The 72,089-nt window shown below is 40.3% G+C and overlaps 1 long non-coding RNA gene and 1 pseudogene across 1 annotated transcript; both read left to right on the forward strand.

Moving 5' to 3' along the window:
- Positions 1-17,513: 17,513 nt before the first annotated feature.
- LOC131507038 (uncharacterized) lies at positions 17,514-26,717 on the forward strand. Its single transcript, XR_009259282.1, has 2 exons — positions 17,514-17,813; positions 26,178-26,717. It is a non-coding gene; the product is annotated as an uncharacterized LOC131507038 (long non-coding RNA).
- Positions 26,718-47,528: 20,811 nt separating this feature from the next.
- On the forward strand, positions 47,529-49,977 carry LOC131508012 (forkhead box protein K2-like; annotated as a pseudogene).
- The last annotated feature ends 22,112 nt before the right edge of the window (positions 49,978-72,089 follow it).

Consider the following 72,089-nt stretch of genomic DNA (forward strand, 5'->3'; position numbering starts at 1 on the left):
TTATTATAGCACTGAGATTCTAATTTGGGGGAAGTAGCTCCAGGGTCTCTTCAGACTTTTCCTCTTTAGCTGAGTTGCTCTCAGTCTATTGAACATATATGCGTGGACGAGAGAAAAGTCAGATATGCAGATAGAATTTTTGGATCCCTTCTCTGGCTCTTTACTTTCTGGGATTCCCCTACTCTCTCCAGAAGCCATACTTTTCTGGCTTCAGTCTTCTGGTTCTCTTGGCCAGAAAACCGGTGTTTTCCCACTGTTGTTCCTGCCTCCCCTGCAAGATCTCTGCAGACTGTACTAGTCTCAGACCAAAAAAATTTTTAAAAAATGAGGAACTTACTATAAACTTCATAGTTCCCTCCTCTGAGTGTGTACACAAGAATGCTTCTGTTCATTCTCCAAGTAATTGCTTTGTATTATATCCAAGTTTCATAGTTGTTTTCTGCAATGGAGTCAACCACTAGCACCTTGGTCCATCAATGTCAGAACCAAAAGCCTCCCAGATCATTTGATGCTAAGGAAAAAAAATTCCTACCACTGCACTGATTTTCAAAAGTCAAAAGGTTCTTTAAAAATGTACAAAGAAATCATTTTTCCTGAAACAAATTAAATACCTATAAATCTTCATTCTTATATCTTAAAAAATGGATAGTGGAAATCAAAGAAAGAAGTTTCTAGTATTCTTTTAAGTATTTATTACCTGTCTATTAACACAGCGCAATACCTTTGTTACCTCATTTATTTTTCCTAACAGTCAGATAGATGTATTATACCACCATTTAATGTTTAAGAAAATTGTTCTGGAAAGTTTGAGGAAATAGCAAGCCTAAGCTTTGATTTCATGTCTTTTTTTTTTTTAAGTTTATTTATTTTTGAGAGAGAGAGAGAGAGAGAGAGAGAGAGAGAGAGAACAGGGGAGGGACCAAAAGAGAGGGAGAGAGAGAATCCCAAGTAGGCTCCACACTATCAAAGCGGAGCCTGATACGGGCTCGATCTCACAAACCATGAGATCATGACCTGAGCCAAAATCAAGAGTCAGATGCTTAACTGACTGGGTCACCCAGGAATCCCAAGAAAACTATTTCAGAAAGTTTAAGGAAATAACAAGACTAAGCTTTGATTTCATGTCTTCTGAATCCAAGCCCACAGTTCCTTCTACTAAGCCATGGTTTCCTGAGAAAGGAATGATGCATAACCTTAAATAATTTTACCAGAATTGAAAAGGACAAGACCGTTTAACAAGAATACTATCTTAATTCCAAATTTGAACCTTAAGTTTTTTTCACTGAAGTCTTCAATTATTTGAGTATTTAATGAGGACCAAATTGATTTCAGGCACACTATTAGTAATAAAAATGAATAAGAGTAGCCCATGAAAGGAGTAGCCCTGAAAGGAACACACGATGTAGTGAAAGATGCATATATAATCATTTCATGAGATATTTACTGTCATTAAATCCACACTCTCATAAGAAAGTCTGCTTCAGTATAGAAAAGAGAACAATTTATAATAAACTGTTTATTTGGCTAGTGATAAAAATCCAGAACCCAAAAGTTGTCAAGTGAAAGGAATAAATACTTGTTCCATAAAACATATTACAAATGTCAGTCTCTACATTATTAGCACTGACTCATGATTTATCTGGTCTCCATCTTTCACTAGATGGAAAGATTAAAAAATGTTTCTGAGGAATTTCAACCACCAAGTACAAAACAGCAGCTAGAATATCTTTCTAAATACGTGGGAAAGAACCAGTGACAAACCAAAGACTTACTACTAACATCCCCTAGAAAATGTAATGTGAAAGTCAGTCATGCATAGAATCTGTCATTTTGGTACTATGAGGCAATGGTAATGACTACTAATGAATTCCTAAGAGACTAGATAGAAAAATAAAGACTCTAAATGACAAAGATAGCAAACAATATTGGGCAAGGGAGGTAGGCATAAGGGATTAAAAATGAGTTTTGTTAAAATTCAGACTGCGTTTATTTGAAATGCCAGAACTGAGATTCTGTGTAATGTGTGTAATGTTTTACATGACGGTGTACTAAATAAATGTTAAAATTACTATTTTTTTTCCATTTCTCTATACAGTTATAAGCAACAGTAAGAAAGCTCTTAATGCCCTGACAAAAATGGTGAAAGATCATGAAACAATCACAATTTCTCCCACTGATTATTAAGATTACTTGGCACAGTCTCAACTTGCACAATCATTTCTATGATCCCACACCACTGTACAAAGACTACTTATATATACAAATCTAGTGTTCGTGTCACACTTACAAGTTGCACTCGTTTCTCAGAAAAAAAATGATAAATACTCTCTGTGTTTTCCCAGACTAAAGAAAAAGGTATAGGAATCTTCAACAAACTGTCTTGACATGAAGCTTCAACAAACCATATAAGCTCATTAATTGGCCTCAAACTTCTCTTTTCCACTGTTTATAACATCACACTTAGTGCCCAGAAAAAAATATGCAAAAATGTTGAGTGCATCCATGCATGTCTAGGAATATGCACCTATTATATTTTAATTGATAATGTAAATCTTTCTGACATCTACCAATCAGGGAAGGGCAGTTTGATGGGAAGTACTTTAAGATGTATAATTTTACTACTTTCTTGTATAGAAAATAATTCAAAAGTAGATAACAAAGTGTGGCCAAGTAGAGTTCCTTCAAGAAAGTGTTTTTTTTCAGTAGTTTGTAATGTTTAACTATTAGCACATAACTGGAATATCTGAATCTATATCTCTCTTAAGAGAGTTAAAACTTCTATTCCAATCAGATTTTAAAATGTTAATTAGCTTAATCATACTCTAGATTTTCAGTAATGTGACAAAATTGGATTTCTACAAAAACAAGTCTTTTTAAAATCTTCCAAAACATTTGAGTCTGAAATATTTTCATCATTTTTATTTAACCCTTTAGCAATTGTACTTGATTTATATCTATTTTACATAGACAAAATTCTAATTTTCCAAACAAAATAACACAATGCCTTCATCACGTTTGGCATTGTTATGGATAAAGTCTATTCCAGCAGACTTCACAAATCTCTGCAAAATCCTATACACCATGATGGCTGCATGCATCCTTTGAGCAAAGGCAAAGAAACCCTCATTAGTTACTAAAACAGAGTCCTTGACGCATCCAAAATAAACAAATTTAGACATCTGTCTCTGAGCCATGTACTGGCCACACACAATCATGTCAATACAGAAAAAAGAATGGTACCCTGGGTTGGTTTTTTGGGTTTGTTTTTTGTTTGTTTGTTTTTTATGAACGGCTCATGAAAATTCAAGCCTTCCCTAAACTCCCTTATTTTAATTGTAGATAGGAATTTCCAGAGCTGTGGTGTAATGGGAAAAAAACGCAGAAGACAGGAGATGGTAGTTCAGATTCTGATGTTTTCACTTCCTCCCATGGGATTTTTCTCAGACATCAACTTGACTTCCTGCTCAACTTTCCTCATCACTTATCTTAAACCCCATCTTTTCTATCAATGAGAATATGGATTTAGACTATTACCCCTTTTCTCCTCCTCCTGCACCCCACCCACATACACACAAAACTATCTCACTAATGCTATGCTCTGGTGTAGCTTCCCTATATGCAAATGGCAGAAGAAAGGAATGGGGAATATCTTAATATCTTTTAATGTTGAAATAGTCTGTTTATCCAAATATTACATTATATTTTATAGTTATATGTTATAATATATACATTATATTAGATATACATTATATAACACAGATATTTTATAGATATAACATATATTATAGATATTATAAATTATACCATATTGAATATTACCTTATAATCCAATATTGTTTGCCAGATCTCTGTGGGGCAGTAGTATTCACTGATATGACCCAATAAAGACATAATAAAGATTATAACATGTATTTTAAGTAGGCCTTTTTAGATGAAACCTAATCCAGCAAGAAACAGTATGTTTGCTGGGGCTACTATAACAAAGCATCACAGTTTCTGATGGTTTATGAGAAATCTTTGTCCTTCTCTGACCTGTTGAAACATCACCTCAATCCCCGCCTTCTTTTTCACATGTGTACTCTGTGTGTGTGTGTGTGTGTGTGTGTGTGTGTGTGTGTGTGTGTCCAAATCTCCCCTTTTATAAGGACTCCATTCATTCTGGATTAGGGCCTACCCTAATGACCTCATCTTAACTAATTAATCTGCAATAACCCTATCTCCAAATAAGGTCACAATCTGAGGTACTGGGGTTTAAAACTTAACATTGAGTTAGGTATGAACTTCCCATATGAACTCGACATATGAATTGGGGGGAAGGAAGAGACAGAATTCAATTTAGAGCAGGGTGGGAAAATCAATTATCCTGTAGCCATTGCTAGAGCTTTTCAAGGCAGCTACTCACCTCAACTATTTCGAGGAGAAGAAAGTGAGGCATTTAATACTTATCTTCTGTGACTGTGGTTATACATGTATAGTTTACCAACCACCTGGGATCAGCTTGGAGGAGTGAGCTGATACCCTCATCCTAATGCAGAGTTTTCAATCCAGAGCACCACCTCTCCCCAAGCTGTGACAACTAAAAACATCTCTAGACATCTCCAATATTTCCTGGGAGACAAAACAGCAAGCTGTTGAGAACCACTCTCCAAAGGGAAAATGACAAAATTCTCAAAAAGAAAATCAGTTAACTGGAGTTTAAGGAGTGCTGGTTTGGGACCAAGTTAAAGGTGAGGCTGAAGCCAAATACAAGAATTTCATATCTAGCTAAGATCTCTAAAAATAAAAGGTAGAATTAGGATAAGTTATGACAGAAAAAACTGAGAAACTTAATGAAGCTAGATGTTATGCTTGGATAGATAACTTTCATATAAGTTGTGTTTGTTGTAAAAGTTTTTCTATATTATGTTTGTGCATCAATTGATATATTTTAGTCAATGTAGAAGACAGATTTCTTTTTTTTTTTAATTTTATTTTTGAAAAAGAGAGAGAGAGAGAGCACAGGGGAGGAGCAGAGATTCCGAAGTGGGCTCCACACTGACAGTCCCTGATGTGGGCCTCGGACTCACAAACTGCAAGATCATGACCTGAGCTGAAATTGAATGCTCAACCGACCGAGCCACCCAGGCACCCAAGAAGACAGATTTCTTATGACTGACATCTCCTTTGACTGGTGAATACCCATGCTGAAACTATTATTAAATATTTTAATACTTGCCTTGCACACATATGTATATATGTGAGTGTGTATCTTTTTTACATTATGTCTTAATCTAGAATTCAGTGAAGAAATCCCCTTACTGAAACTGAGTGTCCTCTTATAAATGAAAATTAGGGGACATATTTTTAAGAAGAGTGATCCAAATGAAGAAGCCTAGTAAAGAATAACTGAACTAACCCACATATACTCGCGGGGAGTAACAAATTTTATAATTTTGTACATATTCTATGAAACGATGATGGACAATTCAAATTGCAAAAGAATATATAATAGAATCCTTTTTAAAGTTTTTCTGTAGGAAAAAAATATCTGTAACGTACACAAAACTTCTTCTCAGGGGATGAGATATGGATGTCTTTCCACAGTGACTAGAGTTTAACACTGGGAAGTGATGTAAGACACCTGCCTCAAAATTACCCCACCCTTGAGACGTGGGAACTAGGATGTTTATACTGAAACTCCCATGAGTCATTGCTTGCAGTTTACTCCTGGACTTGGGAGGTATTCATTCTCCAGCAGTGGTAACGCTGGTCTGTCATGCACATGATGGAGTTCGTTTCTGTGGTTCTGAAGAAAACCCTCAGGCACATAAAAGCTGATACTGGCATATGGAAGTGAGCTGCGCACACTGAAATAGCTATACCATAGGATGTGGTAGGCATAGACAGTGTCTGTTACAGTTGCACACAAATATTAAAAGTAAATAAAACCAATTTTTACTGTTATTTAGCTTTGACTTTCTTATTGCAGATGTATTATCATCAGAGGCACAGAAAAATTATCTTTATCAAGCTTAACAATAAAAATGTATAAAATTACTGATTGACTCAGGAACCTGTCAGGAACACTTGAGAGGCTTATTAAAAATTAGCCTCAATTAAATAAAATTATTTTAAATGATCAAGGCACTGGTGGGATTTTGAAATGGATGCAAACTTAAAAATAAAATGAAATATTGATTTCTTTTGTGGTGATTAATGACACTAGAGATATGTCATTAGATGTTTACTGAAGAGGGACAATTTTCCTTGAGCATTTTTTCCTTTAGTTCAGTTTTAGTTGACCAGATTTCATTTTGTTTTTAAAAAATCATTTCAAGTAATATTCAATTCATCTCTGTCAAACTTCTGGAAATTGGGCATGGAGGAGGCAGGCAATCTTCTTAAAGGATTCTACACAAAATAATGACTATGGGAGTAAAAAATATACTTAAACAGACATTTCTCTCTTGCTCACCTTCCTCAAGCCACTAAATCAGAATTCTGCAAGGCTAAAGTTTTAGGGCCCTTCTGTTCTCACTGCCTTATTGGAGAGGAAGTATTTGACATTAACTTCCCCCTGCAATGCAAGTTGCAATGCTCTCTAGCTAGTGGATATTGGGACAGAGACTTGACTATAGGAGAGCCCGAGAAGAAATGGCCTTGGGGATGGGACAAGCAGGCAGCCCCTTCCTTTCTCTGCCTCTCTGCTTAGGTTTCTCCCGAGCCTCCATCCTTCCACCTCCTTTGTCTAATTGGGTATGCCAAGCTTCCTCACCTCTTCCATTCGTATAAATGCTACTAGAGTCAGTACTTTAGTAGGCCTGAGGAAAGGAGTTTTTATTTCTATCATCTCACTGGAGAGCACTTACTGCCCCTAAAGTAATAAATACCCCTTATCCCTTCTACATGTATGCCTCTCTACTTCATCTATTTATGTCTGATATAGTGGAAAGAGGACTGGCCCCCAGATTACTGTACTTAGTTCTTACCCTAACTTTTTCAGTGAAATTGAGAAAATAATGACCCTGGGTCTCAGTTTTCTAACTTGAATAGTAAAGAAGGGTTAAACAAGATGATACGTTTAAGTCTAAAAATGTCTCCAGTCTTCAAAAAAGATATACTTGTGTTAGCCCAAAGAAGGTGTTTTGAGAGTTTTAATTTGAGAGATATGAAGGGAGTGAAAAGGAGCCTCTTGGTGAAGCCCTCCCTATCCTTCATCACATCCCCCTACCTCTATAATATGCCTAAGGAGTAATCAGAAGTAATCCCATCATGTACCTTTTCCAAGTTTATGGCAGTTTCTACAAGTCACTCAAGATTTCCAGGTCATTGTTGATCACGTAGCCTCATCTCTACAAAGTTCTGTATTTTGCTGAAGATAATCCTATGTCCTGCCCCTCCCCATCTTCCAAAGTCCCCTTGTCTTCAGAGTGCATCATCAGTAATATCCCCCTAGTCCCCACTTCATCTCTAAACAGTTCACTCATTGTCTACTGTTCACTCAATAAATATATATTGAATGAATGAGTGAATGAATGAATTTAACTGAATGAGGTCTCAAACTCAGAGGACCCTTGCCCTACTAAGGTCATACAGAATCTCAGAACTGAACAAAATGCAGCCAGCACACCAATGCCACATTGTTTGAATTGTGGCCCTATTACACACTCTAAACTTTAAGATTTAGTTAGGAGTTAGTGTCATAAACAGTGCTGCAAACATGCCATAGGATGATGAAATGCAGACAGAATCTTCCAGGTACCCTATGTTACCCTATGAAGTTCACCAAACTTCTTGACTAGATCCAACCTGGCCAGATTCCTTTGTTGATGTGGTAATCATGAAGTTTGTGCATGTGATAGAGCTTAATTTCCCAAAGCATAACTTTCCACTAAGTTATTAGTGAGTTTCATTAACAAATCAAATGAATAATCAGCCTACCTCTATTTGAGCCAATCTTAACTAAGAGAAGGCAGAGCAACATTGATATCTTTGAAGCAGTCAGCAGACAGGCCAAATCTGAGCCCAAGTCCTTGACAAGTTGAAAGCTGTCACATCAACCAAATAAAAGAGGTAAACTGTTGCCTGCCAGATTGGCTTCAGAAGCTTTTGATCAAGGCTATCGTGGGTTCATCTGAAAGACCTTAGTCCTCTACACAGGGTCTCACAAGGTTACAATCAAGGTATAGGCAAGGCTGTGTTCTAAAATGGAGGCTTGACTAGCAGAAAAAATGCTTTCAGATTAATTCACGTTGTTAGAAGAATTTAGTTCCTTGCGGTTGTATAACTGAAATCCCTGCTCTCTTGCTGGCTATTGGTCAAGGGTCTCTCTCAGCTCTTGGAGGCTGCCTACAGTTTCTTGCCACATGGCCCACTCTGTAGACCCTCTCAAGACATGAAAACTTACTTCTTCAAAGCCAAAAACAAAAACAAAAGAAGACTCTTCCTTCAATCTGCCAAAGATGAACCTTATTTAATGCAACCTAATCTTATCTGTTGGCTAGATTACCATATTCTGTTGGCTAGAAGCAGGTCACAGGTCTATTCACATACAAGAGAAGGGGATTAAATAGAGACATGGATAGCAGGAGAAAAAAATATTGGTATCGGAGATCACCTAAGGTCTGCCAGCCATAGTTACCACTAAACTTTTTGTCAGCAGACTAATACCCTTGAATAAATGGAAGAACATATTTAAGATACTAAAGAAAAAAAGACATAATCTAAGAATTTTTAACTAGCAAAATTTAACTTTCAAAACAAAAGATAAAAACATTATCAATATGTAAGAACTAAGAGGATATTGATCTCATGTGCTCATTCTGAGATATCTCAGAAAAAAATATTTAGACAACCCAAATTGGTAGAGTAGAACTATGATGATGATTAAATATACACTTACTTATAGAGTTAAGACTAAGTGAGGATTGGGGTGCCTGGGTGGCTCAGTGAGTTGAGCATCTGATTCTCGATTTCGGCTCAAATCATGATCCCAGGGTCATGGGTCGAGCCCAACATCAGGCTCTGCACTGAGTGTGAAGCCTGCTTAAGATTTTCTCTCCCTCTCTCTCTCTCTCTCTCCCCCTCTGCTCCTCTCTCCCACTCCTACTCTCTCTCAAATTAAAAAAAATAATAATAATAATTACTAAGTGAGCATTAAAATAGAAGGACTAGACTTCTGGTTTCCAGTCCAGCACGTAAGGAGCTTGAAAGTCATCATTCTGTTCTAGCCACAGGTAAAATACTGAACAAAGTGAAAAGTAAAAACAACTTTTCTCATATCCATCAAAGAAGTGATGTCACAGGGAAAACTGATGTCCCCAAAATTGAAGTACAAAACGGGAGATACAGAGCCACACTTACCAGAGCAGAAACCCTCAAGCAGGAACTTCTGTGGGAACCAGCACCAGGGAGGAAACTGGAATTTTAAAAATACTCTAGAGCATTCTGTTCTTCTTAATATGGTTTGTCCTCAGGAGAAACTATTTTATCAGAGCCTAAACTATTAGGGCTTTATCAAACACTAACCTAACTAAGAAAAGGAAAATACCCGTACTAGCTCACTCTAGCTAATCCCGTCCCACGCAAAAAGGAGAAAAAAACTGAGAAACAGGAACAGGCTCAAAAAAGACAGAGACCTGGGGCGCCTGGGTGGCCCAGTCAGTTGAGTGTCTGACTCCGGATCAGGTCATGATCTCATGGTTAATGGGCTCAAGCCCACATTGGGCTCCGTGCTAACAGCTCAGAGCTTGGAGCCTGCTTCAGAATCTGTCCCCCTCTCTTTCTGCCCCTCCCCTGTTCACACTTTGTCTCTCTCTCAAAAATAAATAAATATTTTTTAAAATTTAAAAAAAAAGAGAGACCTAATCACAGGACTATAGAACATCCCCCCCACACACACATGTAACCACCACGTTACTAAAGGCCTATTTACAGAAGTTCCTTTTACCCAGTGTATCATGTATGGCTATCAAGAAAGAATTACAGATATACTAAAAAGAAAATAAACACAATCTGAACAGACAGAGCAAGCATCACAACCAGACTCATCTAGCAGGGATGACTGGAATTATTAGACTGAAAATTTAAAACAATTATAATTAATATGCTCAGAGTTCTAATAAATAAAGTAAAAAGAATGCAATAATTAATGGACAATGTAAGCAGAGAGATGAAGATTCTATGAAAGAATCGGAATGAAATGATGGAGATCAAAATACTATAACAGAAATGAAGAATGTCTTTGACAGACTCGTTAACAGACTGGACGTGGCTGAGGGAAGAATCTTTGAGCTTGAGGGTATCTCAATAGATATTTCCAAACTGTAAAATCAAGGACAAAAAATACTGAAGAAAAAAAAAAAGGGAACACAATAGTCAAGAAGTTTGGGAGAACTACAGAAGGCGTAACATACACATAATGGGAATACCAGAAGGAATAGGAAGACAGCAAGAAACAGTAACAACTAAGAATTTCCCAAAATTAATGTCAGATACCAAACTACAGATCCAGAAAGCTCTGAGAACTCAAATCAGGATAAACACCCCAAAAAATCTACACCCAGGCATGTTATATTCTAATGGTAAAAAAAAATAAATCAAAGGCAAAGAAATAACCTTCCGATGGTGTACACTGAGTAATTTACAGAGTTGTTGAATCATTATGCTGTACACCTGAAACCAGTAGAACACTTCATGTCAATTATGCTTCAGTGGAAGAGGAGGGGAGGGAGTTATTGAGGAGGAAAAGAAAGAAAGAATCCTGCTGGAAGCTAGAGGGAAAAAAAATGCTATAGAAAAGCAAAGATATAAATTACATTGGCTTCTTCTCAGAAACCAGGAAAGCAAGAAGGAAGTGGAGTGAAATATTCAGTGCTGAGAGAAAAAAAAAAAAAACCCTAGAATTCTGTAACCTATGAAATTATCTTTCAAAAGAAGGAAAAATAGAGACTTTCTCGGATGAACAAAAATTGAAGGAACTTGTTGCCAATAGACTTGCTTGCAGTAAATGTTAAAAGAAGTTCTTCAGAGAGAAGGAAGATGATATAGGCCAGAAACTTGGGTCTACATAAAAAATGGAAAAGCATAAGAGAAGCAATAAGTCAACACAGAATAAAAACTTTTATCTTTCTTACTCTCAATTGATCTAACAGGTAACATTTTCTTAAAATAATAATAGCAAAAATGCAGTTGATTGTATATATATTATATACATGTATATAATATATATACATATGTATACGTATATAATATATATACATATGTATACGTATATAATATATATACATATGTATACGTATATAATATATATACATATGTATACGTATATAATATATATACATATATATATATATACACACATACAAACTTGTGTATAAGTTAAATGGACAACAGTAATGGTAAAGAGACGGAAGAAACTGGGATTATTTTGTAATTATAAAGTAGCCGGACTACCCACAAAGCAATACAGCGCTATTTAAAAATGGACATTTACTTGTAAATGTATACTGCAAAAGCTAGTATGCCACTAAAAAGAGTTTTTAAAAAGTATAATTGATATGTTAAACAATAAGAAAAAATGGAATTATATAATATGCTCGATTGAAACCACAAAACTCAGAAAAAAAGTAGAAGAAATAAGCAGGAACAAAGAACAAAAGCAACTAATAGAGAACAGTGACAAATATGGAAGATATTAATCCAACAATATCAATAGTCACCTTATTTTTTTAATGTTTATTTATTTTGAGAAAGAGAGTGGGGAAGATGCAAGAGAGAGAGAGAGAGAGAGAGGTTCCCAAGCAGGCTCCCTGCTGTCGGCGCAGAGCCTGATGTGGGGCTCCAACTCACAAACCCTGAAATCATGACTTGAGCCAAACTCAAGAGTTGGAGACTTATCCAGCTGAGCTACCTAGGCACCCCTCAATAGTCATTTTGAATGTCAGTGGTCTAAATACACCAAATTTTTAATCAACAGAGACTGTCAGCGTAAGAGTGTAGCAAAAAACAAGACCCAACTACATGTTGCCCATAAGGCCCCACTTTAAATATAAAGAGTCATATCAATTAAAGTGAATGGAATGGAGAAAAATAAACCATGCTAATACTGGAGCACCTGGGTAGCTCAGCTGGGTAAGTGTCCAACTCTTGATTTCGGCCCAGGTCATGATGTCACAGTTCATTAGACCAAGCCCCACATCAGGCTCTGTGGTGTCAGCACAGAGCCTACTTCGGACTCTCTCCCTCTCTCTCTGCCCTTCCCCCATTCATGCAAGCACATGCTATCTCTCTCTCAAAATAAATAAACAAACATTAAAAAAATAATAAACCATGCTAACACTAATCCAAGAAAAGATGAAAGTAATTTTAGGTAGTGCAGACTTCAGAGAAAGCAAAGTTATGAGGTTATGATAAAAAGGGGCATTACATAATGATAAAGGTGTAAATTCTCCAAAAACACATAACAATCCTCAATGTGTACACACCAAACAACAGAATGTCAAAATATACAAAGCAAAAACTTATAGTTACAGAGAACAAACTGGTGATTGCCAGAGGGGACTGGATGGGGGAATGGGCAAAATGGGTAAAGGTCAAAAGGTATAAACTCCCAATTATAAAATAAGTAAGTCATGGGGATGTAATGTACAGCATGACAACTATAGTTAATATGCTGTATTGCAAATCTGAAAGTTGCTAAGAGAGTCAGTCTTAAAAGTTCTCATCACAAAAAAATTCTCTAATTGTGGTGACAGATGTTAAGTAGTCTCCTTATGGTGATCATTTGGCAAAACTGTATACAAGCACTGAATCATGTCGTACATCTGAAATTAATATAATGTTGCATATAAATTATACCTCAAAAAAAAGATATATATCCACAAGTGAAAAAAATTCAATAATCCCTGTGTTTTTGAGAACCAGGATTCTTGATGTTTAAGAAAGGACATAAAAATTTAAAAGTGTTTAAGTAAAAATCCTGTAATCCTATATTAGAATGGAAGTAGCAGTATGATTTCTGGAGGTCTTTTGTATTTTAAAAGATGACACACACAAACACACAAACATATAGAATAGCGTTACTGCCATGTTGAAATCATCAATTTATGAATGAATGAGTCCAGGGACCAACACGCTGTTCCACAAGGAGGTTGATAATAAATATTGTTGGCTTTGCAGGGCCCATGGCCACAATTACAACTACCCAATTCTGTTATTAGAGAAAAAGCAGCATGGATAATGTATAAACAAATGTCCACAGGTGCATTCTGATAAAACTTTATTTACAGAAACAGGAGCTGGGGATCACTTGGCTCACAAAGCTTTGCTCACCTCTGAGTTAGGCAATGGACACGAATGACTGCTAACATCAGAAAAGTACAGTCCAGACAGTATTTGCCTTGAGGGAAGAGAGCAACACCTCTATACTCTGATCAGGTTTTGGGCTCCAGCTGCCAAATTACAAGAGATTCACAGGACAGATGTCCATGTTAAACAGAGTAAATTTAAGAAACTCTACAGGTCACTCTACACAAGTTCTTCAACATAAACTGAAGAGAAAAGATAAGGTGGGAGAGAGGAATTTTTAATACATATTAAATTATTTTAAAAGGGTTAAGACTCTAAACAAAATATTGACCAATTTTTTTTTTTTTAAGAAAAGAAAAAAGTTCCCGAGGCCTTGGTAGTACTTTTAAATGTGTATTGGCTCTTTCAGCATAGAGAATGAGGAAGCATTTGTCTCTTAATCAAGGCAGTTTGAGCAATAAACTTTGTTGGCCTTCCACCACCTGCAAGGTTACTGGTCTCCCACTGAACTTTGGCTCTGGCACCAGCGGAAGGTAGAAGGAGTCTGCCTTTGGTAGCCTCGTGATTTCCCTTTCAAGACTCTCCTTCATTATCCCCCTCACACTCATCAAATCCTGCCTCGTTTCCTATTTGCAATGTATGATAAAGTTTTTTTGGAGGTTTGGGATCTCTACATACTACTTCTATTAAGTAAGTGTAAGGAACTTTGAAGAATGGAAACCCTAGGTGACATAAAGAAGTAGTGTCATTCCCACTATATTGATAGCAAGGGTGACTGAATAGTGTATTGTCTAAACAGGGACACTTTTTAAAGTGAAAGTTAAGCATGCCAGGACAACAGGGATAAAACAGAACTCTCCCAGGCAAAATGGGAAGCATCTAAAGGTGGAAATGTTTTTGGGCTGAGAAGAGCTGCTTATGGTCTAAATTATAGATAAATGTAGATTAACACATGCTAGGCCTCCTCCTTCAGCTGGCTCTGCCTCTATGTCATGTGCCACTGTGCACTTGGCTGGGACACAGCATTCCTTCCGACAGACTACAGTACAAGAGATAACCCTCCATCTACCACCTGAGGGTAACTCACAAAGTACACCCCTTCTGATGCCTGCTTCCACAAGCAGAGTGTAGGTCTTTTTCAAAGTAAAGTGCTGTCTTTCTTTGAAAACAAAACAGAACAGAACAAAACACTACAGTACAAGTTTCTGGATGATGATTCCACTAATTCTAAGCCATTCTATGTGTAAAATGGAAGTTTCCATAAACCGTGCAGTTTGAATATACAGAGAGTCAGGATACCTCTCACACAACTGGCAACTGGCTAGATATTGTGCAAGATTTGTTGTTGTTGTTGTTTGATTCTGTCTACTTGCCTGGAAAATAAATAGTTTCAACCAGAGGCTGTCAGAATATATTTTAGCTTTGCTTCTTTTTATTTTTTTTAACACTCATTTATTATTGAGAGACAGAGCGTGAACAGGGGAGGGGCAGAGAGAGAGGGAGACAGAGAATTGGAAGCAGGCTCCAGGCTCTGAGCCCCTGGACACGGGGCTCGAACTCACAAACTGCAAGATTTGCAGCACACAAGATTTGCGGCTCACAAACCTGAGCTGAAGTCAGACACCCAACCGACTGAGCCACCCAGGCACCCCTAGCTTTGCTTCTTATTCTGAGTGTCATGTGTATGTATGTACACAAATTCATGTATACTCTTTGTTAAGAAAGTGGACTTAACATGAGTGTGTCAAAAGCAAAGAACAAAGGAAAACCAGTAACCTCAAAAAATGTTTTCTGAACGTGGTATCGCAGAATTCATCCAGGCCAGCAAACATGAGTTTGCCTACCTTATTCTTAAATATTTCTTTCTTTTATTAAAATTTTTTAAGTTTATTTATTTATTGAGAGAGAGAGAATGCAAGCAGGGTAGAGGCAGACAGAGACAGAGAGAGACAGAGAGAAAGGAGACAGAAAGAATCCCAAGCAGGCTCCGCAATGTCAGCGCAGAGCCCGATGCAGAGCTCGAATTCACAAACTGTGAGATCATGACCTGAGCCAAGACCAAGAGGCTGTTGCCTCACTGACTGAGACACCCAGGCACCCAACCTTATTCTTACGTATTTTCTAGAGAAAATGCTGCTGCAACCCCATTCCAGTAAGATGACACCCTTAGAACCAGAAAGTTCCAATTCTTTTCAGTTTATATCTTCTGAAAACAGGATAGTGTTGGAAGTTCAAAAAAGGACAAGAAGATTGTAACTCAAGAGTTTCAAACACCTCTTTGGGGTTAGCTAGTTCCGTCAACCATGAATTGCTCCCCTCACTTCATTTTCCAGAGCTGTGGGCTACAGTGATGTCCACAGGGACTGCAGTTGAGAACAATTAATTGACTCTTTTCCTGTACCAACACCCAAAGGTAAGCAGCAAATTGACATTTTGAGAGGTTATTGGTATGATGCAGAAAGTTCTGAGTTACAAGATAAGTAAGTGTAAGATTCATTGATTTAAAGCCATAGCTAGCTAGCATTTACTAAGTTTTGTAAAATATAGCAGGCAGCCATCTCTGCCTTGGGAGTTTACAAGAGTCTAAATCAGACAGACAAGTGAGACCCAGAAATCTAATGAGACCAAGTGACAAATGCAGAATGAGAAAATGAAATGAAGCTTAGCATCCAACAGTGACTCCAGAAACCAAAAAGTAACCCAGAAAAGCCTTCCCTGAAGACCCAGGAAAGTACCTGAAGTTTTCAGTAAGAGCTTAGTTTCCAAATAGCACCTTCGTTGCTGGAGAAACAATACAGGATTCACACTACCTCTGCAGGCAGATCTGACTTCCAAATGGCTCAGTACTACGTCTTTGGAGTGGCTGCCCCAGGCAAGTCTTGAACACCACTGAGATTTCCCACAGTGTCTTTGTGTGTATTGTGGCAAAGAGGAGGAAGAGAGCTGAAATCGTTTATTGGCCTCTTTCCTATACCCTTCTTCCTCTTGTTCCTTTAAAAACAATTTAATGAAGGTAGAAGAACATTATAAAAAATATTTTTTCCACTGCACACATGCTCCTTTTTAGTCCTCATCACATTATATTCAAACCAGGCGTTGTGCCTAGCTCCTTGCAGTAGATCAAGTGGATGGCCCAAAAGATCTCTCAGGGCCCATGTCCTTCACAATATGACTCTTCAGCTCTTCCCCTGAAGAGATGGAGTTTATTCCCCATCTGCTCCACCCCTACCTCGAATCTGGGCTGTACTTTAGACTTACTTTTGGCCACCAGAACATGACAGAAGTGATTCTGTGTCAGTTCTGAGGCTATGTCTCAAGAGATCTTGTTAATTGCCCTTGACATCTTGGATCCTCACCATCATGTGAACGAGCTCAGGGTAAGCTGCCAGACGATGAGAGACCACATGAAAGGAATCCAAGTTGTCTCATTTGTCTTAGCCAAAGCCCTCCAGGCTTGCCAGTGCCCTGTTGAATTGCCAGCTGATAACAGGTAAATGAGTAAGCTCAGCTAGAAAAACTATCCATTTGACTCAGAATCATGAACTAGTTGTTGTATCCTACTGTTTGCCATGCAGCATTATTATGGCAACACATAACTGCTGCACCTCCCTACTAAATTTATTCACACAGACCTTAATACAGGACAGATGAATTAATAAATAATGAGTGAATACATGAAATTGATACCATAAACTACATGCTACGGTTTTAAAGGGATTCTGCCTCATTAAACACAGAAGAATTTTGAATTATCATCTTCTGTTTTCCTAACTAGAAACTCTTCCTCTGCCTCAGCTCATCTTAGAATGCCTGACACTGACTGAGCATGTAGATCACTCTACTGACCTCAGGCAACCACTCAGCCAGCTGTGCTCACTCTGTCTCTGAGCCAAAGTTATGCAAGCAGAGGAACAGCACAGAGGAATGATGCAGGACTATAGGGTGTCTGCCCATTCTCGTCCCCAGATGTGGAAAGGGGGGGTGGTAGAGGTTGTTCACTGATGTTTCTGCCAAGAGTGGAGGGAAGAATGAATAAACAAGTATGCTTTGGAATGAAAGAAAAAAAAAAAAAGAAAACTTTTCTTCTCTCTCCCAGTCATGCGCGCACACACACACACACACACACACTCAGCACAGATGTTGCCACACAACACATCAAAATTCCATAAAAACAAACAAAACTCTGTGATGAATACAATGGAATCTGCAGCCAAGGAGACCAGAAAATACTTGAGAAAATGTGTAGTAACTGGGGAGGACAGACACAGCTGTCTCGGAGGGCAGCACAGAGGTTCCAGATTTAGAGAAAGGGGCATCTGTGTGAGCTGGAGAGCTAAGGAAGGCTAGAGAAGTCTGACTTGACCCAAACTTTAGAGGCCCCGCTCAATGTGGCCAGATCTTGAGGTACAACTGTAAGTCTGGATGAAGATGCATTACAAAGCAAATAGAGGCTTGACGGTGAGACTACCATGGAAAATTTTCAGAGGAACCAAGTGGGTGCAAAAAACTTACATAAAAGAGTTATGGTAAGGCTAGATTGTATGGTGCTGCCATATCTTTCTGTGCAGATTTGGAGAAGTACAGGTAAAGGAAGAGTGGGGTGGTGATGTACTACAAGTATGAAGTGTTAAGGTTTCATTCTAAGGGCAAGGCATGTGATGCAATTAAAATGAAGTTACGTGAGTCAAAAATAGGGAGCATTTGGACAGAGGTTAAAATGGTCATACTGTACTGCTCTCTGCAAGTATTCAATAAACATGGACTCATAAAAATATACTTTTCCCTTGAGATCTTAGATTTATAGTGCATTTCCCTGGTTTTTAAACTCTCTAGAGTTGGTGAGACTTTCAAACCAATATTTACAAGGGAGCTCATGCTTCACACTCCATAACTTTTAGGGCTGGCAGAAGTGAGGGGGAGGGGAACACCTCTCTTTTCATCCCATCCCAACACAATAACGGATATAATCCTGCAGGAGTCTCTGAGCAAACAGCTGTGTTTAAACTCACATTTCCTTCTGTCACAGCCTGGTGATTCACGTTTCATTCCTCCTCCTACCTCCCTCCTTGAAACTGTGGTCCACAAGCTCACTGTTCCTGCCCACATCCCTCTTTTTTTTTTTTTTTTAAGTAATCTCTATGCCCAACATAAAGCTTGAACTCACCACCCTCAGGTCAAGAGCTGCATGCTCTACTGACTGAGCCAGTCAGGCGTCCCTGCCCATGTCCCTCTTGTTTTTCCAATGGCAGATGGGTGGCTGGCTCATAAGAAGGTTCTTCTTAATACTGCTTCATTCATGGGGTTGGAAGCAAAGGCTTCCTCTTATCTCTTCTCTCTCCTCAATGAGATGGGCAAATGTTGTTTTAGGAACCCCTAACCCTAAAGAACCCAGTGCTGCTTGAAGAGTTTGCTTTAATGCCTCTCCCTTTATAGCCTTCAAAAGAGCTTCTTCATCAGATTTAAGGTATGGTATGTCACTCAGTGAGCCAAACAAAAGCTGAATACAACTCACACTGACGTTTATGGTATTTTGTGCTTAATGACTCTTATACTACACTTCCTAAATTACTCTCATAAAAAAAACTGAATTTGAAAAGCTATTTTTCTCAACTGCCACTAATACTCATCTCATTTTGTTCTGTTGCACAGTTGAGCATGACAGATTTAGTCCGTGTTGATATGCTCAAATTTTTCCTTTCCTCCTGCTTTGCAGGCTACAATGTTTTCTTTTTTTTTTTTAATTTTTTTTTTAACGTTTATTTATTTTTGAGACAGAGAGAGACAGAACATGAACAGGGGAGGGGCAGAGAGAGAGAGGGAGACACAGAATCTGAAGCAGACTCCAGGCTCTGAGCTGTCAGCACAGAGCCCGACGCGGGGCTAGAACTCACGGACCGCGAGATCATGACCTGAGCCGAAGTCGGACGCTTAACCGACTGAGCCACCCAGGTGCCCCTACAATGTTTTCTTTTTGTTTTTGTTTTTTAAGCTGAGGGCAAACTAAATTTTCAACTACCTGTAACAATCTGATTTTTAAAATGTATCCTTCTAGTGGTTTTCTTTTATACAGAAAAACAGACCATAGGCCTAAGACTGGTTTCAGAGTGTGCAACATAGAGCCAATCTTTGGATACTCCATCTGTCTTATGAACAAGGAAAAAGCAATTTGTTCTTTTTGCCCCAAAAGGAAGATTTGGTACTTCTGTGGTTGAGCAGTGCTAAGCCAGGGTTAAAATAAGAGCAGGGCACTTGTGTGCATATAAGATCAGGGCTTAGAAAATGCTACTATTTTATCTATTTTTACTTAGTGCCACGAACATTCTGCAATAAATATTTTTCAGGAAAGAAGCCCATGTAATAACCTAGCTCTTTAATCTGCAAGCCCCAGGCATTTTCATTAAGTCATTCAATACCAACAGCACTGACTGGACAAAAAAGCTGGGGCTTATAAACCAAAGTATCACTTCTATAGAAGGCTTATTCTAACTACTCTTATAAACACGGTCTTCGTTCAAAATCTGGGTTACCTACAAAGAGAGAGAAAAAACAAGAAAGGACAAGATAAGAAAAAGCAAATGTTATTATCTTAAAAAACAAAGTAAGTATTTCGAAGGTGATGAAGGTAGTAGCAGAAGAGATCTGCTCCCAAATCTTTTTTTTTTTTTTTTGGATTTCAACTATAGTATTGAGTCCCTAAAAAGGACAAGAACTGGTATAACAAAAGCATGAGATACAGACAGTAGGTGCCTATTCTTACACATCTCATAAATTAATGAATTCATTTCTTCATCTTGAAAATGGTGATGAACAACTGCCACATTTTAGGCACCAGGCACAGTGCGACGTGCTAGAGCCAATGGAGTAAGTAAAACAGGATTCATACCCTCTAGTGCTCACAGTGGAAAGGAAGAAACAAATACATACAAACAATTATAATAAGATTCAAAATGTTGGCAAAAGTGAATTATATTTGCGTTCATCTAGTTTTCTGTCATTGCTCATTCAATCACTTATTCACTCATTCAACATTTATTGGGTCCTTTGTTTCAGGCGTTGTTCTTAGACATGGGAGATGAAAATGAACAGGATCCTTAACAGGAGTTCTCTTATAGTAGAAGGATGCCATTGAACACACGATTGACAATGCAGCGTGAGATGTGCTATTAACAGTAAGATAGTCACAGAAAATGGGGCAAATGACTCTGCCTATGTGAGCAGAGAAAAGCAGTGACAATTATCCTTTACTCAACTGATAGAAAACCCTAACCTGCAAAGTAAGGATTTTCTACAGATGAAAAAAGTGGGGAACCTTTAAAGATGTAGCCTTTCTTATTTGTGAATATGCTCATTTTCTTCCTACATTTGCCTTACAATGTATTTCAGGATTAAGGGATAATCTGGCAAGCCATTCTTAACTTCAACCTTCTAGAGTGTCAGCCATGGAAGCAGCACAGGATTGACTATGCTTGGGAAATGATTAGACGTCAGGGAAAACGAGCTACGAGAACTTAACTGGAGGTTTCTGTTATTAGAAATGGCATGGACCGGGAGGATGGGAAGACAGTGGAGTAGAAGGACCCTAAGGTCACATGTCCCATGGATACAACTAGATAACACTCACATCACTGTAAATAACCCAGAAATAGACTCAAAGACTGTCAGAAAAAACTCTACAACTAAGGTAGAGAAGAGAACACATTGACGAGGTAGGAAGGGCAAAGACGGTTTTTGAGCAAAACAGAGAACCACAGGTCAATATCCCTGATTTACACAGATGCAAAAATTCTAGCAAGCCAAATCCAGCAAAACATTAAAAAAAAAAAATTATTCGTTACAATCAAGTGGGATTTATTCCCGGGATGCAAGGGTGGTTCAATATTAAAAAATCAACCAAAAAGCATTTGACAAAATACAATATCTATTCATGATTACAAACCTCAACAAAGTAGGTCTAAAGACAACATACCTCAACATAAAGTCCTTATGCTAAAATCTCACAGCAAACATCTTATTCAATGGGGAAAAACTGTTCCCCTAGAGTCAGGAACAAGACAAGGATATCCACTCTCACCACTTTTATTCAACATAGTGTGGGGAAGTGCTAGCAATAGCAATCAGACAACAAAGAGATTAAAGATATCCAAATTTGTAAGGAAGAAGTAAAATTTTTACTATTTGCATATGACTTTTACTATATGCATATGGCATATTATACACAGAAAACCTGAAAGACTCCACCAAAACACAACTAGAACTGATAAATGAATTCAGTAAAGTTGCAGAACACAAAATCAACATATAGAAATCTGTTGCATTTCTGTATACCAACAATGAAGTAGAGGAGAAATTAAGAAAACAATTTGATATACAATAGCACCAAAAATAATAAAATACCTAGGAATAAACCTAATCAAAGGGTTGAAAGACCTGTACTCTGAAAACTATAAATAAAACACTGATGAAAGAAATTCAAGATGGGGCAAAGAAATGGAAAGACGTCTCATTCTCATGGGTTGAAAGAACAAATGTTAAAATGTCTCTACTACTCAAAGCAATCTACACATCCAATGCAATCCCTATCAAAATGTCAACAGCATTTGTCACAGAACTAGAACAAATAATCCCAATATTTGTATGGAACCATAAAAGACCCCAACTGGCCAAATCAATCTTGAAAAAGAAAAACAAAACTGGAGGTATCACAGTTCCAGAATTCAAGTTATATTACAAAGCAGTAGTAATCAAAATAGTATGGTACTGGCACAAAAACAGACACGCAACCAATAGAACAGAACAGAAAACCCAGAAATGAACCTACAAACATACGGTCAATTAATCTTCAACAAAGCTGGAAAGAATATCCAACGGGAAAAAAGACAGTCCCTTCAACAAATAGTATTGAGGAAACTGGACAGCTATGTGCAAAAGAATGAAACTGGACCACTTTCTTACACCATACACACAAATAAACTCAAAATTGATTAAAGACCTAAATATGAGACCTGAAAACATAGCAATCCTAGAAGAAAGCACAGGGAGCATTTTCTCTGACATCAGCCACAGCAACACTTTTCTAGATATGTTTCCTCAAGCAAGGGAAATAATAGCAAAAATCAACTATTGGGACTACATCAAAATTAAAAGCTTCTGCACAGAGAAGAAAATAATCAACAAAACTATAAGGCAACCTACTGAATGGGAGATGATAGATACAAATGACATATTTGATAAAGGGTTAGTCCCCAAAATATATAAAAAACTGATACAACTCAACACCCAAAAAACAAATAATCCACTTAAAAAATGGGCAGAAGACATGAACAGACATTCCTCTAAAGAAGACATTCAGACATCCAACAGACATATGAAAAGATGCTGCTCATAATCACTGATAATCAGGGAAATGAAAATCAGAACTACAATGAGATATTACATCACACCTGTCAGAATGGCTAAAATCAAAAACACAAGAAACAACAGATGTTGGTGAGGATTTACAGAAAAAGGAACCCTCGTGTACCATTGATGGGAATGCAAACTGGTGCATCTGCTATGGAAAACATTACGGAGGTTCCTCAAAAAGTTAAAAATAGAACTACCCTAGGATTCAGTAATTGCACTACTGGGTATTTACCCAAAAAATACAAAAACAGTAACTCAAAGGGATACATGCACCCCTATGTTTATTGCAGCATTACTTACAGTAGCCACATCATGGAAGCCAAATTATGGAATGGGGCACCTGGATGGCTCAGTCAGTTGAGCAACCGACTTCAGCTCAGGTCATGATCTTGTAGTTTGTGAGTTCGAGTCGCGTGTTGGGCTCTATGCTGATGGCTCAGGGCCTGGAGCCTGCCTTGGATTCTGTGTCTCCCTCTCTCTGTCCCTTCCCCGCTTATGCTCTGTCTCTGTCTGTCTGTCAAAAATGAATAAATTTTAAAAAAAATTATGGAAGTGCCCATCAATAGAGGAATGCATAAAGAAGAGGTGGTGTATATCTATAATGGAATATTATTTAGCCATAAAAAGGAATGAAAGCTTGCCATCTCCAACAACATGGACAAAGCTAGAGAGTATAAAGCTAAATGACATAGATCAGTCAGAGAAAAACAAATACCATATGATTCCACTCATATGTGGAATTTAAGAAACAAAAGAGCAAAGGGGAAAAAAGAAAGAGAAGACAAACCAAAATTCTTTTTTTTTTTTAATTTAAATTCAAGTTAGTTAACATACAGTGAAGTACTGGTTTCCAGAGTAGAACCCAGTGATTCATCACTTCCAAATAACACCCAGTGCTCATCCCAACAAGTGCCCTCCTTAATGCCCATTAACACATTTAGCCCATCTCCCCACCCAGCTCCTCTCCGGCAATCCTCAGGTTGTTCTCTGTATTTAAGACTCTCATGGTTTGCATCCCTCTCTTTTTATCTTATTTTTCTTTCCCTTCCCCTATGTTCATCTGTTGTATTTCTTAAATTCCACACATGAGTGAAATCATGATATTTTTCCTTCTCTGACTTATTTCACTTAGCATAATACTCTAGTTCCACCCACATTGTTGCAAATGGCAAGACTTCATTCTTTTTGATCACCAAGTAATATTCCAGTGTGTGTGTGTGTGTGTGTGTGTGTGTGTGTGTGTGTGTACACACCACCTCTTCTTTATCCATTCATCAGGCGATAGACATTCGGGCTCTTTCTATAATTTGGCTATTGTTGACAGCAGTGCTATACATGTTGGGATGCATTCTTAACTACAGAGAACAAACTGATGGTTACCAGAGGAGACGTGGTTATGGAAATGGGTAAAATAGGTGATGAAAATTAAAGGGTATATTTATCATGATGAGCACTGAGTAATAATTAGAATTGTTGAATCACTATACTGTATACCTGAAACTAATATAACATTGTATGTTAACGATACTGGAATTAAACAAACAGCTTCATAAAAAATAAATAAAAGAAATGGGACAAAGAGCCCATTAACCACACCTAAACTTTCCTTTAAAAAAAAAAAAAGGATGGGGCGCCTGGGTGGCTCAGTCGGTTAAAGCGTCTGACTTCGGCTCAGGTCATGATCTTGTGGTTCATGAGTTCAAGCCCCGCGTCAGGCGCTGTGCGGACAGCTCAGAGCCTGGAGCCTGTTTCAGATTCTGTGTCTCCCTCTCTCTAACCCTCCCCCGTTCATGCTCTGTCTCTCTCTGTCTCAAAAATAAATAAAAGTTAAAAAAAATTTTTTTTTTAAAAAGGATACCAAATTACACAAAGAAATGCATTATTTTAGCTTGTTTTTAATATTTTAGAATGATCACTCTAATGTAGAAAAGGTCACCTTTTAAACCCATCATCTTCATGCTTCTTTACAGTATAGGAAACAGATTTGCAAAAAATATTTAGGACTAAGATAACCCATCCCCATTACTGCATTCCTTGAATGGTAAGGAGTAGCTTGCCATAGTGTGGGTGGGACGTGGAGTGGAAGGAAGGCAGTTAGTTTCCTTTCTTACACAGCTTTTTGTTTTATAGGGAACTAAAACCTGCTTGATTTTCAACATTCCTGTTATATAATTGGTTTCTCTGTGCTTATCACTAATTCTCTCCCATTATCTTCCAACGGAAGTATAAAACTCTTTCTAATACAGTGTAACAGGTTGTTAAATTGAAAATGCCAGCTAAGTCATTGTAATATATTACATATGAAATCTCCTATGCAAAAAACTTCAAACCAAAGTACAGATTTTAAGAGATACCAGAGAACCAGTTAGTTCCAAAACCACAGGAGGATACAGAAAGGTCAAGAGATTGGAAATGAAGATATGATTTCCAAAGAAGGGTGTGTGTTTGTGCATGCACACACACCCATGCACACTACTAGGCTCTGAGTTTCACTTTCTGTGAGGGAAAAAGGTAGCGTGCTACCCTTGGCAAAAAGGGGCTTCAAAAAAGAGCCTAATGTCTTCCCTGGAGTATGAGACATGAGATGATTGAGATCTGACAGGCAGGCAGGAGGGGCAGGTGGTGACTTATTTGGGCAATGAAGCAACATACTTCTGGGAGAGGAGCTGAGGATCTCATGGAGAGAACTAGCCTGGGGACATTTTTTGCCCTGCTCAAGAGGACTCTCTGGCAGGGCTACTGAGCTTCTAAAGGAAGAGGCAATAGGAAATGGTGGCTGCGTGGACAGGTAGAGAAGCAGCCTCACGCTCCTACTGCGGGTGCTGCAGCTGGGTGAGCACAGCGTGGGGGGGGGGGGGGGGCGTTCCTGCAGAACCCCCAGAGCAGCCCTAAGAGGAAAACCAGCTCCAAACATCTTAACAGCAGAATCAGGGCTAATCTGAAATTTTGTCTCCACTTTTCCCTTTCTCCCACCAAACTGCACTCCCCAAAACCCACAGCATCAGTAGTAACAGCTTGCAAGTGGCAAACAAGTGGCCAGCAAGCACAGAAAAAATCACCTGCCCCTTTCCCACTGACAGCGGCTGGTCTGCCTCAGTGCCAGGTGGAGACTGCATGATAAACCAAATGCATGATTGTAGTTATGGTTTAGTTACAGATCATGGATATTCTAATTTACATATTAAGAGCATATGTGAAATGGAAAGTTTCAAATTCAAAGGATCAAATTCCTGGTCTTTCTCTACAGACAATTTCATTTCTGCTTCAAACTGCCAATTCTTTCCTGCGCTCTTTTCTAGTAAAATTGCTGAAAGCACATGGTATTGCCTATCACTCTTTTCCTAAACTTATCCCCAAAGCTATAGGCTGAGGAGAAACATGGTCTGCTTTTCAAGTCTCCAGAGGACAGTTTTGCTAATTGTTTTCCTACGGCATGACAATAGAAGTTTATTTTTTGGCCCCACGAAATGTCTCTTTTTGATTGGCAGGTGGCTATGTTCCAAGCATCAAGCAGCACTTCAGAAATCCAGTCTCTTTCAATTTTATGGCCCCACCATCATCAACCTGTAGCTTCACAGGCCACCAAATCCATTTCTGCATGAGCCTGATAGAAGGGGAAAGAACACAAAGCATCTTCTATCAGAATTTTTTTTGTGAACCAGGCCCCCAAATGTCATCAATCACTTTGTCTTGCGTTCCACTGGTCAGAACCCAGTCACATGGTCACATCTCACTCTAAGGGAGCCTGGGAAATGCAATATATATTTGTGCAAAGGAAGAAGAAACAGGCTTGGTGAACAACTAGACTGCTTCTGCCACTGGAGGGTTTTATTTTCTAAGAGTGAGCCAATTAGCTATGTGAACGTCTGGAGAATTTATCCAGAAGAAAGGAGGGGTGGGAGGAATCAATTACTGAAAAACTGTAAAAGAACAATGGAAGACAAAAATAGTGTTTTGATTACATCTCTAATTTGGGCTTGTTTGAAGCATAATTTTCAGCTGTCAAATGCACAACACCAGGTAATATATCAGTTGTGTTTTTACTTTGAAAACATATCTCTTACAGACCTCTGGGCTGATTTTTCTAATCTGGACTGACTGTTCTCACATCTGTTACACAACTATCAAACTGACACTTTCCTTCACCATCATCCAGACAAGGCCTTTACCTTGCTCCTGTTTTTAAATTTTTTTAACGTTTATTTATTTTTGAGAGAGACAGACAGAATGCAAGTGGGGGAGGGACAGAGAGAGAGGGAGACCAGAATCCAAAGGAGGCTCCAGGATCTGAGCCTGACGCAGGGCTCAAACTCATGAACGACGAGATCATGACCTGAGCCGAAGTCAGATGCTTAGCCAACTGAGCCGCCCAGGCGCCCCTATCTTGTTCGTGTTTTGTAGCGTGTTTCACTCAGATCCATGGACTCCCTCCCTTACTGTTTGATCCCTTTTTTTTTTTTATGGAAAACAACCTCTAGTAGTGTCCTGAGAAATAGTGCACAGAGGACTCATTTTTAGAGATCCTGCATATCTTAAAGTATTACTCTGCATTCCTAGTTGATGGAAAACTTGGCTGACGATGGATTTCTAGGCTCCAATTCATTTTTCCTCAGGATTTTGAAGGGGACTACTTCACCCTACTACTACTACTACTATCTTTTGAATGGGCCCTGCTATTTCCATTCAGCTGCTCTTAGGATCTTCTTTGTATCCTTAGGGTTCTGCAATGTCATATTATGAGTTGATGTTGATTTTTTTTTTATCATTCATTTCTGAGCACTTGGAGGACTCTTTTGATCCAGAAATTCATAGCTTTCAATACTTGGAAGTCTTCTCACATTGTTTTTTACGATTTTTTTCCTCCCTTTCTTTGCTTTTTGTTCTTTCTCAAAAACCTAATAGTTGAGTGTCTTGCCCTTGACCGGTCCACTAGCTTTTAAAAATATTTTCTTTCTTATTTGCTTTCTCTTTCTCTTTTTGTTCTAAATTTTTTGGAAGAGTCCCCAGTTTACCTTTCATACTTCTATTAAATTATTTACTTCTGCTAAAAATATTTTATTTCTTAAGACTTTGGTATTCTCTCAATTTTTTTATACCTTCCTGCTATTGCTTGAAGAATAAAATACATTCCAAGTCCCTAAGAATATTAATGATTGTTTACTTTATCATTTTTTCTTCTGCTTCAATACTTTTTTTTTCTTCTGAGTTCCTTTCATTTTAGTTGTCATCTATGACTTGTATATAAGATGTTTTCTTCATGTATCTAGTAGTCCTTGAATAACCATTCACATTGGTAACTCTGATGGCAGAACAACCCATTTGGTGAGCCTCATTGCAAGGCGGTCAGGACCTAGGAATGTCAGAAAATGTAGATTTTTTTTGTTCCTCTGGAGCCAACCAAGAACTCCAGGAAGTTCTAACTCCTTCTCCCATAGACTTTTCATCCCTGCCCCTTTTGCCCCGAGAATCTCTCTCATTTCTCCTTCTAGGCTCCTCTTTTCATAGCACCATGTCCTCCCTCTCCTTCAAGACCTTGCTTTATATAGGACTCTCTTAGGTTTTGTTCCTCAAAGACCCCTCTTCTACCTCTTCTTCTTCCACTTTCTTTCCTAACCCACCTCTTCCCAGATCCTCACTTTCTTCCCTTTATTATCTCACTGCTTACTCCTCTCAAGCAGATACTGCTTTTCTCAGACTGTTACTTTCCCCTCTCTTTTTTAGGTCCCTCTCCATCTGCCCCCCACCCAACCTATCTAAGCTCTCTGAATCTTAGCAGGGGTCTTAGCTGATTACTAAGGAGCCTCGCAGTCTCAACACTGAGGAGTCATAGTCTCTGGCATGAATCCACCAGGATGTGACAGTGCTGACCTGTAGGAAACACAGTGTTAAAACCTAGTCCTTGAATGATTGCCAACCTGGTAACCACATCCTGCCAACATGGCCTGCCCTCATCCGCCCTGGGACTGCCACTGTGATTCTGCCTTTTCCTACCTTCAAATGCACAGAGTCACTATGAGCTGATAAGGTGCCCCTCTCCTACAAATTCTATCTTGCATGCAACTGACATTTTCTACTTGCCAGAATGCTTTCATATTCATGAGTCCAGCCTTGGAAAGTGAGCTGGGTGAAACCTGGAGAAAGAAGATGTGAAGACTTGCCCCAGGTCACACAGCCGGTTAGGGGATTAGCCTGCTATCCCTCCCACCCCCTCAGTCTTGCTTGCTTTCATTCCCCCAAACTCCATTTGGAGTTTTTTTTTGTTTTTTTTTTTAATTTTATTTTTTTTTAATTTTTTAATATATGAAATTTACTGTCAAATTGGTTTCCATACAACACCCAGTGCTCATCCCAAAAGGTGCCCTCCTCAATACCCATCACCCACCCTCCCCTCCCTCCCACCCCCCATCAGCCCTCAGTTTGTTCTCAGTTTTTTAACAGTCTCTTATGCTTTGGCTCTCTCCCACTCTAACCTCTTTTTTTTTTTTTTTCCTTCCCCTCCCCCATGGGTTTCTGTTACGTTTCTCAGGATCCACATAAGAGTGAAACCATATGGTATCTGTCTTTCTCTGTATGGGTTATTTCACTTAGCATCACACTCTCCAGTTCCATCCACGTTGCTACAAAAGGCCAGGCAGAGAGAAAATTAGAGACATTCCATCCCTATCATTCCACCAAACCAAGAGATTCACATCAAGGTCACGAATGACCACACCTTCCCCCCGACCCCAAGTCACCAAATTTAATGGGCCCTTTTCAGTCCTTAACTTCCTTGACCTCTACGTGACATTCAATGCTCCCAGATAACTTTGCCCTTTCTTCTCTTGGCCTCTGTGATAACAACTCTCTCATGATGTTCCTCCTATCTCTCTGGCTACTTCTTATTGAGTCCTCCTCCTCTGCTAGATCCCGAGATAGAGGTATTTCTCAGGAGCCTGACCTAGTTCTTCCTCCCTTCTCACTCTGCATTCCCACTCTTGGAGGGCCCATTTATCTCTCATGTACTTAGATGACTCCCAAATTGTCATTTTCCTCTGAAATCCAGACCCCTATATACTGACATCTCCATTTAGATAACTGAAAATCATCTCAAACTCAACACCTCCAAAATTATATCCTTGATTCCCTTTGAACTAAAACCAATCCTCCATCAAGTCTTCTCCATTTGGGAAGGCCAGTTGTTTAAGCCAGCAACCTCAGAGTTAGACTTGATTTCACTCCTTTTTTTCTCTGACCCTTCACACCCCATCTCATCCGATCTGTAAATCCTTTTAATTCTATTTCCACTATATGGCTCTTTTATCCATGTACTGGTTTCCCATGTAAAAATGGTACCTCCATTACCATTTCTTATCATCATCTCTCAAAATCTGTGGTTTCAGGATGATTTAAACCCTTAAAATTATGTAAGAAAAAACCCAATGTCCTTCAACTAGTGAGTGGATAAAAAGTGTGGCACAACTGTACAATGGTTTACTACTGAGCAATAAAAAGGAATGTACTATTGATATAGGCAACTGCATGGATGAAGCTCAAATGTATTGTGCTGACTGAAAGAAGCCAGATTCAAAAGGCTGTTTATGGAATAATTCCACTTATATGACTTTTTTAAATTGTTCATTTATTCATTTTGAGAGAGTGAGAAAGAATGGGGCAGGGGCAGAGAGAGAGAGGGAGAAAGAGAATCCCAAGCAGGCTCTGTGCCAACACGAGCCTCTATCCCACAAAATGCAAAACCAGGACCTGAACTGAAATCAAGAGCCAGATGCTTAACTGATTGAGCCACCCAGGCACCCCTATATGACATTCTTGAAATGACAAAACTATATGACATTTTTGAAATGACAAAACCAAATTAGTGGTTGCCAGAGGTTAGGGGTGGGGGAGGGGGTTGACCACAATGCTGTGTTACAGGGAATCCCTTTGAGTGTTGGAAGCATTACAGAATGGTTGTTGTATAACTTTACCTATTAGTCAAAATTCATGGAACCACACACCCCAAAGCACGAATTTTATGTGTCCTTCCTTCCACATTCTGTCACACAGATTATTAAAATGCATGTATATTTAAAAAGAAATAAATAAAATGTATTAGTTTAAAAAAGAAATAAATAAAAGGTATTAGTTTAAAAAAAAAAAAAAAAAAAAAAAAAGAACTCCAGGAAGAAATCTACTAATACATTGCCTGTTGGAGCTAAGTGACCACTGTCCACATTTTGCATAGAGAGATAAGAGCAAGGGGCTTATCAATATATAAAATTTAGATATTAATTTAAGTCCTCTTTTATCAATTTATCATTTCATCTTTCATTCTGCTATTTCTGATGTCCCCAGATCTAAACTTTCTTAGGTTTGATTTTTCTAGGGAGCAAACCTCCTGTGCTCTGCAAGAGCTGAGAGAGGAATTGCATTATTGTGGGCAATACTACAAGGAATGAAGTAGTCCTTATATATAACTTCCATTTAACTTTATCTCCACTCTTACCTTTTTCCTTCAGAGGTATCTGGTGCCTTCTGGAGTTTTGTGACCTGCTTCATGGGGCCCCCCATCTGCAAGCAGTTAGCTTTTAGCTTTTTTCACTCTGCTCTTCCATCTGCAAAAGTTTCGGGGACTTCCAAAAAAATCTTATGTTAGCCTTGCCCTCTGGGTAATGCAACTTTTTAATTCTTTTAGTATCGTTTCAGTGGGGATTTGATAGAGAAAAAAGGTAAGGTGTGTACAATTAATCCGTCACATTTAACTACAAGCCTAATAACATTTTCAGATGTCTTTTTTCCTTCCCACACATATTACTATATCCTAGCATGTTTAAATTTCTAAGAGACAGGTGCACACATGTATAATAAAGCAGTCATTTCAATATTTCATAGCCTTTAAAAAGCAAAGAATAAAGAAATTTGTTGCCTAACCTTTGTCATTTAAGCTTGAATGGATATCCTCGAATGAAAACACAGGTCGTACTACAAACCCAAACAGTATTAAAATTGTATGATGCGACAGAATTGCCTGCAAGCTCAGTAGAAAAGGACATCTCCCCCAGTAGAGTTTTGTGATTTTTTTTGTTGTTGTTTTTTTTGGGTTTTTGTTTCTTTGTTTGTTTTTGGCTTATAAGTACTATGAAGTGTAATGGTGTATCTGCATGTCAATCATCCATATATTTCTTTCATTAACTTTGTCAAATCCTGTTTTCAAAGAGCCCCGTTTGTCCTTAAAGGCTAGCCTGCACTTGCTAGGAAACCAGCTTCGGCATTGTCTTTCCCAGTGGCCTACTGTATGGATTCTGATGAGATGCAAAACAGAGACATCTAAAGGAATTTTTAGGAACTGAAATATTAACATCTATCCTTAGGTCTGATTAATTCCCTTGGAAATACGGCACTGTGTTTATTATGAAGCTAGGAAATGTTGCTTTGTAAAATTAAATCCAAAGCCAAAATAATCTGCCTTTGGAAGCAGAGTTACTGGAACAAAAATATCAAAATTCACTTATTTGCCCTAAAGTTACTGGAAGGAAATAGACTTTCACTAAGCTATTTCTATTCATATTATATTTTGGTTTTTATTGTATTTGTCTGTAGTCCTATGTGTTATACAGGTAACAAAACAGTCAACATAAATAAGTAAATTAATGAACAATTAATTGATTGAATTATATTCTGGAGAAACAGAATTCAGGTATTTTCTTGGATTGATTCTTCTTTAAGAATTCCCAGTTTTCACCCTTTGACTTGATGGGGCTTAGAGAAGGTATGACCGAATTGTTTGTGCAAATTTAAAATGTTAATACACACAATAATGGCATTTCTCCCAGGAGCTTTATTTTCCCAAATGGATAAGAAGTAATAACGAAATTTAAATCTTCTTTTCAAAGACATTTAGATAATGTCTTCTTGTTTGACAAGCTCTGAGTTGTTAAAAGCTTTTCTCTAAGCCATCTAATTGCCATAAAATAGCTCTGTTTGAATTACTTTTCCTGGAAAGCCAAGGCCTAGTTCCAAGGCCATGAGAAAGTCAGCTTCCTTAATGTGAAGGTAAAAAATAAATATAAGAAACAACTGCAAACCATATGACAGATTTTCTTTTAAGGCATATGTGCTTCATCTATTTCTGTGAATGTATTTTTTTCCTTTTTCTTTTTAAGTCAATAAGTACATTCTATTTTGAAAAAGAGAGAGAAATAGGGAAATAACAAGAAATGGAAGATAATACCCAAAGCTGGTTTCCTAGAAAGTTCTATCTGTCCTTTCATTCTTTGAAGACAGAATTTGACAAGCTATCTGTGTTGGCTACTATTCTGGGTTGTAAAGTCTTAATTATTATATGATATGACAAGTGATAAAACATATTAGATGTCAGAGCCTCTTTGAAAACCAGTGAGAATTTTACTATACTTTTGAATTAGTTTAAAAGTTCGAGCCCCACGTCAGGCTCTGTGCTGACAGTTCAGGGCCTGGAGCCTGCTTCAGATTCTGTGTCTCCCTCTCTCTCTGCCCCTCCCCTGCTCATGCGCTCTCTCTCTCTCTCTCTCTCTCCCCCTCTCTCTCTCAAAAATAAATAAAAGTATTTAAAAAAATTTTTAAACAAAATTATGTATTTTTAAGGACCCTCTTTAGTTCAGACCAAATTTATCTAAAACTGTCCTTAATGAACATATTTAGTGTTTGCAAAACTACGATTAAAATTATTATTTAGGGGTGCCTGGGTGGCTCAGTTGGTTAAGCGTCTAACTCTTGATTTCGGCTCAGGTCATGATCTCTTAGTTTGTGAGCTGAGCCCTGCATCAGGCTTTGTGCTGACAATGCAGAGCTTGCTTGGGATTCTCTCTGCTCGCTCTCTTTCTCTCTCTCTCTCAAAATAAATAAATAAACTTCTTAAAATCTTTTAATAAAATTACTATTTAGAAGAACACTATAGGAGCACCTGGGTGGCGCAGCCAGTTAAACGTCCAACTTCGGCTCAAGTCATGATCTCGTGGTTCACAAGTTCGAGCCCTGCGTCCAGCTCTGTGCTGACAGCTCAGAGCCTGGAGCCTGCTTCAGATTCTGTGTCTCCCTCTCTCTCTGTCCGTCATCTGCTCACACTCTGTCTCTCTCTCTCAAAAATAAACATTTAAAAAAATTTAGATCACTATATAAGAAGAATAACAATAATGATAAAAATTTTAACTATTATTAAAAACAAAACCTCTTGTACATGTTAACCTAAATAAACTACTTCTATATAAACTTCAAAGTAATAAAACTGAATTTCTTTGAAAGCATTTTGTAATTCAAAATGTCTACTGTTCTAATCTCTTTTCAATTATTGTTTTTTTAAATCAATGAGATTTTACAGCATTGGTTCTGTGCATATTTTTATGTGATTGCCTCTTTGCATTAAGAACTCTTGAAGGATGTGTTAAGGTCTATTTAACTCACTATATTGACTAATCGAATTGTAGCTTAATATATGTTGTGCATAACAATTAAAGTGAACACAAGAGATTAAAGTGACTAAGTTGTCCAACTAAATAGGTAATTAATCCCCAATCTTACTAAAATTTGTTTTTTTAACATCTCTCACATCATGCCCTAGCATTCTCTTTTTGACACTCATGATCCAGGCTCCCATTAGTTCTTCAAGACTTCGTGCCACATCTCCTCGCATAAACTTTCTTGCACATCCCACTAGGATCAACCCAAATCTATACTGTGTAATTGTCCTTCCACGATAGTATTCCCCTTGTAGTCATCTTTAGTGGCTCTTCATGGCCTACAGGATACATTCAGTCTCCTGAGTCCAACATCTCTGATCCTCAATTACTGATGCCCCAAGCTATGTTCCTAACTTTATCCTCACACCCAATTCTAAGATTTCCCTCACTCCTTTCTTTCTGGCTAAGCCTGTGTATTCCACTGTCCCCCAAATAAGTCACAGATATAATTCAGCTGGTTCTTATGTTATACCACTTTGTGGATCAGCTAGATCAAGAGCGTTGCCTGTGAAACAATAGGACATCACCCCTTCTTCCTACTCTTTATGAATATCCTTGATTTTTTGGTTCAAAGGGGTGGGGAGGAGTATAGAATTGCCTCGACTCTAATTTGTGCTGCTACCTGCAACTCTGGCATCCCAGACCATCAGATGTTGCATTATCTTTCCTTAGTTGTACTCCACAATCCTTCACGCCCACCTTTCCAAACCACCCCCCCCCCCCGCCATGTTGCTGGTCAGACCCACAGCCCACTTCCTGTGCAGGCTCCCTCACACTTGGGACTAACCTGCTCTTGATCATCAATAACACAGTGCTATCAAACCTCTCCACCACAACTCTCTAGAACTCCTTAATGTCCCCTGTGTTTGTGTCCCTGATAAAGGGAAAAATTCCTAGCCTTCCATGCACCCCAGTCTTTCATTGGCAATCAAAGAGAAGAGGATTCTCAGCAGAATCACTGGAGGATACATTTTGTTCAGTTTTACAATACTATCCAGGAAACATAGGGTCAGTGTCAAGGTAGGATCAAGTACAAACTCATGTTATGCTCTGAATGACTGTGCCAGCCTCCTTTCTTATGATGATTTTCTTGCTGCTATTATTTTGAAAGAAAGAGAGAGAGAAAGAACAGGGAAGGGGCAGAAAGAGCACAGAGCGCAACATGGGGCTCAACCCCACAAACCACGAGATCATGACCTGAGCTGAAATCAAGAGCTGGACACTCAACCGACTGAGCCACCCAGGTGCCCCTCTTATGATGAATTTTTTTCTCTCATGAACTACATAGCTCCTCCCTGCTTCCCCTTGAGTCCACCAATCCATACACATAACACTTCTGTCATTAAATCAATAAATTAAATCCTGCATTTCTAATTTAAAATGGTATGACAGGGGCGCCTGGGTGGCTCATTCAGTTAAGCATCTGACTCTTGATTTTGGCTCAGGTCATGATCTCATGGTTTGTGAGACTGAGCTCCGTATCAGATTCTGTGCTGATGTTGTAGAGCTTGCTTGGGATTCTCTCTCCTTCTCTCTCTGACCCTCCCCCACTCATGTTCTCTCTCTCTCTCTCTCTCTCTCTCTCTCTCTCTCTCTCTCTCAATAAACATTATAAATACATAAATAAATACTACGACAACTCAATATATAAACTCATTCTTCAATCCTACTACATAATAAGTTAGAACACCCAACACAATTTTCTAGATGTGTCCTTCATGTTCCCCTTTATTTTCACTTATGTTCTTGGGTTCTGTGGTTGCAAGGAACAGAAGCTCACTCAAATGTCAGAAAGCCCACAAACCAGACCCCAAAAAAGATAGGACAGGATGGTGGGATGGTTTGGGACTCAAGGTGGCTCCAAGGGCTTCAGCAAAAGCTACTCATGGATGTTCATTAAAATTCAGCCATTGGTGTGACTGCACTTTTCCATGTCTCTGGTCCCTTCTTCCTATATTATGACCCACCACTTCTAATCCAGTGCTTCTCGAACCATCTAAGGTCCAGGAATGCTTCCCCCCACCGCTCCCCAATCCATCATGGACCAATGCTTTTATAAAGCACAAACTTATATATTTGGATGTCACTATAATGTTACATCACTCTACAGTACAAAAACTTAGCTTCCTCTTTTTTCCTTTGGCTTAGCACACAGGCCAGTACTGACACCCATACCACACTTCCCGCAGCACTGCGTCCATCTGCTTTCTTTTAGTTTCTGATCCCTCATACCATTGGGCTGCAAGTGGCCCATCATTTGTCTCCCCACCCTTTCTTACTTTCCAACCCTTAAATTCTGCCCCTCCCCCACCTGCTAAGTGCCCTGCCCCTCTTAGGTGACAATCTAAAGGAAGGAAATTATATCAACTCATGTCATCTTTTCTGCTGTGCCCTATGGCTGCTCTGGGTTCACTCCAATAACGTGGAGTGGATAAGTGGCATCGCAGGTCATGACACACCTATGACCAAGGAGCACCCCTTCAGAGATATAGATGTGGCATGGATACCCGGCTTGGCCCATATTTTTAGAGTTTTTTAAATTAGTGCAGTTTCTTATAAGAGGACAATAAAGAGCAATCTAAAATATCTGTTACCAGATTGAGTCTTAGTTAAGTAATAAATGTAATTTTTCTCTCATTTGAAAGAGCTGACTGATCTGTGCCTTCCCTGGGCAAGCTGGAGGTGCTGAGCTGCTGTGGTCAGTGACTGTCAGAGTGGTGATGCACATGTAATTCCTGGTGCTCACCTTAATTGGATGTACCATTAATCTTTGCTCACTAATATGACCTGAAGTCAGGAATGAGTAAACACATTCTTCCCAGAGAGCACAGTATTTTTTTTAAACCTCTTTCTCTGTGGTAGGTTCCAGGGAGACTGCTTTAGAATTAAGTTTCTCATAAGGAAAAAATAAGTAAAATGGGCCTCAAGAATTTTCCTCTTCTCCTGCCCCCTTCTGGTCTGTATAGTCATGGTAAGAAAAGAGAAAGGGTAGCAAAAGAGCTCAGAAAAAGCAGTAGACGGCACCTACTAAGAACAAAACATCCAGAATTCAGAAACTCACCCATAGTCAACTACCAACTCCAGGTACATAACAGAGGCCCTATTAGACACAGTGCAGAAGTCTTCAACAAGACTGCAGTCATTCACAAGCAAGCTGCTCATTAGAATCACCCCATCCTAGACGTATGAAGTCAGATTTCTAGGAACAGGTAGTTAGGAAATACATTCCATATTCCCTGGGGAAAAGTCCTATGTGACACCTTTTATGGAACTATCAGTTCCTGTGAATTATTTTTAGCTTTTTCTTCTAGGCTTTAAGGATGCTCATTTGGATAATAAATTACACGGTCATCCTGGTATGAGCACTGTATTTTTCAGATACTTGCCAGGTGACCTTCATTTGTGCCCAGGATTACAACCACTAATTTAGTCCAAATGTCTCATCTCAAAGGAAAAAGCAACGGTCACCAGAATTTTTTTTTTTTTTTTAATCTGACTGAAGTCACCAGGTAGTTAGCATTTCACACTCTAATATCACATTTGCCTGACAGATCCTATCCTTCCCGCCCAGGAGGACACTGACAATTCCCTCTGAAGCAAAGAAAAGAAAATTTCCTCTACCCTCTCTTTCTTCCTGACCTCTCCTCTCTAGGTATAAAACTAGCTTGCTGGTTCCAGCACCATCGCTAACAGACAGGTGGAAGGGAACTATTACTGACTGACGGTGTCGACATGCCAGATACTAGTCAATTTAAATGCAGAGTGGTGAGGCCAAGCTCAGGATACCTCCCCACCATCACACACTTCCCCCAGCCCCCATTATCCACTCCCTAGTCTTTTATGCTAGGGCCAAAGGGCCAGTTGTCCTCCAGGGAAAAGAACTAGTACTGCATTCCACCATATTTGCCTGTTCAACTGAAACAAGAGTCTAGGGAGATGAGCTTCTACAAGAATTTACACTTGGGGTGGGGGGGGGGGAAGGAAATGAGTAGTACTCAACAAGGGAACCGAGTACAGAGGGAGGAGTAAAATGCTGCATGGTGGGTGCATTGCAAATGCTGCATTTGCTAACCGTGCACCTTTGTCCATTCTTGTGAGGTTAGCACTGTTGACCCAACTCCATGCCATTGCTACAGGAGTCTTTGTATGGGAAATGGTTTTACTCCCTCTGGTGTGGCATTCACAAAAAAAGCAAACACCTTGGCCTCTTAAGATTCCTCCTTACATACTTGGTGTTACTACCACAGCACACCCTTTGCCAGGAAAACTGGTGTTTTTCGCCCCATGGCACATACTGGGCAAAATTTCTGGGGTTGATCCCAGGCCATCGGTTGAACCTCTTTGCCCTTATGAGAGTTCCCTTCTGAGATATGGGGTGTCTGTCTGCAAGGAGGTGTCAGTCAAGATCACCTAACCCATTATTCACTCAGGCATTAGTTATATAGAGAAATGTCTGAAAACAGATATTGAAGAATATTAATTCTTTTCCTCTAGGGAGACTCTTGGGTCAATGAAAACAGGCTTACTTCCTACTCTGCTACCTTCTCTGCTTACCTCTTGAAAGAAGTAGCCTCTGACAAGCCATAAAAAAACTCCTATGAAACTCTGTGCCTAGAGTGCTGGTTCATACTCCCTTTTCCTTTACATTTGATTATCTACATGGGGCCAAACATCACTGTACAAACAACAACAACAACAACAACAACAACAACAACAAAAATCAATAAATGTCCATAGCAAAACTTTAGCAGGCTTTAAGTGGTAGCTTCCTCCACTGAAGTTCTTTATTTTTTTTTTAATTTCTTTTTTTTAACGTTTATTTATTTTTGAGACAGAGAGAGACAGAGCATGAACAGGGGAGGGGCAGAGAGAGAGGGAGACACAGAATCCGAAACAGGCTCCAGGCTCTGAGCTGTCAGCAGAGAGGCCGACGCGGGGCTCAAACTCACGGACCGTGAGATCGTGACCTGAGCTGAAGTCGGACGCTTAACCGACCAAGCCACCCAGGTGCCCCCTGGGCCTTATTTAGTTAGAACTAAATAAGGGTTGCCAGAAAAATTACAGGGTGCTCAGTTAAACTTGAAATGCAGATAAAAAAAAAATTAGTGCAATAGTTGGAACACACTCATACTAAACAAAGTATTTGTTGCTGTTTCCCTGAAATTCAAATTGAACTAAATATTCTGTATTTTTATTTGCTGAATCTCACAAGAACAACTGAAATCTCTACCACCACATACACTCCCCAACCCCATCCATTCATACTTGTCCAAATCACATATCCCACAGTAGGAGCAGAACAAGAATGTGAACAAGCTCAAGTTCAGAGAGGAAAAATATTCTCCTCTGGCTTCTGGACTGCTGTGTAAAGACTTTTCCTAGGAAGAAGGACAATGTGGAGAGGAAAGGGAGTGTTAGTTTTGGAAGTTCTGCCTGGGTGCAGAAATTCATGCTAGTTCCACCCTAACTTCTACCTTGGCTTCCTCACAATAAGTGTCCACTGAAATTCTCCCTCTGTAGGATATCCTCTATTGAGGTACTATTTTATGCTACCAACCTCTGCCTTGGCAAACAAAACAAGGCTACGCGAATCTAGTCTTATACTTCATAAACCATAATTATTCTTTTAAGAATGCTATTTTGAGGGATGTGAAACCTCATAAAAGAACATCTGAGATAAACCATTAATAGTTATGATATTCAAGGGGCGCCTGGGTGGCTCAGTTGCTTCAGCATCCAGCTTTGGCTCAGGTCATGATCTCACGGTTCGTGGGTTCAAGCCCTGCAACGGGCACTGTGCTGACTGACAGTTCAGAGCCTAGAGCCTGGTTTGGATTCTATGTCTCCCTTTCTCTCTGCCCCTCCCCCGCTTCCCCTCTTCTCAAAATAAACATTAAAAAATAGTTATGAAAATAAGTATTTTTCAAATAGTTATTTGAAAATTTAATTTGAACAAGTCAACTTGATGTTATTCTGTTTTTGTATGAAGGCACATGAGTGCACACCCACATAAACATATAATTGCTGTTACTAATCTTTGTAGCCATGAAGCCAAATGTTCAGGTATCACTTGAATGATAAATCACTCCAAGCCTTGCTCAATAGATATCTTTTAAAATGGCTAAATCAGGACTTGGATTCATACAGAACATGTGCACAGATAGCATACAGACAGTGTTGACTTCCTGCCTGCCATTACTCAGGAATATCCTGGATCGCATCCCAGATGCTGGCCTTTGCCTTGACTGATGCTCTGTTTCTAACTGCACAACATAATGTAATCTCTAGTCCACCTCACAAACTCATCACATTCATGTGTTCTTAGGTACCTGTCAAACATTGGATAATATGCTCAGGCTCATATTCCCAGACTTGGTTATAACCCAAATCCTTCTAACTAGAGGTACAGCACTTGTTAATAATCACTTCTATATTAAATTTATCATTATTAAAATTGCAATAAACTATGTTATATTCTAAGTGAGTAGAAGCTCATACACTGAGCAGAAAATTGTTCACCTTTAAGAGGAGACCAACTCTTTCATGCCATGAGCAGCCTTTATACGTGTGTGTATGTGTGTATATGCCCATACACACACATATGTATGATTAAATAACAAGTAAGTAACACTTATCACCTGTGCTAAGCTTTTCAGTTCACTACAGAATATTCTTCTGAAAATCTGGCAAATTATCAGTCTGCAGAAACTCCCAGGATCAGTGGGGTTGGAGAACCGAATGGCTGGTGATGCATACCTAGAGCTACTACCTTCTCATTGCTGCTCAGGTTCACTCTGTTGGAAGGGCCTCCTGTCTTACCGCATATATTCCTCTAATCGGCATTCTCACTTCCAGGCAGAAGGAGCTGGGCACGTACACATCATGATTCTCATCAGCTAAAATTTGACCCCACATCCGCAAAACATCCAAATAATTTTCTGTTCCTATTAATGTTCCTTAACCATAACCCAAATGACAACTGTCCTCCTCTTTTATCCTCTTTGAGCTATGCTCAAAGACCTTACTCAAATTTCCATGAAATCAGTTTACCAGGCAGAGACTCTGAAGTAACAGAGTACACGGTGAGCGGCAATACGGGCAGAATGTGTCTGTTTTGTTGCCGTATTGTTTCAGTAGCATCTACTACAGTTCCTGGCCCTTATGTTCTCTAGATATACTCAAGAGATAGAGAAGAAATATACATTTGGACCCTATACATATACATTCAAGTCAAACAAAATTACCTTATTTATTCCAACAACCAACAATTACTATACACTTCAGTTAATCTTTAGAAATACACGGGTCTACACGGGTCTAGAAACACATTACACGGGTGCCTGGGTGGCTCTGTCAGTTAAGCGTCTGACTCTTGATTTCAGCTCAGGTCATGATCTCTTCCTCATTTATGAGTCCGAGCCCCACATCAGGCTGTGTATGCACTGAGCCTGCGTGGGATTCTCTCCCTCCACCTCACTCTTGCGCGCACGCTCTCTCTCTCTCTCTCTCTCTCTCTCTCAAAATAAATAAGTAAACTTTAAAAAAACATTACAATATCAGTAATTCTGCAGAGTTTATAGTAACAGGTTTTTAAATCTCTCATTCTCTCTTCCCTTTACTTTCTATATCAGTATTCATTTTATATTTATTACTTACTATGTATTAAAAAAAAAAAAACACTGTACTAAGTGTCCAAGTGCCTAGTTAGTAAATTTCCCAACATTCCAGTAAAGGTTCTCCCTTTTCTTTGATCGAACATGTTAAACTACACCTAAGAAGTGAGTTGATAACATTTACACAGTTTTAATCTATTCAGCTGCTAAATGCAAAACATTTCTAAGCTACAAAATTATGTTTCTGTGGTAAAAGATAATGTTTCCCAATTATAAGAAATTTAAGAGATTTTAGGGGAGAAACTATAAAGATATAGTTTACTTCAAGGAAAGTTACATGTTCTCCATTTTGGTTGATGTTGTATCTTTTGGCCACATTCCTGAACTAAAAAACAGGAATATGCTAATAAGTTTCTAGGACATATTCCCAAAACAGCTTTACAGAAGTTCATTTGATCCTAATCACCACTCTAGCAAGTAAGTGGGTGGTATTGATAGAGCACGGGGGGTATGGAAACCATGGTGCAGATATACCAAATGGCTTCTCCACCATCAGCAGAGAAGCAATGACAAAACCTCTTTGGAAGACAGCCCAGTCCGGTGAAATAAGGATGGTTTGAGAGTCATAAAACCTGGCTTTAAAACCGTATGATTTGAGAAAATTACTTAATCTCTCTACACGTCAGCTTTTTCACTCCATAAAAAGAAAGTATTAGGTTGAAACATTTGAAATCACCAACATGCAATCATTTTTTACCTACAAAAATGGCTATTTCATTTGGTTCAACCTCATAATAATGTTAACTTAAAAGAGTTGTTCTAATTATTAAATGCTATGTTCTATTTAAAGCACCTGCACGGAGCTTAGCATAGAGAAGTACTAGACACGTGTTCACGTTCTTCACCCTTCCAGCTTCAAGCTATAGCATCAGCACGATCACTTCACTCACCACCACTCATTTAACCACATCATTCCTCTGTCCTCTTTTTGGACTTTAGACAGAGTAAAATACATGATCTAAATGTATTTTATAATACGATAGCTAAAATGTTAACACCCATTGAAATTTCAGAAGATAACACAAAAAATGAAACAGGATTATAATCACTACTGATTCTCCAGTTTAAGTCAGCAGCATAAAGTCCTTCCTTTCCACTTCTAAATGGATGCCTTACGTTCTCCATTATGAGCATGTATACAATAAACAAGGACATATCTGTCTTGAACCTACCTATTCAGAATCCTGTCAATAATAACATTATAAACCAGAAGACCCGAGGCTTGCCTTTACTTACGATGCCATTATAGATTGATAGCAAAAGGTTTGCTTGAAATTCAATTAAGAACTAGGCAATACTGATATGGTCTCAATCATTCAGTAAACTGACAATTTTAGAAAAGAAGCAAAGGAGGTTGGGATAAAACAATGTAATGAAGAAGCTAATGCAGATCTAGACAAACTTCATGTTCTTACCTTCTTCCTTCCCACAACCTTAGACTCAAAAGACACTAAATGATCCAAAGAGCAAGGGACCCTAGACCTAGAAATATTCTTCTCTGTCTGGTAAGGACAAATTTTTCATCCGTGAGCTCAGCTTCCAGAAAGTATTTAAATCAATGAGGAAAATAAGAGACTATCCAGGGAAACCAACCAAATCAGCACTAATGATCAACAGGGTGACAAGCATTCTACTCATTCATATTTAAAAAGGTAATTAGGAGTGTTGAGCATTTGAGGGGCACCTGGGTGGCTGAGTCAGTTGAGCATCCAACTTCCTCTCAGGTCATGATCTCACGGTCCATGAGTTCGAGCCCTACATCAGGCTCACTACTGTCAGCCTCTCAGCACAGAGCCCACTTCAGATCCTCTGTCCCCTTCCCTCTTCCCCTCCCCCATTTGCACTCTCCCAAAAATAAATAAATATTTTCTAAAAAGGAGAGTTGAGCATTTGAAAACATCTCCGTATTTTTAAAGCATGTAAAAAATTTCCTTATTAATCCATCTAAAGCATAGACCTCAGTTTTATTTGAATTATTTTCATTCTGTTAATCTTTATCTCCTATCTCAACAACCATTCATTCCTAATGACCTTCTACAGTGTACTAGCTGCAAAGCTAATCAATCATTGAATAACTATTTATAGAATGTCTAACAGGTACTCAGCACTATACTAGAGGCCAGATAAACATTAAAGAAAGCTTTTCTAATACTTCCTGAAGGCTTTTTGTTTCCAATTAAAGAAGGATCTTAATGTTTCACAAACTTGCAATGTCCTCTAACAACTCTTGCCTAATCACCTGTTGCCAAATCAAAGCTTGATGAAAATACAATCATGGTATGATCATCTTTCCCTCCACAGAGGCTTCATACTGTTCTGTATTTGAAGAGGTGACAGACTATGATTTTACAGGATACCCATGTTCAATTAGAGCTCTATACCTGATGCTTAGAACGAACATGTGATCCTCAAGGAGCAGTAAGTACCCTTCTTGCTTACTTCTGTTCACACAGCCAATGTATCTTCTTATCATACGAGAATGGCAAACAGAGCTATCTATCTTCGCAGACATGGAAGGCCAATTAGGAAAGGCTCATCTGTAGGGGCCATGGTTTTAAGCATGCCTCTATTACCCTCTCAGAACCTAGAAGAATAAGACTCAAAATTGTGTGGTTTTGAACTGCACTAGTCAGGTTGACTCTGTACCCATACGTTGTCTGTACTCTATAAAAGCTCATTTAAGCAGCGGGGCATGGAGGACACACAGAGAGTAAAACCACCTAAATATGTAAAAGGAGACAGTGACAATACCACACTCTCAAATAAGTAATCAGTTAGTATTGGATTCTTACCACGTTTAAGGTTCCCATCTACGCAAAGGACAACAGGACTCTGTTGTTTGACAAAACACGTATTTGGGATCATTGGTATTGACTTACAGTGAGTCAACAAAACTGCACAGTTCATAGGTTTCTCCTCCGTTCAGCAGAAAATGCTGCGTTTCCTCGGCAACTGAGAGTGTTTGGCTGGGCTTTCACTTTTCTTTCTACTTATAAAGTACAAGCAAGGAAGGGGTCCCACCATCTAGGACTTGGTTCAGAAACTGGTTTCTCTGCCGTGAGTAACTGAAATAACCCATTTGGTGCCTAAGCAAAACCCTGTACTTACTTACATTTATATTACATCTTTATGATCAAGTCTCAGGCAAATAATAAAAGGTAATTAAAACTGAGAAAGTAGTTTTAATGCCTGAATTATTTCTTCACCAAGAAGCTTCTAAAATTCAAGTAACTAAGAAGTTCTTACTCTTAACTAGGCAACATTATACTTTATTTTTCAAATCTAATCAACTAATCTATGCAAATGAAACAATGGAATAAATACCTTTGTCTTACTAGGTAGAGTTTTCTCAGAAGCTGGAGCTTTGAAAAGAACTCTTAGCTGAGGCAAAAAGTACAGGATTCAATCTCCTTTTCTACATTAGCATGGGTGATTAGAGATCACGATGAAAGGACAGTGGCCAAGGTGCCAATTACAAATGTTTGTTTTTCGGGAGATAGAATGCCAGGTGCTGGTGTCCCCACTATCCTCACCAGTAAGATCTCCCGTACTTCATTACCCCACTTCCTCCCAAGTCAGGTCCATGTAAGAGCTAAAGCCTCGGCTTCCTCTGCAGAAAGAAAGACAAACACAGCTCTTGACCTGGGGCTGTGGTTGAGGAGAAGCTGCTTCCACCCGAGGTACTTGAAAAGGCATCACAAAAAACAAAAACCATTTCAATTTCCTTGTATATTTGCTACAGAGCAGCTCCCACTTTACAGATCCTCTTGTGGATCAGGCTGTAAGCTTTCACTTTTATACCTGAAGAAATAAATGGACTCATTATGAAACCGAAGGTCTTTTCTCCTTAACACTCCTCTTGATTTCCCCCCCACCCCCGCCCCACTGACACCTAATTATACTCCATACCTAGAGACACCTCATAATCAAGCTTGGAAGGAACAATGGGTAGTTGAGTGTACAGAGAGGACAAACCATGATTTACAATCCTCTTTTACTGGTTCACTACTCAAATACCAACATTTATGTGCTTCCTAAGTCCTGAGGGGTTCACTCTCTGCACACTAATGGCCACAATCCCTACTTAACTAGATTGAACAGTATACCCTGAAAATTAATGGCCACCCAAAACCTCAGACCGTGACTTTATTTGGAAATACGATCTTTGCAGGTGCAATTAGTTAAGGAAAAAAGAAATCCTGGTGACAGTGGACAAATAAGGACCTTATAAGAGGAGTGGACACACAAACAGAGACATACAGGGGAAAAGACCATGTAATGGTCTGAAGACTCAACTTTGCAGCTGCAAGCCAAAAAGTGCCAAGAATTGCCTGAAGCTGGGAAGACTCAAGGAAAGATTCTTCCCTAGTGTCTTCAGAAAGAGGATGGCCCTGCTGACACGTTAATTTTGTATTTCTAGAATTATGAGAATAAATTTCTGTTATTTCCGGCTACTTGGTTTGTGGCAATTTGTTACAGCAGCCCCAGAAAACAAATCCATATACCTCAGGACACTATATGCTAGACATCCCCAGTCAGTTTCCTTGTTTTATAGCACAGAAAAAAAATTTTTTTTTTAATTGCATGAATTCAAAGAGAGAGAGATTAATCCTCTATAAAATTACATATTTTGGGTCAAAGGTAAGAACAGATTTTTAAAAGAAATGATATAAGCTGCCTGGAGAATTCCCTGAAAGATCTTAATCATGACCACACACCATTTTATTTCCTCAGATGCCTAGGATAGGTGTCACTGGAGTAGGACGGACACAATGAAGACCAAAATTGAGATGGGTCTTTAAATTAGCCACCTAAGCAAGTTTTATGAGAACTTTTCAAGGAGATTAAGCACATGTAAGAAACTCCTAGAGAAAGATGGCAGAGAGACATAGACTCATATAACACTACCCTCCAGAAAGAAAAAGAATAAAGAAAGAACATATCATCAGTTAAACAGTCCTTTAAAATTTCTTCCAGAAGCAGAACAATTAGGGCTCCCAGAACTAACAAGATGATGACTTCTCCTGACTCCCAGGGAAGAGGGCAGAAGTGTGTGTGTGTGTGGGGGGGGGGGGGGAGGATTCAGGAAACCCTCAGTGATACCCCCAACTTGGAACAAACCCAACTCAATGGTTTAGGACCTGCAAGGCCCAGAAACCTAGAATGTTCTTCAAAACACTCTTCTCCACTGCCACAGATTAAGGAGGGGTTCCTGGAAACCAGATGAACACCAAACGCACCCAAAATACACACTCCCCCTGGGGTGAAACATTGTCAAACTGAAAACACCCTTCAGTGCAGAGGAATGTCCCCAGGAATGTCCCTTAAAATAACTATGGAGTGGCCTCCGCTGGTCGCCAGCCGGCCTGGCAGCGCACGTGGCCCTCAGCTCCCTGGCGGTGGGAGGGGTGGCCGGGCACTCTCAGGCCGAGGGCGGTGGCCAGGCCCCCGGGAGACAGGGGGTCCTCACCAGGCGGCTGGGCCGTGGCACGCCTCGAGGTCCACGAGGTCCAGTACCTGACGTGGAAGCGCTGGGTGACCATCAGGCGCAACCGGTTGCAGGGCTCCGTGGACCTGAGCACGGGCCACTTGGGCTTCATCTGGCGGCGCCACCTCCACATCTTCACTCCCGGGGCGACAGCGGCTTCTCCCTGATCTGTCTCTGCAACAGCTGCGGGCAAGAACCGCAAGAACCATGGGATCGCGGAAGCTGCCGCACGTGTGTACGTTCGGGTTCCCGGGCACCGACAGCAAGATCACGTGAGAAGGTGGAGAAGCGGGAGGTTCAGGGGTGAAGCCCACGCAGGTCCGCACCTCGCCCCTGGCCCCCTGACCCCCTGACCGTAGGCGTTCCAGACACCACGACGCACTTCATCATCTCAGCCCATGGGAACCGTCAGTGCTGCAAACTCCTACCCATCCAGCAACCCGACCCCCCCCCCCCCGCCCCCCGGGAGCAGGGTCTTCGGGGTACAAAAATGGGCTGTGTGACACCAGCTGACCTCAATTTAAAGGCCGACAACTCGCAGCCAGAAAAAATGAAGAGGAAGCTTCTGGTGGAGACAGCCCAGAGGATGATTCAAAGCCACCTTATTCCTATGCAGTTAATCGTACAAGCAATTACAATGGCCCCTGATAAACAACTCACTCTAAATGGAATTTATACTCACATCACTAAAAATTATCCACACTACAGGACGGTAGACAAGGGCTGGCAGAATTCAGTCTGCCACAGCCTCTCTCTGAATCGTTATCTCATCAAAATACCACGTTCCCAGGAAGAACTAGGCAAAGGCTCATTCTGGAGGATAGATCCTGCCCCTGAAAGCAAATGAATAGAGCAGGCTTTTAGGAAAAGATGGCACAGGGGCGTGCCTTGCTGCAGATCCCCTGCGGGACCTCTCTCATATAGAAGTGCCCCAGACCCTCCCAGTCACACTGGAGTGCGGTCTGCTCAGGCCAGTGGTGCCCAGACCCCTGAGAGCCTGTTGAGAGAAGGTTCATTGCGCCCCACCCCCTCCCGACCTGGAGCCTGCGTCTGCAACCTCACAGTCCCAACTGCCTGTCATCCAAGAGGCCCTGTCTGTCCAGAGTGCACCAGGCTCACCTCTGTCTAGTTGGGCCTTTAACTGCCATGCAGCAGCAGCAGCTGCCACCAGCAATCAGGCCTGTCACCTACACAGTCACAGCCCCTGTGACCACCTGGACCTCTGAGCAGCTTGTCGTGCAGACGACTCACATCATCCATCAGATCCCAGCAGTGTCTATTACTGGCGTGGCCAGCCTGGCCCCAGCGAACACATACACCGTCACTGACCAGGCAGTGGTCACTCAGGCAGCCATGCTGGCCCCCCACTAGGGCAGAGCCGCAAGAGAATGAAGATCATAATGAAATAAAGGTGAAAATAGAACCTATTCCTGTGATTCGCCATGCCTCACCCTATAGGCACTGCTAGCCGGGTCGTTCAGATTTCATAGACCACCCCTGTCCAGGTCACCGCCAGCTACCAATAAAAACTATAACGCAAAACCCAACTCACATGGTGCCAATCCCTGCCACCGTCCATGGCCTGGTGAACGGTGCAGTGGTGGGTCCTCTGCACAGGCTGGCCAGACGTGCATGGGTGTCAGCCTCCCTGCCCACAAAGCACCAGAATGGCGACCAGTCAGAGCAGCCAGAGCCGAAGCAGGTCAAGACAGAAGACCCAAGGGGTGCCTGGGTGGCTCAGTCGGTTGAGCGACCGACTTCGGCTCAGGTCATGATCTCGCGGTCCGTGAGTTCAAGCCCCGCATCGGGCTCTGTGCTGACAGCTCAGAGCCTGGAGCCTGTTTCAGATTCTGTGTCTCCCTCTCTCTCTCTGACCCTCCCCCGTTCATGCTCTGTCTCTCTCTGTCTCAAAAATAAATAAACGTTAAAAAGAAAGAAAGAAAGAAAGAAAGAAAGAAAGAAAGAAAGAAAGAAAGAAAGAAAGAAAGAAACATTAAAATTTTTTTTTTTTTTTTAAAAGACAGAAGACCCAAGAGAATCATCATCACCCTGAGTGTGGACCGCTGTCAGCTGCCAGCAGTGAGAAAGACGCCCAAAACTAGTGACTGGGACCATTACCACTGGGAGAGCCTGCCTTGTGGGAATGGCTATTTTGGTTCTTGCATTCCCCACAGAAGGTTTACGGGAGCATCCACGCTCAAAGAAAGACAGCCAGAAGGAAGGGAGCAAGCACAAAAGAGTTTATGAGGGACAGTACTACTCTTCCAAGAAGGGAGAGCAGGCAGGCCCAGAGGGGGCAACTGCCCTGAGGGTACAGGGGTCCTCTCTTTTTGTGTGAGTGGGGCCTTGGGTTATGGGGAGTGGTCTCTAATAGAGGCTGCTTCCAGTCATTTTGGGGACTCCTCCCACAGGTTGGGACCAGGAGTTTTTGACCCTACAAGGTTTCTACCCAACAGTCACAGTCACGGCAGCTTCCCCCAAGGCCAGGGTGGGCAGGGGGGCTAAAACAGCAATGCAAATACATTATAATGAGTCTAGGGGTTACCCTGGGGCGGAGGTAAAGGAGGAGAGCGCTTGCTCTGTACCGGTGGCTCCCATTCTGTCTCCCCAGGGTCTTGGAAGCCACAGTCAAGATGCTATGCCTCCAGGCTTCTAATGTGTGATGTTGTGCTCCCAGGGCTTCTAACTCCTAACCTATTTATCACCGTCCTTGCCTCCAGCTCACCTCTAACTTAACTGCCTAAGCTTTCAGGACAGCTTTCCTTACTTTTTTATCAATTCTGTGCTGCCCAGAGGGGACACTGTCCTTTACCTACACTGGGAACACATTGTGTCAGTGGGTAGAGGGTCCTGCGGTTGGGCTTCACGTCAGCACTGAAAGCACAAAAACCCAGGTGGCCTTAAACCTCCTTAAAGAAAGAAGTCGCACCTGAACAAAAAGCACATGCAACAAAACCCGGTTGGGCAAGCGTCTCCCCACTCTGAGCTTGGCTTGTAATTCCAAGCAGAGATTTGGGGTCCTTGGGGAGGACGGCACCCGGTGCAAGCAGAGCTGCAGGGACAGTTCGGGAGCCCTCCTCGCTGCCCTCCCAGGACCCTCGGTGCTGGCACCGGTAGATAAGACAGCAGTCTGTTGTACTGTGTGGAATTAGAATATTTTGACGTGTACTTTCTTTATAAAATAATGGAGTCTTTGATGTTTCAGTTCATTCCATTTGTACTGGTAATTTTGCAATCACACAGGACCTTTCATGTTGATTTCACTTGGGGGAAAGAAACAATGTAGTTTTGTTTTTGTTGTTCCGTTTCAGCCTATGGAATGATTTCCTTTTGTCTGTCCTGTTAAAGTCTGGATGGAGCTACTTGATGGCGTCTGCAGGTTTTCCACGTTAAAGCAGCTACCTGATCCACTCCGTCCACCTCCATTTCAAGTGTGTAGGACAGACAGACAGATGCCCATGCTGGGCTGCATGTAACCATGACCCCAAGAACTGCTGGACTCTGGAGCTGCACTTAACCGGTTCTCTTTCCTGCTTTCTATTGTTTGTTTCTTTGTGTTGACTTTGTCCCAGAATAATTTTCCATTCTAAGTGAAACAAGCCTCCTAAGTATTGTGTGTGTTTAAAGGGACAGAACTGTTCCTACCTCATTTGGAAAAAAGATTCAGTTTTCTACCACACACCCTTTTCAAAAAATAACAACTATGGAGAAAGAAAGAGAAGCAACTTAACGCCCCTTGTAGGTGTAATTGTTCTTTCCAGCAACTATCCCCCAACTCTCAGAAACTGAGGAGAGCATTAAGCCATCAACACCTGGCCTCGAGCGCACATTATAAGATGAGGGTACTGAGAGGACCCAGAGGAAAACAGAAGGGAGCAAAAAAGAATCCACCCAGCCCCGTGGGTCCATGAGGCCTAGACAGCACCAACCCCTTTCAAATGAAAAGTGTGAATACAAAAGGCTCATCAACAACACAAAAATACTATAGCAGGAAGAAAAGTAAAAAATAAACTGGAACAAGTTTAAAAAAAAAAACTATTCTAGAATGAGCACAGTCCAAGAAATTAGACTTTTAGACTTTGCATTATGACAGAAAATAAAGAAAATTATCTACGAAATGAGATGTCAGGTGGGGAAAGAAAATGACAGAATAAAAAATGTTCAAGGGTAAGGTAATGAAAAAAGTCAAAGATCACAGACAGCTAAGAAACGATAAATAAATATGGAGCAGGAAGAAATGAAAATGAGAGAAAAATAACTGAGATGTGGGGGATAGTTTTGAGAAAAGTACATACCAAATATATAGGAAGCAAAGATAGGGAAGTATTTAACAGAAAACTGACAGCAGGAGGGCAAACACAAGCATTTCAACAAACAGATAATGGGTGCCCCTGAAATATTAAACAGCAAATGAAATTCAAAAATTTGTTAATCAGAAGCTATACAGTATGTTACAGGAAATATTAATGAAACCACTACAACTAATATGGATATGCTAAGAAAGTTTTCCTACTTTAAATATAAAAAAAAATTTAAGTTTTCTCAGAGTATCCACGAGGGGAAAACAAACGACAACAAATTGAAAGTCACCCACGAGTAGCCAGAATATTTTTGTTAAAGCATTAAGTCAGACTTTGTCCCTTCTCTCTTCGAACCCATCCAGGTTTTCACCTCTCATCAGGATATAAACCATATTTCTTAAATGATCTGTAAGGCCCAACCTGATCTTAACTTCAGTTAGCATTCTGACCTCATCTTTCTATTCCTCACCTCACTTCCTTTGCTCCAGGTAAACAGGCCTCCATGTTGTTCCTCAAATATGCCAGACATGTTCACCTCAGGGCCTTTGCACTTGCTGTTCATGCTGCCTGGAATGTTCCTGATGCAAATATGTAAGTCTTTTTCACTCATCTCCTTCACATGTCATCTTCTCATGGATTCTTTTCCTGACTGCCCCATTTAAAGATAACCCTCACTGTGGCTCTCCATATCCCTCCTTTTCTTGCTTAAATTATATTTACTTATTTATCTATACGATATAGGTCATTAGTTATTTATTCATTTTGCTTATTATATATGTTCTCCCATAGAATTTAAGCTCCAGGAGAGCAAAGATATTTGTGTGTATGTTGTTTATTTCTATATTCTCGGTATCTAGAATAGTGCCTGTCCAATGGTAGGAGCTCAACAAATATGTATTAAATGAATGAGTGAGAGGGGAAAAAATCACATATTTCAAAGATCTCATAGGAACATTCCATTCTAAAAGATAGTAGATAAGTAAGGAGAAATAGTTTATGTATAAAAGCTTTAACAAAATGGGATTGTTAGATGTAAGTGATCTCAGAAAATATAGCACCCATGCCAACGTTTTGCAAACTTAACTAATAACAAAATTTCATTAAACTAAGCTGCAGTTCAAACTCTACATGCTTAGGAATGTAGAAACTGCTTTATGAAAAGACTAACAGTACATATTAATTCCCTTTTAATTATGGCTAAGGCAAAAATAATGATTAAAGTTGCTTTAATTAAAGTTAAAAATTAAAGGTATAAAAAAGAAAGTAAAATGTTATAAATCTTTAGGAAAACTATACAATGGAAAAAAGCAATAACTATAATAAACTTAGTAGTCTTAGAATATAACAGCAGAAATCAAAAGGAAGGGACAAAGGTCATTAAAGTAAAATTGTACTATGTTCCTAATATTTCGCCCTGGGAGACTGAATTTTGTTTCCAAAACCCTCCTATATACCATTTGTTGTGGTAAAAACAAATTGTGGGGGAGGGCAATTTGGCAGTATCTGGAAACTTTTTTGAATATGTATACAAATCAACTGGAAAAATTATCTTAATTTTTCACACCTTTGCCAATGCCCTCCCACTCATACTCCATACTCAGCCATGTAGCCTGCTTTGGCCAGTGGGATAATAGCAAGCTTGACATAAGAAACTTGAAGAAATGCTTACATGTTTCCACTCTCCTCATTGACCTGTGTCTTGTCATGAGAGAACAGGCCCAGGCTAAGCTTCTAGGAGAAACACTGTGGCTATCAGACCAGACAATAGCTAGCAAACCCCAGACATGTGAGAGAGCCCCCCCAAGATCAATGGGTCTGCCTAGACAACTCCAGGCTGACTGTGCAGGCATGTGACTGAATCTGAGAAGAACCACTAAGCCAATGTGTCATCTTGTGAATAGTAATAAATGATGGTCTTAAACATTTATATGAAAGTAACTGATATATGGAATTACCTTTTGAAAGGGATTCCTTCTTGAGGAAAGAATTTACATTAAAAACACTTTCCTCTCCAAGAAAAATTGTAACAGTTCTTTTCTTATTGCAAAGAATGCCACAGGAATATTTATCGTGACATTTCTGCTCACAAGAACATTTACTGTAGCATTTTTTGGAATTTGGAAACATCATAAATGATCATCAACAGGAGATGGGTTAAAAATCTTTTAGGCTAACAAGAAGGTATGTTGCAATTAAAAAGCGTAACTTAGATTTACAGATTTTACAATACCACAACTTGTATTACTCAGTGATGAAAATGAGTTACAGAATGATATATAGACCTTAATAATTCACATTATATAGATCTTTATATTTTGTATTTCACAAATATACATGTAGGAAAAACTGTTTGCAAGCATGCACAAACTATTAACAGCTATTACCAGCAGAGAGAGTCAGAAACCACGTGATAATGAGAATGACTTTCACATTTTCTTGCATGTGCTTGGGAATATTTTTACAGTTATATGTAGTGTGTTTGTCCTTTCAAAAATAAGAAAGACCTTTTGAAAAATAAGGAAGGTATTTTCTGTGGAGTCACACGTCACTCAACACATATTTAATGTTTACAAGGCACCAGGTATCAGACAGATCCAGTCATGTTTCCACTTGCACACAACTTTCGATTCAGCGCGTGCCTGCCCCAAAGGGAACTCATATCTCTGACTTAGCTAGGGCTGAGAAATCATCACCACAGTCTCTATAAAACTGGGTTTATTAAGAGCATCCATACTGTTTATGAGTCGTAGAAAACATGTTCATTTCCCTATCCGTGTTAAAAGCTGCTTGGAGGATTGATGGAGTATTGCTTAGAAAATGTTCTAGAATTCAGAGGAAGATGTGTTAGGATAAATCATTACTAGTTACTGTATACTTACGCATACTTAGAGGATAAAGCTCAGAAATTGATTAAGTGTGCTGTCTCCTCCTTGATCTCTCTGTAGCAGCCCCAGGACAAAATGCTCCTAAGAGCTTGGCAGGGTGTCTGACGGGAGAATTGCTCCTTCTCTGGCTGATACAAGCTTGCACTACGGTGGGGAGCTAGTCTGGAAGGTAGGTCAGTTAGCAGCAGTGCTTACAGAGGGACTAAGAAGTACAGAGCTCTCTGGTAGGTGCTGTGGGAAGGAAGGAAAGGACGAGGCCATACAGGGGTGCTTGACCTCAGGGAATGGCTGCGGGCAGTGACAGCAAATGATGCTGCCTCTCAGTTTTGTCCCATGCTGTCCCGGGTTTACTTCACAGCCACCCTTGCTTTCTTTGCCATACTTTTCACAAGGCTGACACTTACTACAGGAATGCTCTTCTTTTGGTAAATATACACTCTGATGACAGGAACTAAGACAGAGGAGCAAACTGTCTGCACACTGTGATTAGACATGCATCATTCCAGAGCCTCCTATGGCAGGCTGACTTCCCGAGGAGGGGAGGGGGGGAAAGGCGGAGGGGAGTTCGCCTATCCAATTACAATCTACTCCCCAGTGCAAAGCACTGCAAATTCCACAGGTCTCTCTCTGACTGACAGAGCAACTTATAAAATCTGAGATACCTCGGTTCTTGGCTTGGTATGCAAAACAAATCAGAACTTTTAATGAAATACTGTTTCTCTTCTTGTTCCCAAATTTATAGTGACAACAACAAAGTTATCAGCAGGAAAGTTGTTTCTAAGCCAGCAGTCAGCATTCTAAGGGGCATCAGGTGGTGGTCCCTGTGGACTGTGGGCCTTGTGAGCCATTATTTCAATAGGACTGCAGTGGCCATGCCAGTGAAGGGGGAGCAGTGTGCCGTATGTTGGCACATTTACCCCCACCCTCTATGGGTTTCCCCCTACTTGGTGAATGGGCCTCTTAACAAGAGCTTGAAAGGTCATGGAGTCTGAGTAGGAAACAAAAGTCTTAAAGTGAGGCAGAAGGAATGCAGATTCTGACCCAGGACTGACATGGGAGTCTCATGGATCTGATGATGGGTATACCAACGTTTTCCTCACCAGCCCCACAGTTCTACTTTGGCACTAACTGTTCACATGGTATTTTTTACATCACTTACTTCTCAGGGCCTTAACTTCTTTATTTGAAAAATAAATTCTAGCATCACAGAGTTGGAAACAACCTTAAGGGACCATTAGTTCAATTGTCTCTGTGGAGGATTTCTACATGACCTCGGATGCTTCTCTACCCTATGTCTTTCTGGAATTCCATTTTTTTTTAATTTTTTTTAACGTTTTATTTATTTTTGAGACAGAGAGAGAGCATGAACGGGGGAGGGGCAGAGAGAGAGAGGGAGACACAGAATTGGAAGCAGGCTCCGGGCTCTGAGCCATCAGCCCAGAGCCCGACGCGGGGCTCGAACTCAAGACCGCGAGATTGCGACCTGAGCTGAAGTCGGACGCTTAACCGACTGAGACACCCAGGCGCCCCTGGAATTCCATTATTCTTGTAAGAATGTGGGGAAGTCACTAAACTCACTCCCCACATGAACCACTAGCGCTAACATCACATTCCAGTAAGGACGGCTTCAGACTGTCCTCAGAGGGCAAGAAGGTGCTGATAAGGTCAGAGGCACGTGCCTTTTCCTCCGCACCGGGTTGTGACATGAGAGAGGAGAAAGGTGCCGGGCAGAGGGTGGGTAAAACAGCAGGTGATGCCATAGTGCCCTACACACAGGCTGCCACTACCTTTCTTCCTCTCTCCATCTTGCTTTAAGTGCCTCTCTAGCTTTCCGAGTCCTGCTTTTTATTTCATGTCAATGGTGGAAAAAATATCGGCCATGATAATCCCTCAAACACACTTACAAGCTGTGGATTGAATGTACCAAAGCAGGTGCTGAAGAAACCATGTCAAGTTAAAGACAAAGCCCAATAAAAAGTAGTTACAATGCAAACTAATGTGAAACACCTTCAGTCCCATAGTTAACATACAGGTATATACATTTATCGGTCCACAACAAATTATATTTAGGGCATGTACGTTTTACTATTTGAAAAGTATGATTCAATAATGATCCAGTAGACGTGAAAAAACAATTTTCTTTCCTTTTGTCTTCATCAGAAGTTTCAACACAAAGAGCAGATCATCTAGTAAAAGGAATTGTAATGTTCTTCCTTTTTTTTTTTTTTTTTTTTTTTTTTTAAGTAGGCTCCACACCCAGTGTGGAGCCCAATGCAGGACTCGAACTCACAACCCTGAGATCAAGACCTGAGCTGAAATCAAGAGTCGGACGCTTAACCGACGGAGCCACCCACGCACCCCAGGAATTGTAATGTTCTTAACCAGACACATCTTCAGATAGTGCTGATGTAAATCTCAATTTAAAATTATTTCATGCAGCTTAGATTATGTCCACCACCCTAAGCTGTGAGATGGCAAAACCTTTCAGTCACATACCACCCTAGCAAACATCTGGCTGTATTGTAATCCAGACTTTCTGCATCTGGCTTCCTTTATGAGAGGCAATATAGTGGGATGGTTAGAGCCCTGACTCTGCCGCTGCCACTTACTTTCTCAGTGACATGGGCAGTTTAGAGGGCTGCTCTGTGCATCAACTTCTTCATCTTTAAAATGGGGACCAGAATGGATTGAATTGTGTCTCCCAAATAGATGCTGAGGTCATAACCTCCAGCACCTGTGAATGTGACCTTATTTGTAAGTAGGATCTTTGCAGATGATCAAGAGAAGATGAGGTGGGCCCTAATCCATCCAGTATGAGTGGCGTCCTTATAAAAATGGGAAATTTGAACACAGATACGTACAGAGAGAAGACAGTGTGACATTGGGAGAAGACCATCTACGAGTCAAGGAATGTCAAAGGCTACCAGAACTGGGAGCAAGGCCTAGAACAGATTCTCCTTCAGAGCCCTCAGAAGGAACCAACCCAGCTAACATCTGGATTTGGGACCTCCAGCCACTAGACTAAGACAATAAATTCCTGTTGTTTCAGGCAGCCGGTTGGTGGTACTTTGTTATGACAGCCCTAGGAAACCAATACAGAGACCAATAATATATTCTCCTCACAAAACTGTTTAGAGAACCAAATGTGTTAATAAGTATAATATACTTAGAACACTGCCTAGCAAAAAATGAACTATTGGGACCTCATGAAGATAAAAAGCTTCCACACCGCAAAGGAAACAATCAACAAAACTAAAAAGCAACCAACGTAATGGGAAAAGATATTTGCAAATGACATATAGGACAAAGGGCTAGTATCCAAAATCTATAAAGAGCTCACCAAACTCCACACCCAAAAAACAAATAATCCAGTGAAGAAATGGACAGAAGACATGAATAGACACTTCTCTAAAGAAGACATCCACATGGCCAACAGGCACATGAAAAGATGCTCAACGTCACTCTTCATCAGGGAAATACAAATCAAAACCACACTGAGACATCACTTCATGCCAGTCAGAGTGGCCAAAATGAACAAATCAGGAGATGCTGGAGAAGATGTGGAGAAATGGGAACCCTCTTGCACTGTTGGTGGGAATGCAAACTGGTGCAGCCACTCTGGAAAACAGTGTGGGGGTTCCTTAAAAAATTAAAAATAGATCTACCCTATGACCCAGCAATAGCACTGCTAGGAATTTACCCAAGGGATACAGGAGTGCTGATGCATAGGGGCACTTGACCCCAATGTTTATAGCAGCACTTTCAACAATAGCCAAACTATGGAAAGAGCCTAAATGACCATCAATTGATGAGTGGATAAAGAAGTTGTGGTTTATATATACAATGGAATACTACTTGGCAATGAGAAAGGATGAAATATGGCCTTTTGTAGCAACATGCATGGAACTGGAGAGTGTTATGCCAAGTGAAAGAGGTCATACAGAGAAAGACAGATACCATATGTTTTCACTCTTATGTGGATCCTGAGAAACTTAACAAAAGACCATGGGGGAGGGGAAGGGGGAAAAAAAGTTAGAGAGGGAGGGAGGCAAACCATAAGAGACTCTTAAAAACAGAATAAACTGAGGGTTGTTAGGGGGTGGAAGGGAGGGGAGGGTGGGTGATGGGCATTGAGGAGGGCACCTGTCGGGATGAGCACTGGGTGTTGTATGGAAACCAATTTGACAATAAATTTCATATTAAAAAAAAAAAAAAAAGAACACTGCCTAGCATATGGTAAGTCAATAAATACTGGTATTAATTATTTACATCATCCCATTCAACATGACTGTAACATATATTCACGTGTAATGCTTCAAAGGCTGGGACCAGTAAAACAAGGCAGGCAGTTCACTCAAATTGCTTTTCATCATTTTCCCAATGGACATTCATTATACCCAGTTCTATAATTGAGAAAGAGTTTTCTAAACTTTTTCTTAAATCATACCTCATTTCTAAGTCTGGCAAATTTATGATATATGTTTTCTGACATGAAAGCATCTCCTTTTTATTCTCCCCACTGGCTTCCTCTCCCACTTACACATTAATTGTAGTATCCAAACCCCTTGGATCTCTCTCTGTTCCCAAATTTCTCAGAAAGATCTAAAACACTGTTACTTGAGATCATTTTTAATCACCAGTAGTTTAACATGTTATTACTCTCAAGGAGAATACAGTTTGAATAAGAATCAAAGCTTTAAGCTCAAGAATGGGCACTCCTCTTGGAAGATTTAAATCATAAGCCAGCAGTTAAATAGAATTTTAGAGAGCTGAGGGTAGGAAAGACAAACAGCAGCCTTTCCTGAGACTTCTGAAGGCACCCCTCTTCCACAAGTCTAGGCCAACACGGTCTCAATTTTGTTGCTTTGACAATCCAACTTGGTAACAATTCAGTCAAAACAAAATGACTTACCCTCTCCTGTGAGTTTAGAGAAGAGGGACAAGACAGGTATCTCTCACCAAATGGAAACCCCACTTGACAGCATTCAGAATCAAAGAATGTGATTGAGCCACCATCTATTTAAGTATCAACTTAAGCAAATTGAATGTAAAATTCCAGTGCCGCCATATTGACTCTGCCATGGTCCCAACCTCAACTCCTGCATGTATCATTGACTTAAAAATAGATAAGCTCTAGGGGCACCTGGGTGGCTCAGTCGGTTAAGTGTCTGACTTCGGCTCAGGTCATGGTTTCACAGTTCGTGGGTTCAAGTCCCGCATCAGGCTCTGTGCTGACAGCTCAGAGCCTGGAGCCTGCTTCTGATTCTTTGTCTCCCTCTCTCTCTGTCCCTCCCCTGCTCACTCTGTCTCTCAAAGGTGAATAAATGTTTAAAAAAAAAAAAATTAAAAAAAAAACCTCTGTCAACAATCAGAAATTTGTCAACTTTAAGTAAAAATTGGTTTATAAACATCCCAGAGGACATAACAAATCAAGTAAACTGAAAATCATTCTATAAGTTGTATATCCCTCATGGTCCCAACAGAAAACAGATGGCATGCTAAAACTGGGCAGTTTAAGGAAAATTTAATTAAAGAATTATTTACAAAGATGTGGGGAGGGTATAGGGAAACCACATGGGAAAATGTAGAACCAGGGGTTGATAACTGTAAATTGCCTCTGCCACCTGTAGCCTGAGGAAAACACAAAGGGGAGCAGTTATCGGAATCCAGAGTTGGTGAATTGTGTGGAGAGGGCTCTGTGATATTCCAAGGGTGCAACCAGCTCAAGGCAACCACAAAGGGAAGGAACAAGAGGATAAATACCCTTACATAACTCTTTTTATTCTCTGATCTTTGGGCAGTGTTCTCCATAGGTGTTCTAATCTCAACTAGAAGACAGAAGACTAGAAATCTTACTGATATAATGATATAATATAAAAGTCAGCATCCAGGAGTACAGAACAGAGAAGGTGGAAAGTGGATCAAAAAGGAGGTATCTGGTATAGGATGTGACCTTGGCTATATCACAGGACCTCTTCAGGCCTACATTTTTTCATGTTTGGATCCCAGAAGCCAACCCAGTGCTGAACAAGAGTCAAAAAGTTCTTATTGAGTCTGTAAAATAATCTATTTAAGATAAATAAGCTCCATAACTCTGTCCAACTCTAATATTCTCTGATTAATTTGTTCAATGTTCTCAAATATTATTCAATAGTTGTGGCCTGACCATAGAAGAGGTCACAATTACTAAAGATGAATTCCACATCCCAATCCTTAACTCTGTATTCTGTTATCTCTTCTATATAAAAATGCAAAAGTAAAGTGTTCAAGTGTTATTAAATTCAGTGTCTAAAGAAAAGAAAGACCGAAATATTTAGGTGGAGACATGATTGTGTGATAGTAAAGGAGAAAAAATGCTTTGATTGTAAAATTAGGTACATTGAGGCTATCTTAGTCTTATAAAGGAGTAACATGTGACATGCCATAATAACAGAGATGGGGAATATTTCTGGAAATATTCCTGCAATTTTTAGTATTTATTTCAGTAAATATTTTGAGTACTATTCTAGGTACTTAAGTTAGTACTCATAGTAGAGGCTCACAAGTGCTTATTAAGTTTTAAAAAAGCACTCACCACCAGTATTTTATCAGAAGCATGTGCTTTTGCATTTAGGTATATAATTAGAAAAAGGTTGCTACTTATTTTATTTTTCACCAATATTTCACCTAGAAATTTGCAATATCTCCTTAATTAAGGATTGTATTTTTCCAGCAACAATTTAATTTCTCAGTAATTGCTACACACATAGAAACCAATTGAATTGCTTAGAGTCATTAGCAAAAACTAAGCCAAGAAGGGCCCGGAATTTCTTTTCAGATATTTATTTTGAAACCATGTTCTATTTCTATTCCTAAAGCTCCTTCATGGGTAGATAAAACACCAGAAACATATGTTTTGATTCATCCAACTCATTTTACAATCAGCTCCCCAACCCCATAAATCTTAAGTGGGTATTTGATAATTGCTTCCTAAGGACTTATCCTTAGAACTTTTGTTCCTGAATTTACCCTATTTGGTTGTGTCCTTTTTTCCTCAATGAGCCCAATCCACTGCTTCCTTGGGTTGTTTTATACTTGTTGAGTGTTTGTATGTGCGGGGAAAATATCCTCCCTCAATATCCCTCTAATTGCTTTTTTCTTTCTTCTTTCCCTTCCCTACTCTTCATTCAGTTTGTTTCTTTATTCTTATACAAACTTTTTTTTGCAGGTCTTCAATGAGATACTCGATAGAATTAACTGGTAAGACTGTTGGACGAGCAAAGTTCTTCTAAAATGTTCTTTCACTGAGTGCTCTCCTCCCCCTCACTGTTTAAACTTTCTTTTTTAAGGACTCTCTTTTCCAGTGAAAAAGTGAGGTTCCAAGAAAACGAAAATGACTTTATCTGGTTCTCACTGCTATTTCAGCTGGACAGCTGGGGCTAGATCCCTGGAGCCCTGCTTTGCCAATTAGATGATTTAACCTCAATTCTATCCCTTGTAATAAACAGCAAACAAGTCCCATAGTTCACTTAAATCTTATGATTTGAAAAGAATGACATACCTGATATTCTTTTCCTTGAAACACCTGGTTTATAAAGACATGGAAAGAATGTTCTATTTTGAGTCTGTCAGCAGCTCAGAGATGAGAGCTGGTAAACTGTCCCCTGAAATCATTAAAAATGCTGTTAAAAAAGTATGTTTGACATCTTAAGAGAAAATGACAAAACGAAATGCCAGCAATCCTGCTTCCATACCTAAGGCTCTATTAGACACTGTCTAAATGGTGGTGACTAACACCTGCTGTCAGGCATTGCCTTCACATGATATAAAAATAACTCCTCTAAATATCCTAAACAAAGTTGGAAGTATGTGTTGGCCATCTGTCTGCTCTAACTGGTTTTTCATTAGAACCCTATGATTTCTTGAGATGTATTCCAGTTTTCGTCCCTCTGAATCCCTAAACTGACCTCTGGATGGGTAAGGAGGACTGACCCCCCGAACATGTTTCCTTTAGACATCTTATAACTGAACTTGGATAGTTTTAAGTTTCTGAATGTGCAGGCAGCCAACCTGGACCAATTCAGGTCAGCAGCCTGCAAACTGTCGGTAACATGCGTGGCAGGGCCCTTGCTGGCACAGAGTCAATGCCCCTTCCAAGTACACATGCCGAGGCACACTCTGTGCCTTCCCAGACCTGGTCAGGGGTAAATTTAATTAGCACTCATGAGCGCTAACAAAGACTCAGGCTCTCTGCTTGGTGTTATCTATGCGCTACCATCACCCTCAGCACAAAATGGGAAGGGGAAGCTTGAGCTCCTGCAGCCACGGGAGCCGTGGTAGCAGCTCAAAGGAAGCAGCACACAGCTGTGCAAGTGTGAGCTCCATGTTCCATTTCTACCGCTGGCTTACCAAAAGCACTTCCAAACCTCTCCCATCCTCACAGAACAAAAGATCAGGAGATACTCTAGTTCAAAAAAAATCCCTGGAAAGTGAAAACAGGTGCAAGAGAAGGGATGAAGGGCATAATCAGAAATGTAAAACTCCCATGTTCAGTTAGAAAGTCCCTGAAGTAAAACCATATGATACGTGACAAGAACAGTGTGAAACACTGCACAGGCTCACACCAGCTAGAAAGGAGGCCCTTAGCCAGCCTGTTGAAGGAAGTGTTCCCACCACTTTCTTAGTGATGAAGAATGAGAAACTGGTATCTCAACCCTCCGTGTTTCCCTTGCAGATTGTCATGTATCAGTGCACATAAAGATTCAAAGTTGTCTTGAAAGAGTGCATTCCTAACATTCTCAATAAAATCTTTAGTGGTCCTTGTAAAGTCCACTATGAAACATCCCTCTAATATTGCTACATACAGATATTTGATGTTGGTGGATCTTACCTGAATATTTTATCTAAGGAGCACATTATGTCACTGTGCTCCAGGAGAAAGGGTAGAACCAGGATCCCCTGTCCAGACAGTATCTTCTCTCTAGTTCCTAAAGGAGGAAACAATCAGCACATCAGTAATTACAAGGCCATTTCACTCTATTATATACTCCCCTCCTCCTAGCCAAGACACTGTGGTAATATGAGACAACGAAGAAAGGGGAAAAAGGTATCAGGAAACCTGAAGAGGCCCACAGGTGAGCAGTCTGGTCTTTGAGCAACAGTTGAAGAGGGTGAGAATGATTCATTTATAAAAAGGGAGATGAGAGGCATTATATGCTTTCAAGTGTCTAAACTAAAAGGAAAGGTGTTTAAGGGACACTGGGCGTGGGGGTCTTCCAAGTATATCCCAAACCTAAGAGTATCTGAGGCTCTGGGAGAAATTTCACAATGGCAAGAAAGATAGAACTCATCCTCATAAAAGAATAGACATTGTATTTTAAAGTATTGTCTCCACACCTACAAACTAATTGGTAGTAGAAAAAGAGCCAGGTATGAAGGAGATGGATTTGGATTTGAGTTTTAATGACAGTGAGGGGTCTTGAGAAAGATCTATGCCAATAAATCAAACACACTTTTTGTTGTGCTACACAAAGAATGGGTGCTACTCATCTCCTGAAATGCAATGGAGGCATAAAGAGCCAGGGAGGCCTGGCTTCAGAAATGGGCACCACCACCCTTTATGTGTAAGACACCGGACAGGTTAATTATCTCCTGTAAACAAACATATCTACCTTCTGGGGAAGATGCAAGCAGGTAACAAAGGTGATGGCCCATAGCTCCATACCAGAAGATGGTAGATCGATACACATTTGTCCCTTTCTTTTTGATCTCAGAAATGCCTTTAAAAACACTGCCCGGGGCGCCTGGGTGGCTCAGTCGGTTAAGCGTCCGACTTCGGCTCGGGTCACGATCTCGCGGTCCGTGAGTTCGAGCCCCGCGTCGGGCTCTGGGCTGACAGCTCAGAGCCTGGAGCCTGCTTCCGATTCTGTGTCTCCCTCTCTCTCTGCCCCTCCCCCGTTCATGCTCTGTCTCTCTCTGTCTCAAAAATAAATAAACGTTAAAAAAAATTAAAAATAAATAAAAATAAAAAATAAAAACACTGCCCAAAGCTCTAGGTGGTGGCTTATGTTTCTATAAACTTAAATTTAGTATTTATGGAGATTTCAGGAGGTGCCATGCTATGGGATCCAGGTATGACCCTTTTCACCTGCTTGAGTTACCAATAGAGTTGGCTTGACCCCATATAACCACATTGGTAAGAAGCCCAGTAATTACCTCTGGAGAATTCTCACCAGCCCCATCACAAATTATACAAAGATCCTGGAGGCCTACTGATTTCAAAAGGGATTAGTCCATCTTGCAAATGAGAATGAGACCCCGGGATGCCAGATTAGACCACCAATGCCTGCCGATCGCTGATCCTACATTACCCAGAGGGTGGGCATCTCCTCCTGCCGTCCTGTCAATGCTGCCAAACTGTGCGTGGCCTCTAAGGTTACCCCACACATATACCCAAGGTTATGGTTCTCTCTCTTACACGAACCTTGGACCCAAAGTTATGGCTCTCTCTCTTACGTGAACAATGGACCCAAGGTTATGGTTCTCTCTCTTATGTGAACACTGGCCAGTGGTTTTCAAAGCACAACACTGCTTCCTGTATGCTGAAACAAGTCCCTACTTCAACCAAGGAAACCTCTGAGCTGTCCTCTATCTTGGTAGTCAAGAATTAGGGAGGAGGGCCTGGGTGGCTCAGTCAGTTAAGCATCCAACTCCTGATTTCAGCTCAGGTCATAATATCATGGTTCGTGAGTTGAAGCCTCATGTTGGGCTCTGTGCTGACAGCATGGGACCTGCTTGGGATTCTCCCTCTCCCTCTCTCTCTCATAATAAAAAAAAAAAAAAAGGATAAGGGAGCAAATACCGACAAACTACAGACCTGTGGACCAATTCTGGCCCAGTGTCTACTTCAATATGACTCATAAGCTAAAAGTGGTTTTCACACCTTTTAATGGTTAAATAATATATGTCAAAAGAGGAAGACTATTTAGTGACATGGGAAAATTATGTGAATTTCAAATTTCAGTGTCTAGAAATATAAAGTCTTATTGGAATAAATCCATGCTTATTCACTTAAGTATTGTTTATGGCTGCTTTTGGCATTACAATAGCTAAGTTGCTTCTTGAGTTATTATAATAGAAATCATATGGGCTGCAAGTCTGAAATATTTACTGTGTGGCTTTTTCAGAAAATGTTTGCTGACCTCTAGGTTAGAGATTCAGTCTGTTCCCTTTCAAAGAGCCCCTGGGCCCCTTATCCAAATTAATCCATCATTCCCTCCAGAGCTCTGCAAACTCGGGGAAGACAGAGATTTTGCTATACATAAACAGAACAAAGGGAGGGGTATACCTTTTGCCTAAGGCAACAGTAGCAACTCATTTCACTTTTTCATGACAAAGAGGGCAAGGACAGAATACCAAAGTGTACCAGCAGGGCTCACAGTTTCTGCTTACTTAAAGAACCAGATCAGAATTTCTCAAAAAAAAAAAAAGTGTCCCTTTCTATTAGCTCCCTGATATTTCCCATATCGAAATATGAATAACATGTAGATTAATGATACTAGAAAGGGCTCTGAACTCACCCAAAAAGAAAATTGAGCTATTAAGCGGGGGGAAATCCTTGAAGATCCTTTATTTTAATATGACTCTAAGTAAAAAAAACAAAAAACAAAAAACAAACCTGTAACATTCATTACGACCTTTCTCAGCAAATCTCAGTTGACATCAATAGGACTCCTTATTTCATTTATTCCTTGGTTTATTTCTTCAGCAAATACATTGGAGGAAGTACTAAGTGTCAGATACTCTTCCAGATTTGGATAACTATTATCCAAACAGATTAAGAAGCATGAAAAAAACAAACATTTTGCTCAGAGCTTCCATTCAAGTTGAGGAACACAAGCAATTTAAAAAAAGAAAAGATAAAATAAGCAGAACATCAAGTATGTCAAATGGTGATCAGTGCTGAGAGGAACAATAAAGCAATGAAGGCAAAGAGGAGAGAAGGGAGGGGATAAAGGCTGGAGGTGAGGCCAGGGCCTTACTGGGAAGGAACCAGTTGAGTCAGGGCATAAAGGAACGGAGGGAAATGAGCCAAGTAGATAACCCAGAGAGAAGCATTCCAGACAGAGGAGAGGTCAAGGGCAATGACCAGGGTGGAAGCTTGCCTGGTGGGAGGAAGCTAGTGGGTGTGCATGTTTGTGTTCTGTGAACAGCAAGGGGGGCAGTGTAGTCAGAGCAGAACCAAGGAAGAACAGTCTCTTGTTTGATGATTTTACAGAGGTGGGGTGATAGAGGGGGATGGAGTACGCATTGTATAGCATCTCTTAGGCTACTGTAAGGGCTCTGGCTTTTATTCTGAGTGAACTGCGAAACCACTGGATGATTTTGACAGGCAGAGAGAAAGAAAGAGAGAGAAGGAAAACTAACATGATCTGAGTTGTATTTAACAGGATCACTGTGGCTGCAACTCACTATAATAGGACCAAGAATGAAAAATAGGTGCATATGATGGGGGAGGGGGGGGGAACAGTCTCAACTGGGAGACTCCTGAAATAATCCAGACATGAGACTGGCTTAGATCCAAGTAGCAGCAGTGGAGATGACACAAAGTGGTTGAATTGTGGACATATTTTGATTTTTTTTAATGTTTTATTTATTTTTAAGACAGAGAGAGACAGATAGAAAGACAGGGTGAGTGGGGGAGGGGCAGAGAGAGGGGGAGACACAGAATCCGAAGCAGGCTCTGGGCTCTGAGCTGTCAGCACAGAGTCTGACATGGGGCTTGAACTCACGAGCCATGAGATCATGACCTGAGCCGAAGTCGGACGCTTAACTGACTGAGCCACCCAGGCGCCCGAATTGTGGACATATTTTGAAAGTAAAACGAATAGGTTTGCTGCCATAATGAATGTAGTATGAGTGAAAGACAGAAGTCAAAGATGACTTTTTCCTGTTCGACTGGAAAGATGGAATTTCCAACTAATGAGCAGGAAGAACAGATTGGGGAAGATTAAGAGTTTTACTTTGGACATATTAAGTTTCAAGTGCCTATTAGACATCGATGAGGAAAGTCCAATATGCATCTGTATATATAAATCTGAAGTCTACACTAAGAATATAAATTTGGGAGTCATCCAAATGGAGATGACATGGAATCCAAGAGTCCAAAAGAGATTATCAAGGGAGTGAGCACCGATAGAAAAGAAGGGCCACATGTCTGTATAGCTGGTTCTCTACAGGAACACAGTTCACCTTTAAACCAGAGCCACACCTTACCAGTACAGCTAATGCCACACTTACCTAGCAGTCTCAAGTAGGGGGAAGTTCTCCAAATAAGGAGTAGAGTAACCTCAGAGATGCTAAAAGATATCTCAAAATGCATTCACTACAATCCATAGGACGGACCTTTGGATCATCACTCAGGACTTATTTAAAAAAAACAACAACACTTAATTATCAAATTTGGTGATCTCATTAATCAGAAATTAGTAAGAGCCAGGGTGCCTGGGTGGCTCAGTGAATTAAGTGTCCAACTCTTGATTTCAGGTCAGGTCATGAGCTCATTGTTCATGAGATCAAGCCCCATGTGGCTGACAGCGCAGAGCCTGCTTGGGACTCTCTCTCTCCCTCTCTCTCTCTGCCCCTCCCTGGCTGGCTTGCATGCACTCTCACCTCTCTCTTTCAAAATAAATAAACTTAAAAAAAGAAGAAGAAGAAGAAGAAGAAGAAGAAGAAGAAGAAGAAGAAGAAGAAGAAGAAGAAGAAGAAGAAGAAGAAGAGGAGGAAGTTAGCAAGAGCCTGTTAGAGACATGTATGATTGCAACAGCTAGAAGCGATTGAGAAAAATGAATCAGATATAGCTTAAACAATCATGAAGACTAAAGATGGGACTTCCTGGTGCTCTTCAGGATACATGATTCCTCTACCTTACTGCTGAGGTAGTTAGTATATGCAGTCCCATCTGGACTAGCTTGATCCATGGGTCTATTAGTGCTTCTTCAAAGACTACTATGTTGCTTAATGTGTTTTAGAAAAAGAACTGAGTACTACATGGAAAAATATGCCAGAGGCAATGTTCAGCCTCTCCTTGAGGACCCAAGCAGCTCCATTCCAGCCCCAGGCTTACACCCTCCACACAGGACCACCAAAGCCCTGCAGGAAGCCCTCTGCCCCAAAAGGTGGTTCAGTGACCACTGACTCTTACTAGAACATGACCCTTGAATAGGATGACCACTTGATTTAGCTTGTAGCCTCGGACACTTCTGAGAGTAGAAGGGGGTGCAATTACAATGGATGTCACCTAAGACTGTTGTCTCACCATCTGCACAACACCCCACACTACTGCCGTCCCAGGCCCCTCATGAAAGAACTTCTTCCAACCACATAAAATACTCCTTGCGATGACTTCCAACAATCACATCTTTCTCTAACTCAGAACATTTCCAGAAATATACTGGCACTGCTTACAGATTTAATACCCTATGCAACTTACGGACCGGGCCATTCTTTCACTTCTGGCTGTTATTCAGTAGGTACCTGCTGTATCCCGGGAGCCAGGAATATACATTTATAGAAAGTACTCAGTATTGGTTGAATGCATGCTTAAATGTGTTCATTCACAAAACCAATGAGGAGCTAACCCTACCTCGACTGATGAATTCACTGATGCTCAGAGAGGTGATGGAACTTGGCTAAATTCACGTAACTCATAAGTAGCACCACCAGGATTTGATTTCATAACTGCCTGGCCTCGAAGCCTATTCCTCTTTCCCTGTGCTACATGGAGTTGAAAGATGGTGAAAGACTCGTGAAAGACCGGATGGATTTCGTGTCCCATAAGATGGCCAGGATTCTTCTTCTTTCCTATTTCCCTAAGTAGTCGTTTTAACAAACAACCAGATGAAGAAAACTTCTGTGGAAATTTTCCGTGTGACTCCCACTCCAACCCACTGAAAATATGAGAAACTCTCCCAAAGGCCCTAAAATGACTTAAACTATTTGCTAAAGAATCTTTCAGATGGCACCACAGGTGGCTAGCTCTGTAAAAACACAGCACACAGCTACTCACACTTCTTTTTAACAGCTAGTAGTTTGCTTCCTAATTGAGAAATTCTCTCTTCCCACTGTGGGTTTGATACTTAGTCTAAGGTCTCATTATCAGCTGGCATTTTCCAGTGTTGCCCAAACTTGGCTGGGCATCAGAACCACCCAGGAGCCCTTGTTAAAACATTTCTGTCCACTCTTCACCCACAGAAAGATTGGCTCTGGAGGTCTGGGTTAGGCCGGGGAATGAATACTTTCAACAGGCTTCCAGAGTGACTCTGATGAAGTCAGTCCAAACACTTGGCTTTGGGAAATCAATAAACACCACAAGAGAAGAGATTTGTATGAAAAAAAAAAAAATCACAAGTAAGGCTTTTGCCTTTTCCATCAAGCTGCAATTTTCTTCAAGGTACTTTGTTTTGGTATTGAAGTTAGACAGTCAGACCCGACCAAGACTTTCTGCAATGTTCCCTAAGCCCAGTGCTTTCCAAATCTTTATCAAGCTGGATATATATTGATAAATTAGAGCATATGTCCCATTAAAAATGTTAATCAAAGGGTCACCCGGGTAGCTTAGTCGGTTAAGTGTACAACTTCACCTCAGGTAATGGTCTCATCGTTCATGAGTTCAAGCCCCACGTTGGGCTCTGTGCTAACAGCTTGGAGCCTAGAGCCTGCTTCGGATTCTGTGTCTCCCTCTCTCTCTGCTCCTCTCCTACCCATACTCTGTCTCCCTCTCTCAAAAAGAAAGAAAAACATTTAAAAAATGTTAATCAAGAATGCATCACATTACAGCATATTTATAAAGTCCTCATGCATTTATCAACTTTAACAATTTGAGTTGTACATAGCCTTCTCACAACTAAATGTAGGAAATAGTTTAGATTCTTGTCTATAATAAACTCTTATCCCTCTATTTAAAAAAAAAAAAAAAAAAAAAACAGGGGCGCCTGGGTGGCTCAGTCGGCTAAGCGTCCAACTTCAGCTCAGGTCATGATCTCGCAGTCCGTGAGTTCGAGCCCCGCGTCGGGCTCTGTGCTGACTGCTCAGAGCCTGGAGCCTGTTTCGGATTCTGTGTCTCCCTCTCTCTCTGACCCTCCCCTGTTCATGCTCTGTCTCTCTCTGTCTCAAAAATAAATAAACGTTAAAAAAAAAATAACCCTCTTTTGTAGAATTAGGTAACATAAAACATAAATATTTTTAAAGTTTAAAATTTACTTTTAAATCTTTATACATCAGCTCTTGAAGAACTCCAAGGATTATAAAGACACCGGAATTAACACAGAAGCAAAAGTACTTCTGGTATAGGAAAGAGCCACTTGATTATGATCAAAATGCAACTTCATTTTTGTCTCTGGTTGGTTACACATTGAAATCTCATGGGGACCTTTAAAGATTCTGGTGCTTGGGACCTACCTGCAAATATTTTTGTTTATTTCATCTAAGGTGTGACACGAGACTCAGGATTTCCGAAAGCTCCCTCGTGATGCTACTGTGAAGTCAAGGTAGAGAATCATGCTTTATCCGCGATACAGTGGGAGCATTCTGCGACTGAAAGAAGATGTGGGTGAATCCCTACCTTCCTGGCAGCTCTCAGATGATAGGGCCTTTTGCTCACTTTTGTGTAAAACACGGTCCCAATTCAGTAATTTGAAGTCACAGTCTTTTACAGATATCAAGCATCTCAGTGTCTCTATTTAATCTTCCCCCTCCTCCAGCTCCCATGGCTGGGAGATGAGGAGTGCTGGTGGGTCCGGTCCCCTGCTCTTACTTGATCTGTTCACCTCCTCCCACACTTCGTTCTGCTTGCACAGAGTGGGAGTGGGAGAAGGAGGAGGTGTGGGGTAGGGGGAGAGGAGGAGATGGCATGGTTCTGATTTGACTGGGAGGTTTCTTTGGACTCTGGGGGCTTGGAAAACGGTAAAGTCCCAGTAGGTCAGCAGATGTTGAGCTGTCTCTTAAATGAAGCTCTTTTATGGTCTCAGAGATTTCCATGCTGGGATACCAGTTTCCCTGGTTTTGAACTCCTTTCATGATTATTTTGCATCCTGCAGTCCACACCAGCCTCTTGTGTCTGAGGATTCTTTACTCCTCTGTAAGTCTCAAGATGAAGTCTCTTCCCTCTGGCCCACATCTAGTCCAGGGAGATGCCGGCACAAGCCCTGAAGCACGCTCTCTCCAAGCTCTACCACATAAGCACTTAGCCCTTTTATTTTTCTTTCAAGTTCTCAGCCCCAGTCAGACTCAATGCAGTCTCTCTTCACCTTAGCAGGCCACATTAAGCAGAGAACACGCTTCAGAGCCCTCCAGTGCCTCAGGTAGATGCTTGATGTGTTTAATGCCAGAATGAAGCCAGTGTGGGTGGATTAGAAAGGACCAAGAGGACCAAGACGGTACGTAGGAAATAAGGTCACAGGGGCAGAAGAGTATGGAAGAACCAAAATAGGGACTTTGTATTTTATTCCAACTCCATAGGGCTGGGGGCGGAAGGGTAGGGTCCACTAGGAAACTTTAAGCAGAGGGGTAGCATAATCTGATGTACACTTTAGAGTGGATGGTGG

Source organism: Neofelis nebulosa, chromosome 3, assembly GCF_028018385.1.
Source record: "Neofelis nebulosa isolate mNeoNeb1 chromosome 3, mNeoNeb1.pri, whole genome shotgun sequence".
NCBI classification, from domain to species: domain Eukaryota; kingdom Metazoa; phylum Chordata; class Mammalia; order Carnivora; family Felidae; genus Neofelis; species Neofelis nebulosa.